General features: G+C 54.2%; 1 protein-coding gene across 1 annotated transcript; it reads right to left on the bottom strand.

The window, feature by feature from the left end:
• Positions 1-48,552: 48,552 nt before the first annotated feature.
• L1CAM (L1 cell adhesion molecule) lies at positions 48,553-63,443 on the bottom strand. The gene is made up of 26 exons (XM_033849749.2): positions 63,258-63,443; positions 59,848-59,953; positions 59,403-59,605; positions 58,323-58,445; positions 58,063-58,233; positions 57,705-57,816; positions 57,391-57,575; positions 57,119-57,250; positions 56,847-56,990; positions 56,043-56,154; positions 55,766-55,932; positions 55,520-55,676; positions 55,180-55,304; positions 54,926-55,036; positions 54,499-54,696; positions 54,242-54,312; positions 53,845-54,067; positions 53,121-53,236; positions 52,706-52,907; positions 52,494-52,616; positions 52,210-52,383; positions 51,992-52,111; positions 51,708-51,863; positions 51,064-51,198; positions 50,637-50,709; positions 48,553-49,970 (listed from the first exon to the last, which is right to left on the bottom strand). Exons 1-26 carry the CDS (start codon positions 63,331-63,333, stop codon positions 49,739-49,741), a joined length of 3,747 nt encoding a protein of 1,248 aa, XP_033705640.1. The 5' UTR covers positions 63,334-63,443; the 3' UTR covers positions 48,553-49,738.
• Between the last annotated feature and the right edge of the window lie 6,627 nt (positions 63,444-70,070).

Genomic DNA, 70,070 nt, shown 5'->3' with positions numbered 1-70,070 from the left:
GCCATGCTAGGGACTTCGAAGAACATTGCAGGCAGTGCTAAGCTCTAGGATGGAATGACTTAGCGCTTGCTGGAGAATAAGGCACGTAGGGGACAGGGCGGAGGCAGGGGACAGACCGGCAGACAACTGCAATGGCTCAGCTCAGGGGGTGGTAGTGGAGACGGGGCTACCATGAGCTGCTGCTGAGCTGGGGAAAATGACCAAGGAACCGTGAGGGAGGAGGGACACCGAACGAGCACAAGAGAAGATGCTAAACGTCACTCATCACAAGGGAAATGCAAATCAAAACCGCAATGAGATAGCCCCTCGCACCCACTAGGATGGCTGAAATAAAAACACAGAAAATAACAGTTGATGAGAACGTGGAGAAATTCAGCTCTCACACACTGCTTGTAGGAATGTCAACAGCAGTGGACGTGGAAAACTGTCTAGAGTTCCCAGATGACCCAGCAGTAACACGAGAATTGAAAACAGGCACCCAAACAAAAACTTGTACACAGATGTTCATAGCAGCACTATTTTTATTTTTTTGGCCACCCCACGCAGCTTGCAGGATCTTATTTCCCTGACCAGGGATTGAACCAGGGCCCCAGCAGTGAAAGTGCTGAGTCCTAACCACTGGACCGCCAGGGAATTCCCAGCAGCACTATTCATTTTTTGTTGTTGTTTGGCTGCGTTGGGTCTTCGTTGCCGCGCGCGGGCTTTCTCTACTTGCGGCGAGCGAGGGCTACTCTTTGTTGCAGTGTGTGGACTTCTCATTGCGGTGGCTTCTCTTTGTCGTGGAGAACGGGCTCTAGGCGCGCGGGCTTCAGTACTTGTGGCACATGGGCTCAGTAGCTGTGGCTTGCGGGCTCTAGAGCGCAGGCTCAGTAGTTGTGGCGCACAGGCTTGGTTGCTCCGCGGCATGTGGAATCTTCCTGGACCAGGGCTCGACCCCATGTCCCTTGCATTGGCAGGTGGATTCTTAACCACCGCGCCACCAGGGCAGTCCAGCAGCACTATTCTTAATTGCCAAAATTTGGAAGCAACCTACATTGTCCACCAACAGATGGATAAACATAATGTGGTAACATGCACCCGGTGGATTATTCCACCGTATAAAGGAATGAAGTCCTGCTACATGCTACGACGTGGATGAAAACAGCCCAGCTGAGTGAGAGAAGGCGGGCACAAAAGGCCATGTACTGTATGATTCCAGAACAGGCAAATCCATAGGGACAGAAAGTGGATGAGAGGTTGCCAGGGACTGGGGAGAGGGAGAATGGGGATTGCCTGCTTAATGGTGTGAAGTTCCCTTCTGGGAGGATGAACACGATCAGGCACTAGCTGGTGGTGACAACTGCACCGCACCGTGGACGTACTCAGTGTCACTAATGGTAAACTTGATGTCATATATCTTTTCCCACAATAAAACATTAAAACTGCTGCCCGGATCCAGAGACCACCAGTGCCCTTACAGAGGTGAAGACCACTGGAAAAGACACAGGGGTGGGGGGGGAGGGGCGGGACCTGGGGAACTTGTTTAATCAATGCACATCTTTGTCTCTGATTTGAAGGTCCTGAGACCTGCAGGCGCCCCCAGCGCCCCCACTCCACTTACACGTATCCCAAACCAAGCCACCAAACCAGGTGTCATATGACCACTGCTACTGAATTCAAGCAGGGATTGGTTGTTCTTGACTTAAAATCATGAGACGGAGGCTATCACCTGGGGATTGAGTGTAGCAGAGGATAAGAGGCCCAAGGAGGACCCTAAGGCACCCTGACATTGAGCAGTTGAGGAGACACAGAGCTTAAGTCAGCCAGAGAGAAGGAAAACTAAGGAGGGAATCTGGGCAAGACAGTGCACCACGGACCGGGAGGATGGACTGGATCAGGACGCAGAAGGGTCCTCAGGATTTGCTAAAAGGGGGCAATCGGGGAGGGCGACCTGTACAGATACTCAGCCTTGGGGAGCTTCTGCAGAGAATGGGGTGGAAGCGCCCTGGGGCTGGGGCTTGGGGATGCGGGAGAGCACTAACGTTTGGGTTTTACCAGGTCAGACGCCTGAGAGCGTCTGAAAGCTTGATGGGAAAGGTAGGTTCAGAAGAGGAAAAAATTTTAAATGCCAAAGAAAGCGAGGGAAAGACCTGCAGAAGGTACGGCCATAAGAGAGGGGAACACGGGGGCAGGAGGGAGGGACACGGCGGGGGGGGGGGGGCAGCAGAAGGGATATCGGTGTCAGGTGAGACATGGGGGCTGACTAGAGGGACATGGGGGCAAGAGGGGACTCGGGGACAAGGGGTCAGGCAAGAGCAACGCAGGAAGCTCAGCGGGCAGTCGCGCTCCCGCAGGGGCCCGGTGGGCGAAGCGGGAGGCACGGCCCCACCCCGACCCCCGCCGCGAAGCGGCGGCGCCCAGGGAGGCGGGGGGCGGGGCCCAGGCTCGCTCGTCCCGCCTCCCCGGGCGCGGAGCCGCAGACAAAGAGCGCGCGGCGGCGGCGGCAGCGGCGGCGGCGCGAGCTAGGCTGGCAGCCCGTTGGCTGCGTCTCCGGCGCCAGCAGCCGGCGCAGCCCGACCGACCGGCGCGAGTCCTCCGCCCCCACCCCTCCGTCCCCACTCCCGGCCGGGGCGGGTCTCCGGACCCCGCTCTAGGAGGCCTGGCGCGACTGGGCCGGAGGCTCCGGGTGGGAGGTCCTCGCCGTACTTCCCAAATGCCCTGATCGGGAATCTCTGAGCAGGCGAGAAGAGGGAGGGTAGGCTGAGAAAAGAGCCCTGGCCCGGGTGACTGGGGGTCCCGCGGGCCCCACGGCTCCCCGGGAGGTCTAGGGACCTCCCCTTTCACCCAGGGTAACGCGAGGGGGAGGGGGTTAACGACACAATTCTAGGGGCGCCCACGGTTGGGGTGAGTCTCCCAACCCCACCCTGCGGATTGGGAAACCTAGGCTAGGCGAGAACACAGACCGGAAGTCAGCCTCTGCGCTGGCGCCCCGTTGCACCCGCTATCTCAGCTCTGCTGTCGCGAGTGTCCAAGGAATACCTTGGACGCAGCCGTGTCTGGCTCAGCAGGACCGAGAAAGGAGAAGCCAGGCAGGCTCTGTGCGCTCCCATCTTTTCAGTGGCCCAGCAGAAGTCCTCATTCATGTGTTCCCATCTCTGGAGCTTAAAAATTGTCAACCCACAGGAACGTTGGCGCATCTGACCGTGGACATCTGCATTCCCCTCACCCAGCTCTCCCCGGAGTGCACATTCCACCGCACCTGCTCCCTCCTCTCTACACACACACATTCCCAAGCAAAATGCTGGCACCGACGCTCTCCACACACCCCCACCCCCCGGGAAACCGCGACACCCTTAATGTGCTCAGGGATTTAACACTGACACAGTCAGCACCTCTGCATCTCTCCAATTGTACTGCTAATGCCCTTATAGCTGTTTTTCTTCTTCTTCTTTTTTTTTTCAGATCCAGGATCCAATCAAGGATCACACACTTGGTCATTAGGTCTCTAGTCTCCTGTAATCTAGAACAATCTATGCATTAAAAAAAAAAAAACAACCTTTCATGACACTGACCTCTTGGAAGAGTCTAGGGCACGCGCCTTGCAGAAAGTCCCAGTCTGGATTTGCCCGCTCCGCTTCCTTCCTGGTTAGATTCAGCTTAGGTGTTTTGAGGACAGCGCTGCCCAGGGCAGGCTATGTCCTTCTCCCTCCCCGCACAGGGCGAGGAGGGGCAGGGGGCCGGGCTGCCCACCGTTAGGGAGGCTCGGTTTGATCACCTGGTGTCTCCCTTGTAAAGTTGCATTTTCCCTCCCCAATGCACAAGTAATCTGGGTGACACCTTGAGACCCAGTGACTATCTTTTCTTCCCCAACAACCTTTATCTAATGGTTTTACCTTCCAAGGATGATCCCCAACTGGATGAATTGCATTGGTGGCTGCAAAATGCCTTAATTTGTTAGAACTCTAGCAGGGACACAGCACTACACGCCAACATGTGACTGGCCCAGTGAATGGCATGCCCCCAGTTGAGGCTGCCTGGACAGGCCATACCATCCGCCCCCCAGAACTCTGTGCCCACTCTTTCTACCCAGGGGCAGGAGCGAGAGAAGGAAGAAGCACAAGAAGCCCTCATCTCAAAGGACTTTTTAGTAGTTTGGGGCTGGTGTGTGTGTCTGGGTACCCATGTGAGCTGCCTGTAGGTTGGTAAGGTTGTGGGTGATGGGAAGAGGCTCAGTTAGTTGCACGTAGCCTGGAAGAACAGATTATGTCCCTTGGGGCCCCACCTGGTCAATTATCCCTGGAAATTGATCTGATAGGTGTGAGGCCTGCCCCTCTTATTTGTAATAACCTCACTTCCTAGGTGATATTGACATAATTTGGGGCTTCACTGACTTATCCAAGTCCTGAGCGAGGTCCTAGCTACTCAAAGTGTAGTCTGAGGGCCAGCAGCATGGACATCCCCTGGGAGGTCGTGAGTAATGCAGAATCCCAGGCCCGCCCCTGGAGCTGCTCGAGCAGATCCTGCATTCTAACAAGGGCCTTAGGGTAGAGTCATGCTGGCCCAGAGCACCCCCTTGAGGAACCAGGGAGGACTTGCACACACCTTGACAGGATTCAGACCACAGGCAAGTGCTTCAAAGGGTCTCTGCTCTCACTCCACAAAGGGGAGTGGGTGGGTGGTGCCCATGGGGCAAGCGGAAATCTGATCCACCTGCCCTGGCCCCCCTGCCTTTCCAGGGAAGAGCAGGCCTCTCGGGCCCCTCTGAAGTCCTGCCTGGAGAGAGAGGCTGGGAATGAGGGGTGCCCCACGTGCGGCCAGTATGGAAAAGCAAAGAACTTCCGGAGGTCATCATTAAGATCAGTTTTAGGGGGCTTCCCTGGTGGCGCAGCGGTTGAGAGTCCGCCTGCCGATGCAGGGGACGCGGGTTCGTGCCGCGGTCCGGGAAGCTCCCACATGCCGCGGAGCGGCTGGGCCCGTGAGCCATGGCCGCTGAGCCTGCGCGTCCGGAGCCTGTGCTCCGCAACGGGAGAGGCCACAACAGTGAGAGGCCCGCGTACCGCAAAAAAAAAAAAAAAAAAAAAAAAGATCTGTGTTTGGGTGTGTGCTCACAGCTTCCCAGGCACCTTGGGTGATGATGGAAAACGTCCTCCCACCCACCTACCTCTGGGCTAACCTGGCTGGCCCAAAAGCAAGCTCTGTGTCTCGCAGTAATCAAAATGATATCCCTTATGGAGTGCTTTTCATTTCCACTGCTCAAAGCAAGCATGAGGAAGAGACAGATTGCACGACAAAGAGGGGAGACGCCTGTCACACCCAAAGCCAGCTCTGAGCCCCAGCTTCTCAATCTTTCTTCTTTTGACTTGGCTCACGCGCAAAAGGACCAAATGTGCCTCCACCTTGGCATGTGTCCATCGCCTAAGTAATCTTACACGTTACACTTCACAACTCACGGCGCCTCTGTTTTTCTCCCCCTTCTTTCTTACTAGAAAAACCCTCAGAATAATATTGGACATTCTTCTGTCACTGGACATTAATTGTGACATGTTCATGAGGAATGCCTTCTCCATCCGATTTCCACGCCTTAACGCCTGACCAAATGGCCTGATGGCAGCAACTCCACCCCCACCCAAATGAGATCCCAGGGGACCCAGTGCCGCTGATTTCCCAATGGCAATGACGCCGGGAGGCAGGCGCTCTTTATTCCCATAGAGCAGGTGAAGAAACTGAGGCACTGAGCCAGTGAGCCGTTGAGTATCCCCACACCACACTGTCTTCCCCGGCAGGGATCCCGAAGTAGAAGGAAAGAAGGGGCTCCTGGTGGGCTAAGTGCTCTCGCGTGCTTTTCTTCCTTTGGTAGGTGTACACGTGTTTCTTGCTTTCAAAGCTTTACCGGGGTACCATTGCCACATGATCAGCTGCACATATTAGAGCGTACAGTTTGAAAAGTTTTGATATAAGGTGTACATACACATCTGTGAAGCCACCACCACAATCAAGATAGTGACCATTTCCATTATCCCCGAAAGCATCCTCGTGCTCCTGCCTCTGCTCCCTCCCTCCCACCCATCCCTGCAAATACTTTCTGTCACTATAGATGAGTTTGCATTTTCTAGAATTTTTCTATCAGTGGCTCAGACAGATCCACGTCATGGGGGTCATGGTGTCAGAGAGAAGGACACAGGCCCGGCAAGCAGGGACAACAGGAAAGGCTCTCGGAACGTGCGTTTGTGTCTCAGTGTTAGGCGACCAGGCTACCTCCCTTTCTGCCCTTTATGACCTGGCTTCTTCCTCTTCCTATCAACATGCATGACCCTCCCCCACTCAGGGTCATTTCCAGATTTTTCAAGCTCTCCCTGTGCCCCCCCATGCCCCCAGCGCCCACACTTGGTTAAGTATCCTTGGAGGACTAGACTGGGATAACAGAAATGGAGCTGCGGTTCTGACATGCCGCACTTAAAGTGCCCGTGATAGACCACGTCAGTGGAATCAAGGGCCCAAAAACCACAGGATCATCTCAAGAGCCACAGAAAAAGCATTTGACAAAACCTAACAACACTTCATGATAAAAACGCTCGAACTAGGAACAGAAGGGAACTTGCTCAAGCTGGTAAGGAGCATGTATGACAAACCAGAATTGTGGGTGAAAGACTGGAAGCTTCTTAGACCAGCAACAAGACAAGGATACCCACTCTCACTTCTATTCAACACTGTACCGGAGGTGCTAGCCAGAGCAAATAGGCAAGGAAAGGAAATGAGAGGTATCCACAATGGAATATTACTCGGCCATAAAAAGGAACGAAATTGGGTCATTTGTAGAGACGTGGTTGGATCTAGAGACTGTCATACAGAGTGAAGGAAGTCAGAAAGAGAGAAACAAAAATCGTGTATTAACGCACATATGTGGAACCTAGAAAAATGGTACAGATGAGCCAGTTCGCAGGGCAGAAATAGAGACACAGACGTAGAGCACAAACGTATGGACACCAAGAGGGGAAAGTGGTGTGGGGAGGGGGGGGGTGGTGTGATGAATTGGGAGATTGGGATTGACATATATACACTAATATGTATAAAATGGATAACTAATAAGAACCTGCTGTATAAAAAAATAAATAGAATAAAATTCAAAAAAAGAAAAGAAATGAGAGCTATTCAGATTGGAAAGGGAGTAAAACTATCCTCTATTTATATATAGGAAATCCTGAAGAATCCACTCAAAACAACCATTCGAGCTAATAAATGAGTTTAGTAAGGTTGCAAGATATAAGACCAATATAAAAAATCGATTGTATTTCTATACAGTGGCAAAGAGAAAAATGAAAAGGAAATTAAGAAAACAATTCTACTTACAATAGCATCATAAAGAATAGAGTACTCTGGAATAAATTTAACAAAAGTGCAAAACATTGGCGAAGGAAATTGAAGACTCAGGGAATTCCCCGGCGGTCCTGTGGTTAAGACTCTGTGCTCTCACTGCCGAGGGCCGGAGTTCAATCCCTGGTCAATCCCTGGTTGGGGAACTAAGATCCCACAAGCGACGCGGCAAAGAAATTGAAGATTCAAATAAAAAGGCATCGCATGTTCATGGGTAATACTCTCCCAGATTCAATGCAATATTCAATACAAATTCAATGCAATTCGTACAAAATCACAGCTGGTTTTTCTGAAATTGACGAGCTGATCCTAAAATTCATATGGAAACTCAAGTGACTCAGAATAGACAAAACGACCTTGAATAGCACAAAGTTGGAAGACCCACAGTTCAAAAGTTACTTACAAAGCTCTAGTAAAAGCAATGTGTTACAGGCATAAAGATAGACATTTCTCCAGAAAAGATACGCAAATAGCCAATAGCACAGGATAAGATGCTCATCAGGAAATGCATATGATGTCCCCTCAAACCCAGTAGGATGGCTATAATAAAGAACGTGTGTGGGGAGGGTGTGGCGAAACGGAACCCTCATACACTGCTGGTGGGAACGTAAAACGTAAAACTGTGCAGCCCTTGTGGAAAACAGCTCCTCAAAATACTAAACACAAGTACCATATGATCCAGCAATTCCAGTTCTGGGTATATACACAAAAGAATTGAAAGCAGGGACTCAAACAGATATTTGTACACTCATGTTCACAGCAGCACTGTTCACACTAGCCAAAAGGTGGAGATAAGTCAAATGTCCATCAATGGATGAATAGATAAATATTATGTGGAAAATTACTCAGTAATAAAAAGAAATTTAGTACTGATACATGCTACAACATAGATGAACCTTAAAAACACGATAGGGGCTTTCCTGGTGGCGCGGTGGTTGAGAGTCCGCCTGCCGATGCGGGGGACGCGGGTTCGTGCCCCGGTCCGGGAAGATCCCACGTGCCGCGGAGCGGCTGGGCCCGTGAGCCATGGCCGCTGAGCCATGGCCGCTGAGCCTGCGCGTCCGGAGCCTGTGCTCCGCAACGGGAGAGGCCATAACAGTGAGAGGTCCGCGTAACGCAAAAAAAAAAAAAAAAAAAAAAAAAACACGATAAAGGGAAGAAGTCGGACAACAAAAGGTCGCGTATCGTATGGTTTCATTGAGATGAAATGTCTGGAACAGGCAAGTCCATAAAGACAAGTAGATTGGTGGTTGCCAGGGCCTAGGAGGTATTGGGGGAAATGTGACTGCTAATGGGTACGGGGTTTCGTTTCAAGGTGATGAAAATGTTCTGGAATTCGATAGTGGTGATGATTGCACAACTCTCTGAATATACTAAAACCCACTCAATTGTATGTTTTACAAGGGTATGTGAATTATATCTCAATAAAGTTTTTTTTAAATGCCTGTGAACTATCGGGAGAAAAGGGTCTGGAACTCAAGGCTAGAATAAGACACTCGGCACTTAACCGGGGTGTCAGAGACCTCTGGGGATCTAGGAAGGGGCCCCAGGGCGCCCCAGCAAAATGAAGCCACATGGCAAGTGCTGTAGGTGTACTTGTGCATTTCTCTGGGCTGAACTGTATCCCGGGGGGGTTCCTTATTTTGGCAAGGTGCGGAGGCCACAGGTGGGTGTGGACAAACCATGGAGAAGCCTCTCTGAAGCTGTGAAGCACCAGAGTTTAAGGGGGGGCAGGCAAGGGGTCCTGGAAACTGCCTGGTGTTCTGGGACAAAAGCTTCCCTCCCCTCTGAAAAGAGGCTGGGACCAGGAGAAGCTCCCTGCTGCGCCTGGGACGCCAGCCCCCAGACCCAGAGTCATCTGGGATAGTTAATGGTTTTCCCTGCTCTCCAGATTTTTTTAAATTCAATTCTCTTTTGTCTTCCCTTAATTTTGAAGGATAGTTCCTTTTTAAAAACTGCATCCATACTGTATAGCACAGGGAACTCTACTCAATACTCTGTAATGACCTATATGGGAATAGAATCTAAAAAAGAGTGGAGATATGTATAACTGATTCACTTTGCTGTACACCTGAAACTAACACAACGTTGGAAATCAACTATACTCCAACAAAAATTAACTTAAAAAGATAAATTTAAAAGGTAAAATAAAATAAAACTGCATCCAGTCTCGGATTCTGTCCAAACTTCTGCAGGAGCTTTAAAAGGGAGCAGCACCCCCAGGGACTGGTCAGTGAGGGCTGCAGATGAGGAAAAGCAGAGGCGGCTGGCCTGAGGCCGCCCTCCTCCTGGGGAGCTACTTGCCCAGGGCTTGGGGTTCTCTCTCCAGGAGAAAAGCCTGGACTGCGACCTTCCAGCCCAGGTTCACCTCAAGCCTTCCTGCGACATGAAGCCTCCCTGAAGGCCGTCCCAGCCAGACCTGTGGCAGCCTCCCTGCCACTGGCCATGGGGAACCCGAAGGGTCACAGCAGCGTCGCCTCCCAACCACGGCTCATCTCGGGCCTGCAGCGCAGCGCAGGTTGCCCTCCACTCTCCACACATCCGCAAGGGACTGGCCTTTAACGAAGCACTACCTCAATCCCTCTGGGAGGAAGTTAAGATTCGCTTTTTGCCATTTGATAGAATGATCCCAAGAAAGGAAGCAGTGAGGACGGGATCCCACGGCCTCATCAACCAACCAGTGCAGCCCACCTCCCGCCGGGAGCCCTGGTGCCACTACTGGGATTCCACGGGACTGCTCGGGGTCCAGCCTGGGCCATTCCCGAACCTGATCCCACGAGGGCGAATAGCAATGGCCAGGCAAGATTTCCAAACAGCTGGAACGAGAGATGGGAGGAAGCACGAGGCGGGGTGGGGGTGGCGGAGAGAATGGCAGAAAGAAGGCGGAGGGCCGAGAGCGGGGAAAGCAGAGGGCCCGCGTGTCCCGGGAGAGCGGCCCGAGAGCGCGGAAGAGGAGCGCCGCCAGGCTAGGCAACATTCCCGTCCTGCCCCCCTCCCCTCCCGCCCAGGACGGCCAGAGGCTCTCAGCACGAATGCAGCACTCCCGCGGGCTCCCCAATCCCCACCGCGCCCCGGCCGATGCCTGTAGGGGTCCCCCCTTTTCTTCTAAGGAGACCCCATTCCCCCAGCCACCACCTCTCCGACCTGCACTTGCTCCCCAGTCCGGACCAATAAACCCAGAGCAGAAACGTTATCCCTGTCTGCGCCCGGTCTGCCCCTGGGTCCAGACTCCCTCTAACCTTGAACTCCCTCCACAGAGCCCTGGGGGCGTCTCAGACCACGCCATCCGGGACATTTCTCTAGACAGCTCTCAGAGCGCACACAGAAAGTACACACACGCAGGGCCGGAGAAGCCTCCGCGAACACACAGACGGGGCACAGGCACGCACTCACGAAGTCACGCCACGCACAGGCAAGGAAGCCGAGCTCCGGGTCCGAGAGCGCGACCTGGAGTCTCCCCTCCCTCCCCGCCGATCACTGCCCGGTACACGCCCCCACCGCCCAAGACCCGAAGGCCCTGCGGGGCCTAGGGCAGGCCGGTCACCGACTCCCGAAGACTGCCCTTTTGGCAGACCCGGCGACAGCCACTCACCCGAGGCTCCCAAGGGCTGGGAGCCCACCGTTTGTCTGGGCAGGGCCGGAGCGGAGAGTGCGTGCGGGGGTAGATGCCCGATCCTGGCCAGGCGGCGGCGGGGTCCCGGGGCGGCCCGCGCGCTCCAGTACCCCTGGCCCACGGGGACCTGGATTTGCCCCGCCCCACCGCGCCGCGGGCGCCCTGCTCCCTCCCCCGCCCCGGGTCCACCGGGGCTAGCGAGTGCGGGGAACGGAGGCCGTTGCTATGCAACCCCCATCCCGCGCCGGCGCCGGCAGCAACGCGTTTCCCGGCTCCCGGGCCCGGGATGTATGAGCACAGGACCTAGGCTGAGCCCAACTTCCCGACCCGGGCCGACCTGGACCCAGGGCTCGCGTCCCAATCAATGTACTCCGGGCGAGCCAGGGATGCGCCCCGCACCCCTACCCCCGCGCAGGGACCCCCCATCTTTGCCTGGTTCCCACGGAGCACCTACACCCAGCAGCCCCAGAAACTGAGGGCGAGGATGGCTCCCTACCTCTTCCTCGTCGAGCCCTCGTGCCCCTCCACCCGGCCCTCCCCGCGGGCCAGCTCTTCCCCAGGTGTCGCCCACGCCCCTCGCCCCAGCTGCCCAGCCGCCCTACCTGAAGCATCACTTTGTACTGCTCCTCCGGTTTCTGGACCACGCACATATTACATCCCATGGTGCTAGCCGGCGAGGGAAGGAGGGCGGGAACGGGAAAACGCCTTTCACTGGCCCGTGCTCAGGACCTCGGGTCCCGGCCCAGGGCCGGGGGCCATACCCTAGCGCGGGGGGCGGGCCGCCTAGCGGGGGAGGGGGGCACGCCCCCGAGGGGGGGGCAGCTCCACGCCCCTCGGGTTAACTCTTAGCTGGCTGAGGCCAGGCGCGGGCATGCTCCCTTGCACCCGGCCAGGAAAAAAAGGGCAGCGGGGGATGGGCGGGCGCGCCGGGCGTTGCTTGGCTACGGCCCCCCAGGAGGCGCGGGGGCGCGCCAGGCCACTGGGGACCGTCAGGGGCCGTAGGCCGCGCGCCTCCCCGCCCGCGGGGCCCGCCGCTGCCGCTGCCGCTGCCGCTGCCGCCTCCGGCTCCCGCCCATGGCCACCAGCCCCGGGAGCCCGGCCCTCGCGCTTGGCGCCGCGGCCCGGCCAGCCGACTGGGGGGCGGCGGCGCGGCTGCGGCCCCCGCCCGCGGCCCAGGCCCGCGCCCGCGCTCCCGCCTCGCCCGGCCGCGCTCCCGGCGCCTGCTCTCGGGCCCGCAGCCGGCCCCGCGGTCTCCAGCTCCCGCCCGGGACGACGGGCACAGCGCGCGCGCCCGCGGCGGCGGCGGCGGCGGCGGGGGAGGGGCGCGGGGACCGGGCGCAAGCGCGCGGGAGAGTGGAGCTGGGCTGGGTGGGAGAGCGAGCGGCTGGAGGCCGCGGGAGCTGGCGCGGGAAGCTGGGGGCGGGGCCTTGACGGGGATGGAGTGGGTCCCTGGTTCCCCGCGGTCCCCGGCGTCCGTCTCCGAGCACCCGGCCCAGTTTGTGCCGCCCGCCCTGTGCCAGCCCGGGAGACGGGGATCCTGTTTGGAGGAGCGCCTCCCGGGATCCCCCAGAGAGCTCAGGGCCTCGGGAGGGGGGCGCGATTTCAGACCCTCTCCCAGTTCCTCCGCGCCGCATCCCGAATGCCTCTAGCCCTCCCTCAGGTTGCCCTTTAACGAGTGCTTCTCTCCTTCAACTTAGCCGTTCTCTCGTTGTTGAAACGGACACCTCTGTTAAAATTTACAAAGAAACAAATGTTTTTAATACGAAGGAGAAAAAGAAAAAAGCATGAGGTGGGGTGGGTCCTGGGGAGAGCCGACTAAGGGCCTTGGGGTGCCCTGGGGCCCTGGCGTGCAGCCTACCTGCGTCTCTCTCAGCCACAGCCTGCGCTCAGGCACACCGCTTTAACGTTCCCTCCATCTCCCTCTTGTCTCCCACAACCTGTCCTGGCTCTCTTCTTGGGAAGCCTGGAGAGGGACAGCCTGGGAAGCAGCATCGGATTGAGGGCTGGGTCCCCATGGGGTACCAGGAAGAGCTGCAGAGCCCACGCCCTCTGGCTGCAGATCACTTGATTAAATTGTTGCATGCTTCATTTCCAGGCTTTGGCAAGTGATAGAATCATTAACCACACAGGGCCGAAGGCCCCTCCAAAGCCTTTCATTCCTCCCTGACTCCTGGTGTAGAGAACAGGAATCAGGAACGGTGGGCCTGCCTGGAGTCTGGGAAAGGAATGTGGGTGTTCCAAAATGCAGACCTTGAGACAAGACAAGGGCTGAAGTGCAGGTTGCATATGTCAGAAAGCGGTCTCAGGGGAATGAGAGCCCTTCTAAGGGTGCATTATCAAGTTGGTCGGCACTTGAAGCTGCTAGGACTTGCCTCTGCTAGGGGCTGGCTGGGTAGAATTGTCTGCCCCGGACCCAAAGAGGAGACTGCCACACCACAAAAGACCACGAGCCCGGTGGCTTAAAACAACAGAGACGTATTCTCTTCATAGTTCTAGAGGCTCCAAATCCGAAATTAAGGTGCTGGCAGGGCCACGCTCCCTCTGAAGGCTCTAGGGGAGGGTCCTTTGCCTGTGCTGAGCTGCTTGGCGGCTCGTAGCCATGTTTCGTGTTCCGTGACTTGTAGCTGTATCGCTCCAATCTTTCCCTTCATCTTCATATGACCTTCTTCCCCATGTGTCTACTCTGTGTCTGGGTCCAACTTTCCTTCTTCCTTACAAGGACGCCAGGGAGTTCCCTGGCGGTCCAGTGGTTAGGACTCCGTGCTTTCGCTGCCGTGGGAAGCCATGCTGCGTGGCAAAAAAAAAAAAAAAAAAAAGAGAAGACACCAGTCATTGGACTTAGGGCCCACCCAAATCCAGCATGACCTCCTCTTAAATTGGTTACATCTGCAAAAACTGTAAATCCAAATAAGGTCACATTCACAGGTACCAGGGACTGGAACTTGAACTTCTGGAGGACGTAATTCTACCCACTACACATCAGCAAGTCCAGATTCCGAGCCTGCAGAAGTGGACTCTGCCTCTTGGTGGGAGGAACGACAAAGTCACACTGGATAGGAGCGTGAGTGTCTGTGTAGACCACATGGGAGGGCTTTGTGGACGTTTTGCCATTGACCGTACCCTCCTCCATCACCCATTCTAGATTTCCCTCGCCCTCAGAAGGCCTCTCCACGGGTCGAGGTGATTTTCATGGAGGACTGAACCACATCTTTATCCGCCACAGGTCAGCGCGTTTCATTGCTTTCCCCTTGTCAGGCCACCAGCGTGCAATCACCTGTTTACAAACACCGAGAGACACACTAGCGAATCCGTGTGTCACGGACATACTTCCTGCTGTCCTTGGAGAGCAGCAACTCTAGCTCGTGACGTACTCAGGATCAGCTGCCCTGCCGATACAGCAATCTTTTCTTGAGTGGATGGTCCCTGGGTACGAGGAGCTCACATTGACCAGATGGTAGGTTTCATTTCAAGTTCTGCAGAGCCCTTACCATGAGCCCTGATGGAAGCAGTTCCCGCCACCCCAGAAACCAGGACCGCTGGTTCAGGAGGGCCTAAGGTTTCAGAAATGGGGAGCACAGATTCCCCAGATGGGTCACTGGGAAGCAATGGGAGAGCAGCCAACGCTACTCTCATTCCTTGGTTCACAGCACCATGGATTCTATCCACTGGGGACACAGCACCACAGCACCACGTACTAACTATTAACTCAGTGCATTCGTCACATTATGGAGTAACACTCCGCAGCCCCACAGGGTGTATTTCCCGAGCTGGCATCTTTGCAGAGCAAGACCACTGACTCCCAGGGTCGTGTGCCTATTGTCACACCTCCTTTCTTGGAAGAAGAGCCCCTTACTCTGAAGCACTGTTACGTGACATACTATGTCAGCCCTCCGATTGCTGGCAGACACGCTATGCACAGGAAGGCCGGTCCACATCTGGAGTACAACCAATTATCGCCCCTTCCAAGGTGGGAGGAGCCCAGTGTAATCACGCTGCCTCCAAACGGCTGGATGGTCCCCTGGAGGAATGGCATCACATTGAGGGCTGAGGTCACTGCTCCGGCGGGCTGGGCACTCAGTGGTGGCAGAATCAGGATTAGCCTCCTCGGTGAGAGGAAACCCTAGCTCTTGGGCCTTTGCAGAACCTCCAGCCTTTCCACTACAGCCACTGCCTTCACGGGTCCAGGGTACCACGGAGAAAGGCCAGCTGACCTCCGCAAGGCAGAGACACGGGACCCACACCCTCTTCCCACGCACCCCTTTCGGCGTGCTAGCTAGCTCCCACGCTCTTCTCCAAATCTTCTAGTCTTTGGCTGTGATACTGTGATTTATGAAAAGAAATATATATACTTGGTATTTGTCCCTGTTTCTGGCACAGAGCTCCTAAAACTCTTGGAATTTCCTAAGTGATGAGAGCTATAGAAGTGTCTTTATTAAGTGAATGAGGTGACTTTGGGACCCCACCTGAGGATGGGGGCTGCTTGCCAGGGGAACCAGCCAGGTGATTAGAAGCTTGGGATCTTCACTTTCTCCCCCCATCTGCCTCTGGGGAGGGGAGAGGGGCTGCAGGTTGAATCAATGGCCAATGGCCAGTGATTTCATCAATCGTGCCTGTGTGATGAAGGCTCCATGAAAACCCACCAGGACTGGGCTCAGAGAACTTCTGGGCTGGTGAACACATGGAAGTGGCCGGGAGAGTGGCCCCTGGTGAGGGCGTGGAAGCTCCGGGCCCTTTCCTCATGCCTCGCCCTGTGCCTCTCTTCCATCTGGCTGTTCCTCAGTTATATCCCTTTATGATAAGTCAGTGATCTAGTAAGTAAAGTGTTTCTCTGAGTCCTGTGAGCTGCTCAACCAAATTAATTGAACCCTCAGATGGGGTCGTGGGAAGCTCCCATCTATAGCTGGTCAGTCAGAAGCACAGTTGACAACCTGGGCTTGCAGTTGGCATCTGAAGTGGGGGGTGGGGGAGCGCAGTCTCATAGTCTCGTGGGACTGAGCCCTTAACCTGTGGGGTCTGATGCTATCTCCAGGGAGACAGTGTCGGAATTGAGTTGGATTATAGGACACCAGCTGGTGTGCAAGAATTGCTTGGTGCTGGGGAAAACCCCACCCCCACCCCTCGGAATTGGGTGCAGAACCCTTTCTACCGACCCAATCTTACTCCCTCTGGGTCCCTGACCGATCAGTTAAGTTGTTTTCCATGGACACCTTTAACTCAGGCCATAGCTCTCTCTACCAAGTGGACGGCCAAGTGTATTGCTCACTGGGGGGATTTCCCTCACCACCGTCCCTGAGGGCCACCTGAATGGGACCATAGTGAGACAGCAATCCACTTTTATCAGTACCAACATAATGCGGTGACCCATCTATGAGCCGGGTCTGAGTGCTTCCCCCGCGTGGGTTAGTCACAGGGAACCTCCGCCCATGAGCCCACAGGTGTGAGCTGAGGAAGAGTACAGAGTGTGATGGAGGCAGGTGACACGTGGGGTCTTGACTACCTGCCCATGTACCTGACCATGTAGCCTTGGGCCCCAGCTGGGCCTGGTCTGGAAGGTGTCATCTCCATTGGATCGCTGCTGTGTCTGCCAGGCCACAGGGCTCAGTGGGTCTGCCAATACTCGGCTCGTGATGGCCAGCTCTGGTTACACAGGCACTTGATAACCTGGCATGAGGCTCTAAGTCTGGACCACGGCCCGGTAGCATGACAGCAGCTTCTTTTTTTTTTTTTTGGCTGCATCGGGTCTTCGTTGCTGCACGTGGGCTTTCTCTAGTTGCGGTGAGCGGGGGCTACTCTTCGTTGTGGTGCGAGGGCTTCCCATTGCGGTGGCTTCTCTTGTTGCAGAGCACGGGCTCTAGGCGCGCTGGCTTCAGTAGTTGCAGCACATGGGCTCCGTAGTTGTGGCTCACGGGCTTCGTTGCTCCGCGGCATGTGGGATCTTCCCAGACCAGGGCTCGAACCCGTGTCCCCTGCATTGGCAGGCAGATCCTGAACCACTGCGCCACTAGGGAAGCCCCAGCAGCTGCGTTTTTGAGCGGTGGGTAGCTCTGCCACAGAAGATATGGCCTTGCTCCAGACCTCTATGGGTCTGTACTGGAACCCTTCTACAGAGGCTTCCCACAGACTCCCCCCAGCATCATTGTCTACCATGGACAGATCCCCTTGAGCCTTTAGACTGGCTGCATCTTATAGCCCTAGTGGCCTAGCATCTGGCACTGCAGTCCAGATCTTCTGCACGGCCCTTTCTTGCTCTGGACCACTCTCAAAACAAGTGACACCTGTGCATCTCAAGACCTGCTTATAGACATTCTACCAATTCAGTGATCTACCCAGCATCATGCCAAATAAATCCCTTTTCTTGCTTAAGTTAGAGTCAGTTTCTTCCTGCAATCAAAGAGCCCTAACATGAAAAACCTGTGAGAGTGTGGGAGAGGAAGATGGGAGACAGTCGATCGATCGAGGAGCAGCTGCTTTGGTCTGACCTCAGCAATTCAGCAATGAGGACGAGTGTGGAGGGGTGCCCCAGCGTGGCAGGAGGGCAACAGGTATGGCAGGCAGCCAGGCTGGAGCAGAACAGCCGGCTCAAGAGACAGATATGGTGAGGGCAGTCACCACCATCATCTCCATGGCCACTGCAGCATTCGTTAACCTGAGGACCAAATACCGAGGTGAGCCAGCCCAGGTTCTTATCTGGACTGGTCCTATCCTGTGACTCTGGGTTTCTTTCCCTCGATGCCCTGAAGCTTGGTCCTGCTGAGGACACCATGTCACCCCACAGAAAGTTTGCACTCCAACTCACCCCTGATTGCTGCAAAGAGGTCAGGAAGCCAATCTCCTATTTTTCCAGTGGATGTACGGTCCCTGCCTGGTCTTCACCCCAGCCCTGCCATATGCCCAACTGGGAAGCCCTGTTTCCCAGTAGTCACTCATGACCTTGCCCACTGGCATCCCCAGAAGGGAGCTCCCAGGGAAGCAGAGGCCAGACCACAACCGGGAAACTGTCCAGCTTCTCATCTCTGGAGAGTCTGGACTCTTTGTTGTCTGTCATCCTAGAATGAAGAGGTTGCACTCTCCTAATTCTTTGTGTTTGCCACTCTATTTTCCACTACTCGTATCTTTGGTGTTGTGAGCCAAAGAAGTCATCAGCAAACGCAAGGTCACCTAGATGTTCCTCTAGGTTATCATCTTCCAGGATTTCATAGTTTGACATTTCCTGTTTAGGTCTACGATTCATTTTGAGTTAATTTTTGTGAAACGTATAAGGTCTGTGTCTAGATTCATTTTTTTGCATGTGGACGTCCAGTTGTCCCAGCGCCATTTGTTGAAAAGATTATCCATTCTCCATTGAATTGCCTTTGCTCGTTGCCAAAGATCAGTTGACAGTAGTTGTAAGGGACTATCTCTGCTATTCCATTTTGCAAAACTGAAAACCCTGTTGATGACACGGAGGAAGCAGATGGTGGGCCCAGGGGGCTTCTCATGTTCTATATGAGAACATGTCCTGGCTCATGGGAACATAGGTATTTGCTTTTCTAGTTTTATTCTGTTGTTTTGTTTTTTTAATTCAGATGCACAGAATTGGATTACTCACTATCCACCAAATTTGTCCACTCAAGGCCCACTTTCATTTTGTTTATTTTAAAAATAAGCTCGTTAACACCGACTAAGCCAGCACCCAACCCTGACACAGGACCATTACCGGTAACTTACGTATACCATCCTGACCCCGCCTCCCGCATGCCCCACAGTGACCAATAGGCCACAGTTGGATTTATCATTCTCTTGCTTTTTAAAATTGGGAACAAATATGTATAACACAAAATTTGCCATTTTAACCACTTTTAAGTACAATTCAGGGGCATTAATTACACTCAAAGTGTCCAGCCATCACCATATCTCCAAAACCCTTTAATCACCTCAAACAGAAATTTTGTACCCATTAAGCAATAGTTCCCCCTTCCTGTCCCTGAGCCCCTGGTAACTTCTATCTACTTTCTGTCTGTATGAATTTGTCCATTCGAGATATTTCATATAAGTGGGATTGTATAACATTTGTTAGTTTATTAGTATTATTTTTTTAATTTATTATTTTTGGCTGCATTGGGTCTTCGTTGCTGCGCGTGGGCTTCTCATTGTGGTGGCTTCTCTTGTTGCAGGGCACGGGCTCTAGGTGCGCAGGCTTCAGCGGTTGTGGCGTGCAGGCTCTAGGGTGCGCAGACTACAATAGTTGTGGCTCACGGGCTCTAGAGCGCAGGCTCAGTAGTTGTGGCACACGGGCTTAGTTGCTCCGTGGCATGAGGGATCTTCCCAGCCCAGGGACTGAATCCATGTCCCCTGCATTGGCAGGCAGATTCTTTTTTTTGTGGTACGCGGGCCTGTCACTGTTGTGGCCTCTCCCGTTGCGGAGCACAGGCTCCGGACGCGCAGGCTCAGCGGCCATGGCTCACGGGCCCAGCCGCTCCGCGGCATGTGGGATCTTCCCGGACCGGGGCACGAACCCGCGTCCCCTGCATCGGCAGGCGGACTCTCAACCACTGCGCCACCCGGGAAGTCCCACGACTGGCTTACTTGACTCAGCATAATGTCCTCAAGTTTCATCCGTGTTGTAGTGTGTGTAGCAGAACTTCATTCCTCTCTGTGGATGAATGGTATTCCATTGTATGGATGGACCACATTTATTCCTCTAGTTATCTCTCTATGGACGCTTGGGTTGCTTCCCCTTGTTTTATCATATATGCTTTCAGTTTAGCTTATTTTTTAACTTTATGCAAAACACTATCTCATCTGTAGTCTTCTGTGACTTGCTTTTCTCCCCTCAACATTATGTAACTCAGACTTTTCCCCATGATGTTGTTTGTAGCTATAGGAATAGGTAACAGTAGGTAATAATGCGTAATTTATCTACCGATTCTCTTGTTGCTACCAGTGGGTCGTGTGCAGTCTGCTCGTGCAGCGTATGGAAGTTTCTCTTGAATATGTGCACATATTCAAACCAACAGATGAGGCCTAGCTGTTTCCCAAGGCGGTCCTGCCAGTGTACACTCCCACTAGCAATGCGGAAATGATCCTTTGGGATCTGCATCTTCAACTCTTGGCATTTTCAGACTTCATCTTTGCCAGGCTTGTGGGTGGAAATGGTCCCTCACTATGATTTTGCATTTCCCTGATGACTGATGATGGAAGAAATGTTCACATAGTGAGGTCTGGGGAAGTCATTCTGGCTTATGCATGAGTTCATTTGAATTTGAGGCTAACCAAAACAGCTTGTTTGTGGCCTATCGAACATACGTTGCCCATCTGCTTTATTAAAGAAAAGGGTGCATTGACCAGAAGTAAAGAACGTCAGTGATAAAGATATGAAATGCCTCCCCTCCTAGAACTCCTTTGATTTGATAAGACTCCCTTCCCATGTGCCAAGGCCATACTGACTCGCTGTGGACGTGCCGGTCTGTTTTTTTAAACCTTGAAGGAATGTATCCTTGACTTGTTTGATGGTCTTTGTTCTGACAAGTTCTAAAACTGTGCTGAAAACCATGCGTCTCTGGAACAGTTCCTCAGAGTCATATGAGAGGCTGTCTTCCAGGCTAGAGTCCTCAGTTTGGCTCAAATAAAACTCTTTTCTATTCCTATTATAGATTGTTTATTGATTATTTTCGTCGACACTAGTGAGGCAAATATTTTCTTCCGTGGTTTCTTGGCCATTTGCATTTTCTCTTCTATGCTACACCTGGTTTTGACTTTTGCCTTTTTCTGTATTGTTTTCTTTTTCCATTTGCTTTTACTGATTTGTAGGAATTGTTTGTATATTCCGGATACTAATCCTTTGTCAGTTACAAATATTACATATATTCTCTCTCAGTCTGTGGCCTGCCTTTTCACTTTCTTGGAAGAGTGTTTGGTAAACAGAAGTTCTCAATTCTAATGTAGTTAAATCTACCAAAAAATATTTTTTTAATAAATTTATTTATTTATTTTTGGCTGCGTTGGGTCTTTGTTGCTGCGCGCGGGCTTTCCCTAGTTGCGGCGAGCAGGGGCTACTCTTCGTTGCGGTGCTCAGGCTTATCATTGCAGTGGCTTCTCTTGTTGTGGAGCACGGGCTCTAGGGTGTGCGGGCTTCAGTAGTTGTGGCTCGCGGGCTCTAGAGCTCAGGATCAGCAGTTGTGGCACGCGGGCTCAGTAGTTGTGGCTCACGGGCCCTAAAGCGCAGGCTCAGTAGTTGTGGTGCACGGGCTTAGTCGCTCCGCGGCATGTGGGATCTTCCCAGACCAGGGCTCAAACCTATGTCCCCTGCATTGGCAGGCGGATTCTTTTTTTTTTGAATTTTTGAATTTTATTTTATTTATTTTTTTATATAGGAGGTTCTTATTAGTTATCCATTTTATACATATCAGTGTGTACATGCCAATCCCAATCTCCCAGTTCATCCCACCACCCACCCCCGCCACTTTCCCCCTTTGTGTCCATACATTTGTGCTCTACATCTGTGTCTCTATTTCTGCCCTGCACACTGGTTCATCTGTACCATTTTTCTAGGTTCCATATATATGCGTTAATATACGATATTTGTTTTTCTCTTTCTGACTTACTTCACTCTGTATGACAGTCTCTAGAGGCAGGTGGATTCTTAACCACTGCGCCACCAGAGAAGACCCCAGAAAAAATTTTTTTAAGGATTAATGCCTTTTATGTCTGGTTTAAGAAGTCCTTCCGTACCCCAAGGTCAAAAAGATACTTGCCTATATTTTCTTATAAGAATTTTAAAGTTTCCTTTTTGACATTTAAATTGTTATTTGCTGGGGACTTCCCTGGTGGTCCAGTGGTTAAGACTCCGTGCTTCCAGTGCAGGGGGGCGTGGGCTCGATTCCTGGTCGGGGAACTAAGGTCCCACATGCCAGGGGATGTGGCCAAATAAATAAATAAATAAATAAAAGTGTGATTTGCTAGACAAGCCCCTGCTCATTCATCTTCTTCAGGGGTGTATTACCTAGTCTTGACCTTTGCTGTTCCGTAAAGCCAGCAGTAAACCAAATATATAAACCTAGTAAAGAGAGTATAGAACGAAACCTTTTGAAGACAAGTGCAAAAATTCTAAAAAGATAAGCGAGTAGATTCCAGCAATATACCAAAAGAACGAGATATTATGTATGACCAAGTAGGATCTAGTCCAGAAATACAAAGGTAGTTCTGAAGCAGGAGATAGATGGGCCCCAGTCTGAAGTTTCTCCCCTGTGGACGGAAACTCCATAATAGCAGAAACTCCATAAAAACAGGATGGTGGAGGAGGCTGGCCCTGCCCAGATAAGAGATGAGAGGCCACATATTCCCATTCCCGAAGTCAAGGAGACCTCCCCGACTACACATGTTCAGAAAGGCTCCTTGGAGGTCAAAAAGGGAGGGGGTGCCACCCCATAGTAAGTTACGCCAACTACCCATAGGCCTCTTCGCTAGAATCCATCTTGGCTAAGAGATGCGTATGCACACGTGGGAGGACCCTGAGTTATACCAAACACGGACTCAGAACCAGGCAAAGCAAGACGACTGGCCAGAGGAAACCCGGAAGAAATGCCCCATAAAAGTGATTCAAACCAGCACACGGGCGCGACTCTCTCTGAGCCTGCCCGTGTGTCTATCCACACGTACTGTACTCTTTTCCCTCCTAATAAACATGTTACTTGCTTCACTACTTTCCTTCTCTATGTGGAAATTCATTCCTACACAGCTGATGGGCCAGGGCCTTGTCACTGGCCACTGGTCCCTGGTGGTCTGGTGGTTAGGGTTCAGCTCTCTCACTGCCGCTGCCTGACCTCCATCTCTGGCCGGGAACCGAAGCCCTGCTTCAAGCTGCTGCAGGCCGAGGCCACCGGAGATCAGTTCAACAGGAGAAAGTCTTTTCATAGAAATGATTACTCAGCAAATTAGAGGAAACAACTTAATCACATCAGTAGGTGCTAATAAGGCATTTGATCAAATTCAACGCTCATTCCTTTAAAAAAGAGTACGAGGTAGATCTTATACTAGTGAAATAAGACAGAAGGAAAAAGACAAATGCCATATGATATCACTTATATGTGGAATCTAAGATATGACACAAACTTATCTACGAAATAGAAACAGACTCACAGCCATAGAGAATAGACCTGTGGTTGCCAAGGGGAAGCGGGGATGGGGGAGGGAAGGACTGGAGGTTTGGGATTAGCAGATGCAAACTAGTACATATAGGATGGGTAAACGACAAGGTCCTACTGTAGAGCACAGGGAACTATAGTCAGTATCCTGTGATAAACCATAATGGAAAAGAATATGAAAAAGAATGTATATATTCGTATAACTGAATTACTTTGCTGTACAGCAGAAACTAACGCAACATTGTAAATCAACTATACTTCAATAAAATAAGTTTTTAAAAACAGTGCAAGGCAGTGAGACAGCGTTTTGACTCTTCTGGTGATGTCACAAAAGCAGTAAGTTGCATGGAACCCCCCCCCAAAAAAAACAAACTTCCATTTTCAGCAAAACTAAGAGACAGATCTCCTCAGCCCCAAGGCAGTTAGAATTCGCGTCGTGCAGAGTCCACAGTGAGGCGGCCCCACCCTGGTGTGTCCCAGATAGACCAGCGCACTCTGTCCAAGTAGGGAGCTGACTCTGTGATGGTAACCCTATGTCCCTAACTACAGCAAGAGCTATAGGACCTGGGGGACATTGGGAGGAGGCGGACCGAAGCCACACGGGGGATACGTGCAATTAAAGGGTAAAGAGCAGAGAAAAGCAGCTAAGGGGCAGAAAATCTCAGAAAACACCAGAAACAAGATACACTTCTGTAGGTGAGGGGCTCATCCTGACATAGTAATCCTACCTGCCTAAAGCAGGAGCTTGGAGATAGGGGTCAAGAGAAAGGAGAGAGCAGAAGCCACGCTGCGGGGGGAGGGGCAGGGTGCAGGGAAGACTTGAAGAATAGCAAATTGGCCCAGTGCCGGCAGAGCTCAGAAAACACTAACTTATCAATATCTTCTCCTACGGTTAGTGCTTTTTGTGTCCCACCTAAGAAATCTTTCCCAACTCCGAGATCATAAAGATGTTCTCCTGTCGTCTTCCACAAGTTTTGCTATCTTGCCTTTTATTTTTAATTTCCAGTACAACTGAAATTGATTTTTGTGTATGCTGTCAGGCAGTGGTCACGATTTTTTTTTTCTTAAAAGAGAAGAAAAAGACTCTTCCAGGTTGAAGATGCTCTGTAGGGTCTAATCACGAGGTCCAGGTTGGTTTTCCAGACTGTTATTTTTAACAATGCCAGGAAGCTGACCAAAGTACTCTCTTCCTTTAAAAAGACACAGCATTGAGATGCAAGTCCCTTTGCGGGCGGGGCATTTGCTTCTACAGACTGGGTCTTGGGCACTTTTAAGTTTTAAGCGAAGTCCTCCAGGAGCAAATGCATCTCAGGAGTTCCTGGGGAGGGGATGTTGGGGGTGCTCTCACTCTGACTACTCTCCACTCCTCTAAGAACTTAAGTGTATTGAAATGCAAGTCCTTTGGAGGGCGGAGGCATTTGCTTATCCATATCGGGGCTTGACAATTTTTCAATTGTAAGGGGGCCGTTGGAAATTCTCTGGGCCAGATCACAATTCCTTCCTGGAGGAAATGCACCTCGTGAGTTCCTGGGGGAGGGGCTGCTGTGGAGTCTCTCGCTTTGGCAATCTTCAATTGACCCTTCCTCTCCTTGCTGCCTTGGGTCCCACCTTCTCTCGAAGTCCCCTCAGCCCCCATCTTTCCTGCTGCTGCTGGGGAGGGCTTTGCAAAAGCACCTCTGTTCTTGGGAAGGGTGGTGACCCAAAGGGATGTGGAAGGTAAATGCTTCTTTACCATCTTTGGGTCTCTGGCTGGGCCTGAGAATAAAACGGACACAAGACACATTAACAGGAGACAAGCATACGCATTCTATTAAATGTTAACATGTACATGGGAGCCTTCACTAGAGAATGAAGACCCGAAGGAGTGACCAGAACGGGAAGATTTTCTACCTTTTAGACACAGGCATGTTGCATTTGTCAAGAATTGACAAGAGAAAGGGGTTTGGGCTTGGGTGGCAGGTAGTAAAGAAACAACTCGGAATACTAGGGTGAGACTAACAAGGTTTGCACAGACTTCCAGGCCCTCGCTCCGTCCCTGGGGCACGGAAGCACTTTCGTGGAGGCGGGCTAGCTCCAGCTCTCAGCAAGAGAAAGGCTCAGTACATTCATGACCTTTCACTTTCCTGCCTGGTGGTTACAACTGAGGAAAAGTTCAGTGAGAAGACTTTTTTTCTCCATGTAGATATTCAATGAACACATCTCCATTGAAGCAAAAGTTGCCCTTTCTCCCTGGCTGCGAAGTGTGTCGGAGAAACATCACTAAAAACAAAATCTCCCAACCTGGAACACCTCTCCACAAAAGCAGAAAAGATAGAAAACGGATGTAAAAAGCCTGAAAACAGAATGATCTGTGCAAACGCAGGCACCCCACCCGAGGGATGCGGAGACAGAAGGAACATCTCCACAGGGGTAGCAGACAACAGCCCCGCCCCCCACCTCCCGCACTAGCTTTTGCCATTTGGAGTCCGGTCGGCTGAAGTCAGACGGAAGCTGGGAGGTCTGCAGGGCCAGCGTCTTCCTTGATTACAATTCAAAAAGACGCTCCCAGACCCTGGAGTGGGGGAAACATTCCTGAGTTGTGAGAATGACCGGAGGCTGATTTAGCCATTAAAAAGATTTACATATATTTAAAAGGACAGAGGGAGAGATTCTGAAAGAAAATGTCTAGGAAGGGGAGTCTCTCACCTTATCTTCTCCCAGTAGAATTAAGACTCTTACTCTTACTTTGTATTCGTCCTTACAATTGCCTCCCCGTGTTCCTATGAAATAGTAACATTACAATATTTCATTATCTCCATTGTCCTTTTAACTTTCTCTGGGCAAGGGACAAGTTGCAGGTGCCTAATTAGCCAGGAGGAAAAATGTGAGGCAAAACGATTATCAGAATTACAATAGGATGATGGCCACCACGGAGAACAGTATGGAGATTCCTTAAGAAACTAAAAATAGGGGCTTCCCAGGTGGCGCAGTGGTTGAGAGTCCGCCTGCCGATGCAGGGGACGCGGGTTCGTGCCCCGGTCCGGGAAGATCCCACGTGCTGCGGAGCGGCTGGGCCCGTGGGCCGTGGCCGCTGAGCCTGCGCGTCCGGAGCCTGTGCTCCGCAACGGGAGAGGCCACAACAGTGAGAGGCCCGCGTACCGCAAAAAATAAATAAATAAATATATCATACCAATGGGGAAGGGTTAAATCAGATTCTTGGGAAGCAATGCGCATTTTCCTTCTTCATAGATTAATTTTACTAGCGGTTATGACCTCTTTATTAACTGACCTTTCAAATGGTTAACAATTTGAGTATTATTCTGAAGTTCCTTACAAAGTCTTGTCCAATCCAAGTCTAGAGTAGCTTAACTCTGGAGTTTTATAATTTAAAATTTTAATTCAGAGTTTTTCTTGTAAGGCCCAATACCTTTCTCCTGAGTTTTCATCAAATGTATAGGTAACATCATATTTATATCAGTTTAGGCCCTTCTGTAATTGTTCTATCTTCTCACATACTGTGTCTCTCATGTGGACCACAAAGACACCCATGGCCACCATCCAAGTCTTAGGTGGCACCAATCCAAGGGCACAGATGGAACTTCCAGTGTTTGATGTCCATGACCGTATTTGTTTTTAGTCTTGGGACAAACCAGTCCCTTGCGCCATTTTTTTCATGCATCAGTCCAAATCAATAGTATTATAACGTTAAGTCAACGACATCTCCCTGAATAAAAGCCAACCTTTGTTTATCCCTCCGTACTGGGATTGGGAGAGCTTGTGTCCGAAAGTTAATCAAGTCATATTAGACCCGTCTTTTGGAGCCTCTGTCTGCAAATGCCAGATTTCTGTTTGTCTATTAATTAGATTCTTTTCTTCTGAACACCATCCTTTCATCTCTTTTGGAAGTCGTGGCCCAATACCTAACTGTTCCTTTAAATATCAATAGTCCTGTAACTTTGAACAATCTCAGTGCTCTTTTTTTTTTTTTTTTTTTCCGCGGTACGCGGGCCTCTCACTGCCCCGGTCTCTCCCGTTGCGGAGCACAGGCTCCGGACGCGCAGGCTCAGCGGCCACAGCTCACGGGCCCAGCCGCTCCGCGGCACGTGGGATCTTCCCGGACCGGGGCACGAACCCGTGTCCCCTGCATCGGCAGTAGGACTCGCAACCACTGCGCCACCAGGGAAGCCCTCAGTGCTCTTTTATAGCTGATTGTTGCTGGACTCTTCTAGTGAAGGTCTCTGAGGTCTGGGTGGGATGATTTTTTTCCCAGTATTAAACTATTTCAAATTTTTTAAATGTAATTATCTTTTTAATTTTTTATACAACGTTTAAAGGTTACACTCTATTTACAGCTATTACGTAATATTGGCTACATTCCCCGTGTTGTACAATACATCCTTGTAGCTTACCTTACACCCAATAGTTTTTACCTCCCGCTCCCCCAGCCTTATATTGTCCCTCCATCCCCACTGGTAACCACTAGTTTGTTCTCTTTATCTGGGAGTCTGCTTCCTTTTTGTTATACCCACTAATTTGTTGTCGTTTTTAAATTATCTACTTTTTTAATATTGATTTTATTAATTTTTTTGGCTGCATCAGGTCTTAGCTGTAGCATGTGGGATCTTTTGTCGAGGCATGCAGGATCCTTTGTTGGGGCGCGTGGGCTTCTCTCTAGTTGTGGTGTGTGGGCTTCTTTCTAGTTGTGGCCTATGGGGTTATTTGCCCTGTGGGCTTATTTGCCCTGTGGCATGTGGGATCTTAGTTCGCGGACCAGGGATCGAACCCGTGTCCCCTGCATCGGAAGGTGGATTCTTTACCACTGAACCACCATGGAAGTTCCTGTTGTAGTTTTTAGATTCCACATATAAGTGAGATCATACAGTATTTGTGTTTCTCTGTCTGACTTATTTCACTTAGCATAATGCCCTTCAAGTCCATCCATGTTGCTGCAAATGACAATTTTTCACTCTATTTTTTAAAACCAATTTTTTAAATTGAAGTATAGAAATTTTCATTCTTTTTTTTATTATTATTTATTGGCTGCGTTGGGTCTTTGTTGCTGCCTGAGGGCTTTCTCTATTTGCAGCGAGCGGGGGCTACTCTTCGCTGCAATGCACGGTCTTCTCATTGCAGTGGCTTCTCTTGTTGCGGAGCACGGGCTCTAGGCGCACAGGATTCAGTAGTTGTGGCTTGTGGGCTCTAGAGCGCAGGCTCAGTAGTTGTGGCGCACGGGCTTAGTTGCTTCGCGCATGTGGGATCTTCCCGGACCAGGGATCGAACCTGTGTCCCCTGCACTGGCAGGCAGATTCTTATCCATTTTGCCCCCAGGGAAGCCCCATTCTTTTTTTTTTTTTAATTGAAGTCTAGTTGTTTTCCAATGCTGGGCCCATCTCTGCTGTACAGTAAAGTGACTCAGTTATACACATACAGACATTCTTTTTTTAATATTCTTTTCCATTATGGTTTATCACAGGATTTTTTTTTTTTTTTTTTTTTTTTTTTGCGGTACGCGGGCCTCTCACTGTTGTGGCCTCTCCCGTTGCGGAGCACAGGCTCCGGACGCGCAGGCTCAGCGGCCATGGCTCACGGGCCCAGCCGCTCCGCGGCATGTGGGATCTTCCCGGACCGGGGCACGAACCCGCGTCCCCTGCATCGGCAGGCGGACTCTCAACCACTGCGCCACCAGGGAAGCCCTGTCACAGGATACTGAATATAGTTCTCTGTGCTCTACAGTAGGACCTTGTTGTTTATCCATTCTAAATGTAATAGTTTGCATCTACCAACCCCAGAGTCCCCGTCCATCCCTCTCCCTCCCCCCACCCTTGGCAACCACAAGGCTGTTCTCTGTCTCTGAGTTGCTTTCTGTTTTGTAGATAGGTTCATCTGTGGCATATTTTAGATTCTACATATAAGAGATATCATATGGGGCTTCCCTGGTGGCGCAGTGGTTGAGAGTCCGCCTGCCGATGCAGGGGACGCGGGTTCGTGCCCCGGTCCGGGAAGATCCCACATGCCGCGGAGCGGCTGGGCCCGTGAGCCATGGCCGCTGAGCCTGCGCGTCCGGAGCCTGTGCTCCGCTATGGGAGAGGCCACAGCAGTGAGAGGCCCGCGTACCGCAAAAAAAAAAAAAAAAAAAAAAAAAAGACATATCATATGGTATTTGTCTTTCTCTTTCTGACTTATTTCACTTAGTATGATAACCTCTAGCTGCAGAAAATGTCATTCTTTTTTATAGCTGAATAGTAGCCATATATATACGTAGTATATGTGTATATACTACATATATATACACACATATACCACATCTTCCTTATCCATTCATCTATTGAGGGACACGTAGGCTGCTTCCATGTCTTGGCTATTGTGAATAGTGTTGCTGTGAATATAGGGGGTGCATGCATGCATCTTTCTGAATTAGAGTTCTGTCTGGGTACATGCCCAGGAGCTGGATTGCTGCATCATATGGCAACTCTATTTTTAGTCTTTTGAAGAACCTCTATACTGTTCTCCACAGTGGCTGCACCAATTTACATTCCCAGGAACAGTGTAGGAGGGTTCCCTTTTCTCCACATCCTCTCCAACATTTGTTATTTGTGGTCTTTTTGACAATGGCCTTTCTGACAGGTGTGAGGTGATATCTCATTGTGATGTTGATTTGCATTTCCCTGATGATTAGCGCTGTTGAGCAAACTATTTCAAATTTTAAACCTCTTACCTTTTACAAGCATTAGTTCTACTAAGTTCCCAGTAAAGTGGGTCAGGGAGAACTTCCTGCGCTTAACTTGGCAATTGCCCGTAGAGGAGTCTGCTGATAAATGGCACATCTCTTTGATGTGCTTTGAATAATTTCATTAAAAAAAAATTTTTTTTTAATTTATTTAGTTTTGGCTGTGTTGGGTCTTCGTTGCTGCGTGCGGGCTTTCTCTAGTTGCGGCGAGCGGGGGCTACTCTTCGTTGCAGTGCGCGGGGCTCTCATTACGGTGGCTTCTCCTGTTGCAGAGCACGGGCTCTAGGCACACAGGCTTCAGTAGTTGTGGCTCGTGGGTTCAGTAGTTGTGGCTCGTGGGCTCTAGAGCTCAGGTTCAATAGTTGTGGCGCATGGGCTTAGTTGCTCCGCGGCATGTGGGATCTTCCCCGACCAGGGCTCGAACACGTGTCCCCTGCATTGGCAGGCAGATTCTTAACCACTGCGCCACCAGGGAATCCCCAAATAATTTCATTTTTTTTTAGTGGACATAGTAAGAGTCTAGTACCTTTAAAATTCCTCTCTTAGATGATTTTTGTTGATGACACAAAAACACTAACCAGGCAAGTAGGGATTGTGGTATAAGAACGATTTTGGATTCCCATAGCCCAAACTTCTTTTAGCCCCCTTTTCAGTTCATTTGCCCATTTCCTTCTGTGGAGCTTTTTTTTTTAATGAACAAAATCTTCTTATTGTAAAAAGCGGAGCACCTGTGTTTGGAGGCCGCCATGTTTTACCAGCAGCTTCGGCAGCTCTAGCCAGAGAATCTGGCATTCAGCAACTTCCTCCTTCTGCCCCGCGTGAGCTCTGCAATGATTTATTGATATCTGAGCAGGCAGTTGTAAAGCCTCTGACGAGCCAACTATCAATTTTTCCATGAGATATTTTAGTTCCTATGGAATCCAGAAATCCTCTATTTTTTCAAATTCACCCTGTGGTTTGGCCTGATACCAAACATGGAGTTATTATTTATATATTGTATATAAACTGTATATATAAAATATGCATTCATTTTAGGTCCAGAACCAAGAATTGCAGCCCTAGTCACTGACATTAACTTGTCTGCTGTGCGGGCTTAATTGCAGACAAAACACCAACCTCCACGGTTTTATGACAAGTCATCACAGTACAGGAAGCTTTAGGTGGCCGCTTTTTTTTCTAAATTTATTTTATTGAAGCATAGCAGCTGATTTACAATGTTGTGTTAATTTCTACTGTACAAATCAAAGTGATTCAGTCATACATATACATATATATATTGTTTTTCGTATTCTTTTCCATTATGGTTTATCACAGGATATTGAATATAGTTGTTCCCTGTGCTATACAGTAGGACCTTGTTGCTTATCCATTCTGTATATAATAGTTTGCATCTGCTAATCCCAAACTCCTCCCCTCCCCCACCCCAATCCCCTTGGCAACCACAAGTCTGTTCTCTATGTCTGTGAGTCTCTTTCTGTTTCGTAGTTAAGTTCTTTTTTTTTTTTTTGGCTGCACCTCGCAGCATGTGGGATTTTAGTTCCCCGACCAAGGATCAAACTCGTGCTCCCTGCAGTGGAAGCGCAGAATCTTAACCACTGGACCTCCAAGGAAGTCCACGGATGAGTTCATTTGTGTCATATTTTAGATTTAAGTGGGCCACTTTTATCCCAAGTACCTGACCCATGAGTAAACGTCATCAAAGGTGCGATATGAATAGGAATATCGGATGAATCAGGTTGGGATTTTCACAGTTTGGAACCCCCAAAGCTGGGGGAGAGACTGGAAGCCAATTTCAGTTGCTCAAAAGCCTCTTCAGGTTCCAGAGACAGAGACCGGGAGAATGTGCGTGCAGTCGCTCCACCTGAGGTTTGGTCTGCTCTGCAAAGCTGGAGATAATCCACTGTGAGTTAGACTGCACCAGCCCCCACATTGGCTAATTATTTTCGGTCGGAGTAAGCTGTTTTATCTGCAAAATGGGCCGACTCCTAGACTCTAACACTCTATGGCCGGCAACTGACAACAGATGCTCTAAATATTCCACCTGAGTTTAGCAAGATTGCAATTTGTCTGGTGAGGCTTATGTGCTTATTCAGGGAGAAATTGTAAGAAAACCCCAAAGCAGGCAGATTCTTAACTGCGCCACCAGGGAAGTCCCTCAGTCTTACTTTTTTAACCACTCTCATAAGCTCTGCCTTTTAATTGGTCTGTTTAATCCATTTACGTGTGATGGTTAGGTTTAAGTCTATCATCTTGCTATTTATTTTCTATTTGTCCCATCTGTTCTTTGTTCCTTTTCTCCTCTATCCCTGGTTTCTTTGGATTAATCAAATATTTCTGGCGTTCTATTTTTTCTCTGCGGTTGGTTTGTTAGCTCTGATAACTGAGGCCACTGGTTCTGCTCAGGAGCCCCCTCTTCCTGCACCATATTCTGGAAAGTACCTCCAGGCAGAGATGCAGGCTGCTCGGAGCCATCTCCACATCTGTCTTCCTTCTGATCACAGTCGTGCGTTGCCCGTTGGCCAGCAAGTCATCTATATCCTGAATAACCTTAGAGCTCTCTGGTGGACACATCTCTCTAAGTTTTCCCATAAATGCCTAGAGGCAATAATAAGAGAGTGTGAAACCCTCGAGGAGTCCCTTGCTATAAATATCAGACTTTTTTCATAAGCAAAAGCAAACAAGAATTTAGACTCATCTGCTAGAGGAACAAGAAAGAAAGAAAGAAAATGCAGGCCAATGATCAGATACAGAAAAACTTGTGCAGACAATGGTACCAAAGTCAAAGGAGCTGTAGGAGTTCATGAAACAACAAATGTATTTACTTCTTTGAGCTCTTGTACAAATCTATGTAATGGTTGGTTATTTTTACCAAATTTACCTTCCATTATGGGATGAATGTGTCTCCCCCAAAAATTCATATGTTGGGGACTTCCCTGGTGGTGCAGTGGTTAAGAATCACCTGCCAATGCAAGGGACATGGGGTCGAGCCCTGGTCCGGGAAGATCCCACATGCCGCGGAGCAACTAAGCCCGTGCGCCACAACTACTGAGCCCGTGTGCCACAACTACTGAAGCCTGTTCTTAGAGCCTGTGCTCTGCAACAAAAGAAGCCACTGCAATGAGAAGCCCACACACCACAACAAAGAGTAGCTCCTGCTCTCTGCAACTAGAGAAAGCCCGTGTGCAGCAACGAAGACCCAATGCAGCCAAAAATTAAAAATTAATTGCTTAATTAATTTTAAAAAATTTATATGTTGAAGCCCCAATCCCTGATGGGATGGTATTTGGAGGTGGAGACATTGAGAGGTAATTAAGTTTAGATGAGGTCATGGGGGGGCCCTTATAAGGGATTAGTACCCTTAAGAGAAGAAGTTAGAGGTCTCATTCTTTCCACCCAAAAGCGCGTAGCAAAGGCTGTGGGAGAACACAGTGAAAGGAGCTCACTACAGGAAGTGAGCTCTCACCAGGAGCCACATCTGCTGGCATCTTGATCTAGGACGTCCAGCCTTGAGCACTGTGAGAAATAAATGTCTATAGTTTAAGCACCCTGCCCCCAATCCCAGGTCTCCGTTATTTTGTTATAGCAGCCCAAGCTGACTAAGGTATCTTTATTTTTTACTGGAAGTGTGGGAATTTAGGGGGTGAGTGCCTTCTAAAAATTATCCTTTGTGTTTTGAATTCTTTTATAACGTGTGTGTTATATTCCTTCTAGTTGAGCTCTTCACAAAGGATTTTGTTTTACACATGACTATGGCTTATCCCTTTAGTAAACTATTTGTATTGTTTCTATATCTCGAATTTAACTAACACCTTTATTCTCTAGGGTTCAAAAGATGCAACAATTTGTTTCAGCTTGGGGTGCTTTTCCAGCACGGTGTGACATGACCACTTCTGTCATCCCCATTTCCTTTCAGAAGCCACAGAGTAACCAGATCAGGTGCTTTTCCCCCCAGGAGCTACACAGACACTCCCTCTGGAGGACAGAATATGGCAGCCTCTAAGTTGCACAGCAAGCCCCTCTCCCCAACAGGTTTGTGCTGATTCCAGAGGCAGTGAGAACACACATTCCTTGGTCAGAAAAAGTATCTGTGTGGGAACTGCAGAGGGAAAGGAACAGCAGCCCGTACTGGTGGGAAGCGAGACATTTCTCAGGAAGTTGCAGAACAAGCAGCACCAGTATCTGCCAGAAAAGGCACTGACGGATTAGCCCCAGGAAAGGAGGAAATGTTATTGACACAGAGGTTCCCCACTTCCCATGTCTCAAAGTCCCAGTCTGTGAGCTTTGAGCCGTTTGCCAAGTGTTTCCTAGCTGAGGGTCTTGCCCTCTAGGCTCTCCTGATTCTCTGGTCCCTGCAATTCCTGCCTCTTCCGATCTCTTTCTCCAAAATTCCTCTGCCTGGGAGTCTTTGGCTTCTCCGGATAAAGGTATACAGGGTCTTTCTTCCTTTCTCCTCCTTACAGGTCGGCCAGAGCAGAGTTCCAACTGAGCAACTGACACTGCTTCACGCTGCCAAGGGCTTCAGCAACGTCTGGGGCCTTATTTATTTATTTGGCTGCGTTGGGTCTTCATTGCTGCACATGGGCTTTCTCTAGTTGTGGCAAGTGGGGGCTACTCTTCGTTGCAGTGCGTGGGCTTCTCATTGTGGTGGCTTCTCTTGTTTCGGAGCACGGGCTCTAGGCGTGCGGGCTTCAGTAGTTGTGGCTCACGGGCTCTAGAGCACAGGACCAGTAGTTGTGGCGCATGGGCTTAGTTGCTCCATGACATGTGGGATCTTCCCAGACCAGGGCTCGAACCCATGTACCGTGCATTGGCAGGCAAATTCCTAACCACTGCACCACCAGGGAAGTCCACTTCTGGGGCTTTAAATGGTAATATCAGGTGTCCAGGAAGGCATGTGGATGACCTCAGAGTCCTGGGTAGTTTCTCAATGGCATCAGCCTTGCTGACCATCTAAGTAGGAAGAGCTCGTTTTCCTCTCACTGTGACAAGAAAAAGGTAGAATTATATTGCATTTTGCTCTCCTTTCCAGTACTGACGTCCAACAACTTAACACCTTATTAATAACAGAGAGACAACAGGAAAATCTCTAAACCCTCGGAAACTAAACAACACACTTCTAAGCAATCCATGGGTCAAAGAGGAAGTCCTGAGGGAAATTTTAAAAGTCTATTGAGCTGGATGAAAATAAAAATACAGCAGAGCAAAATGTGTGGGACAGCTAAAGCAGTGCTGAGAGGGAAATTTATAGCACTCAAATGTGTACATTAGAAAAGACGATAAGTCTCAAATCAATAACCTGAGTTCCCACCTCAAGAAAGTAGAAAAAGAAGCACAAAAGGAACCTAAAGCAAGCAGAAGGAAGGAAACAATAAAGGTAGGACCAGAAATCAAGGACAATGGAAGCAGAAAATCACATGAGAAAATTAATGAAACAAAAGATCAATAAAATTGACAAACCTTTAGAAGACTGACAAAGAAAAAAAAAGAGAGGGGGCTTCCCTGGTGGCGCAGTGGTTGAGAGTCCGCCTGCCAATGCAGGGGACGCGGGTTCGTGCCCCGGTCCGGGAAGATCCCACATGCCGCGGAGCGGCTGGGCCCGTGAGCTATGGCCGCTGAGCCTGCGCATCTGGAGCCTGTGCTCCGCAACGGGAGAGGCCACAACAGTGAGAGGCCCGCGTACCGCAAAAAAACAAACAAACAAAAAAAAAGAAAAAAGGGAGGGACTTCCCTGGTGGCACAGTGGATAGGACTCCGTGCTCTCAATTTAGGGGGCCTGGGTTCGATCCCTAGTCAGGGAACTAGATTCCACATGCATGCCACAACTAAGAGTTCGCATGCCACAACTAAGAAGCCCGTGTGCCGCAACTAAGGAACCTGCCTGCTGTATCTGAGACACAGCACAACCAAATAAATAAATAAATAAATATTTTTTAAAAAGGAAAGAAAGAAAAAAGGGAGAAGAAACAAATAACGAGTATCAGGAATGAAACAGGGGATATCACCATAGACCCTTCAGGCATCAAAAGGATCATAAGGAATTCTACCAATAGTTTACAAAAATGTGACAACTTAAATAGAAATGGAAATGGACAGGAACTTCCTTGGCAGTCCAGTGGTTAAGACTCCACGCTTCCACTGCAGGGTGCACAGGTTCGATCCCTGGTTGGGGAACTAAGATCTCAGGTGCTGCGCTGCACTGTCAAAAAGAAAAAGAAAAAAAGAAATTGAAATAGACAAATTCCTCAAAAACACGAACTACCAAATCTCGCCCAATATAAAATAAATAATTTGAATAATCCTATAACTATTAAGGAAATTGAATTGATGATTTAAAATCTCCCCCAAAAAGAAACTTCTAGTCATAGATGGTTTCACTGAAGAATTCTGCCAAACATTTAAAGAAGAATTAATATCCATTCTACACAACCTCTTCCAAAAAATGGAAGAGGAGGGAGTATTTCTTAATTTATTTTATGAAGCTAGTACTACTCTGACACCAAAACCAGACAAAGAACATTTAAAAAGAAAAGACTACAAACCAGTATCCCTCATGAACCTAGACCCAAAAATGCTTAACAAAATATCAGTGAATGGAATTCAACAAAATATGGAAAGACAAATGCTGAGCCCGTGTGCCACAACTACTGAGCCCACGTGCCACAACTACTGAAGCCCGCACGACTGGAGCCCGTGCTCCGCTACAAGAGAAGCCCGTGCACCACAGCAAAGAGTAGCCCCTGCTCGACGCAACTAGAGAAAACCTGTGCGCAGCAACGGAGACCCAAAACAGCCAAAAATTAATAAATAAATAAATTAATTAATTTTAAAAAATGAGATGTCACTTTACACCCACTGGAATGGCCAGAACAAAAAACAATTGTTGGAGAGGATGTGGAGAGACTGGAACCCTCATCTATTGTTGGTGGTTGTGATTGTTCATTTTATGTGTCCACTTGGGTGGGCCCTGGAATTCCAGATATCTGGTTAAACATTATTTCTGGCGTGTCTGTGAGGGTGTTTCCAGAAGAGATGAACATCTGAATCGGTTAGACTGAGGAAAGCAGATGGCCCTTCCCAATGGGGGTGGACCTCCACAAACCCCTTGAGGGCCTGAATAGAACCCAAAAACCCAGGGAGGATCTCCTCTCTCTGCCTGACTGCGAGCTGGTGTCATTGGTGGTCTCTCCTGACCTTGGACTGGGATTTACACCATCAGGTCCCCTGGTTCTCAGGCCTTTGAAGTCAGACTAGAATTTATATCACCGGCTTGCTGACTTTAGACTGTGGGACCTCTGAGCCTCCATAATTTCATGAGCCAATTCCTTATAATAAACCTCATGGTGTGTGTGTGAGTGTGTGTGTGTGTGTGTGTGTGTATATATATATATATAATCTCCTGTATTCCAGACACTGCAGACATAGTCTTCCTTACCTCCAGTGTGGACCAGCAGTCCAACTTCCCCTTGGTAGTCAGGATCAATGACCCCAGCCAGCACAGGAAGTCCATTCCCTGCCTATTGATTCAGACTCATGAGGAGCCCAAGGTGGCTGAGTGACAGTTTTAACTTCCGGTTCAATGGAATCATTGCTGTGTTTCCTTGTGGAAGCCTCCGACTCCTGGAGCTAAGACCTCTAGGCCCGCAGAGCATAATGCTGCAGAAACAGGAAGCAAAGCTTTTGCCTGTGGGTCACTGGGGGTAATAGAGAGTGGTGTCACCACCATTTCCAGCCCCTGATGCCTGTACCGTGAATCCTGGCTGTGGGAAAAACAGTATCGTACGCTGAACGCTGACTCTGAGTGTATACAGCCTTCTGGAGAACCTTGCCCCTGCCCTGGAGGGTATCTCCACCTAGCTGGCACTGTGAGTCTGCAAGGGGCCTTTGCACCCATCTACCAAGCCCTTTCCACAGTGGAAGTGGTCCAATGTAATCAACCTGTCACCAGGGAGCTGGCTGATTAGTCTGGGGATTGGTACCATATTGGGACTCGGTACTAGTCTCTGTTGCTGGCAGATTGGGCACTCAACAGTGGCCATAGCCGGGCTGGACTTGGTGAGTGGAAGTCCACGTTGCTGCACCTTCCATCATAGAATGAATACCATATGCACTAATATTTGAAGTGTTTTCGTTTGGCAAATTATCTTGCTTCTTGCTTATCTTATTGAATTTAGGTCAGATTGACAACAATTTACTTGCAGGGGATAATGTCTATCATCTCAACTGTTTTAATGTTTTATGTTAATAAATGTCATGGTAGCAAAGCAATGATATATTGTCAGGAATGGAAGAAGAGTTTTTAAAGTAACTTTCACAAGCTCAGGATATTCATTTTACACTTTTCTCTAAAATGAAGCAAGTGATGCTGTATTTTCAAAATTCATCTTCAATCTTTCTTTTTTTCATGATTTTTTTTAATTTGGTTGCACTGGATCCTAGTTGTGGCAGGCGGGTTCCTTAGTTGCGGCACATGGGCTCCTTAGTTGTGGCATGCAAACTCTTAGTTGTGGCATGCATGCGGGATCTAGTTCCTTGACCAGGGATCGAACCTGGGCCCCTTGCACTGGGAGTGAGGAGTCTTATCCACTTCGCCACCAGGGAAGTCCCTTCAATCTTTCATCAATAGTCAGTTCCAACAAATTATCCTGTAAAGTCGTAGTCAAATTTAAAGAATATTTTAGAGAAATGCAAATCAAAACTACAATGAAGTATCACCTCGCACTGGTCAGGATGGCCATCACCAAAAAGTTGACAAATAGGGAATTCCCTGGTGGTCCCATAGTGAGGACTCGGGTCTTTGCTCCAGAGACAATCTATATTTGCCTCTGGCCGACAGTTGGGACACTAGAAATCCCGGCTTTCCTTAATCCGGTTTCCAGGGCTCTAAATAGCTCAGATCTTGAGTGCAGTCCCTTACAGGACAGAGCTGCAATCTTTTAGAGGGCTATTCTAGTTCCACCTTACGCTTACTCCTAGACCTTTGGGTCTTTAACCCAAAGCATGAGGTACCATCTCCAAGTTTTGATCCCCTGCCACATAAGTCTGTCAACAGCTGTGCTCAGCTTCTCAGACTCTCAGCTGCCTCTCCAGGACTCAGCAGGTGGCCTTAGGGGATAAGTCCCCTTAAATGCTGAGCTCACATCTCTTTCACTTGCCTCTTTCTTCCATATTTTGGCCTCAATTCTTCACCACCTGTTATCACTTGGACATTTTCAAGCAAATGTTTTTCATACTTTGTTGAGCTTGTCTAGTTGTCCTCAGTGAGAGCTGTGGTTCAAATTGCTTATTCTATCATTGCTGGCCACAGACGTCATTCAGCACCATGATTTGAGGCTCTCTTTATGTCACTGGGTCTACGTGTAAATATTTTCTTGTTTGTTTGGTTGGTTGTTTTTTCTAATTTATTTATTTTTGGCTGCGTTGGGTCTTTGTTGCTGCGCGCGGGCTTTCGCTAGTTACGGCGAGCAGGGACTACTCTTCGTTGCGGTGCGCGGGCTTCTCATTGTGGTGGCTTCTCTTGCTGCGGAGCACAGGCTCTAGGCACGTGGGCTTCAGTAGTTGTGGCTTGCGGGCTCAGTAGTTGTGGCTTGCGGGCTCTAGAGTGCAGGCTCAGTAGTTGTGGTGCACAGGCTTAGTTGCTCCACGGCATGTGGGATCTTCCCAGACCAGGGCTCAAACCCATGTCCCCTGCCCTGGCAGGTGGATTCTTAACCACTGCGCCACCAGGGAAGTCCCTTTTCTTTTTTTTTTTCTTTCTTTTTTTTTTTTTTTGTCGTGCCCTGCAGCCTGCGGGATCTTAGTTCCCCAACCAGGGACTGAACCCGAGCCCCGGCAGCGAAAGCCCCGAGTCCTAACCACTGGACCACCAGGGAATTCTCTACATGTAAACCTTGCTTGCAAAGACGGCACAGTGCTCCCTAATGTCCTATCTGCTTCCTCAGTGATGGATGTTCAGATTGCCTGCACGTTCTTGTCACAGAAAATAAAGCTACAATGAGCTTTGTCACACATGTAACACCTTACACATTGTGTCTTAGGTGACACAGAATTACAGGGTCTTAGGCCAGGTGTATACATACTTTTTTTTTTACATTTTGGCCATGCCGCAAGGCATGTGGGATCTTAGTTCCCCGACCAGGGATAGAACCCACACCGCCTGTTGTAGAAGTGTTAACCAATGGACCGCCAGGGAAGTCCCAGGTGTATACATACATTTTTTTAATATTAAATTTATTATTTTTTCAATTTAAGTTTGTTAGTATCCTTTTTCTCTTCCAGTTTTATTGAGATATAACTGACAGGTGTACAGCACAATGATTTGGCTTCCATACGTCATGCAATTATTGTCATAGTAAGTTTGGTGAACATTCATCGTCTCACATAGATACAAAATTAAACAAATAGAAATTCTTTTTTTACGTGCCGCGGAGCAACTAAGCCTGGGCTTCAGTAGTTGCGGCACACGAGCTTCAGTAGTTATGGCTCTCGGGCTCTAGAGCACAGGCTCAGCAGTTGTGGCGCATGGGCTTAGTTGCTCCAGGACATGTAGGATCTTCCTGGACCGGGGCTCGAACCAGTGTCCGCTGCATTGGCAGGCGAAGTCTTAACCACTGTGCCACCAGGGAAGCCCTCATTGCTTTTTTAATTTAATTTACGTTTCTCTCATAATCCATGGGCTTGAGCATCTTCTTTTTATGCTTCTCAGTATTTTGGGTTTTTCTTCTGTAAACTCCCTATTCATATGCTTTGCCCGTTTTTGATATTTTAATTTTAATATTTTTCCAGCTTAATTGAGATGTAATTGACATATAACCATTAAAATACACTGTAAGTCAGGAAAACGGAAACTACACTAAGTATTTCAACAGAGAGGATTTAATACAGAGAGTTTATTAAGCAGGAAGCAGAAGACTGGGCATTGGAGGAACTGAGATAGCACAAAGGCAATAACTACAGGCAGCAGCTGCCCACCTTCAGGGCTGGGAGAACACAAGGAAGAGCTTGGGTATGGATCTCAAAGCTCAGAGGAGGGGCCCTGCAGAGTTGGAAATCAGACACAGAGGAGAGGGTGTTGAGTCGCTGCTGCAGAGGCTCAGGGGAAGGGCCACATCGGTCTGGGACTCTCACCTCTGAGGAAGAGTGCCCCTTGGCCGGTTCTAAGAATGCTGAAATCAGCTCGAGATGGAAATCAACTGACGCTGCCAGGCTGAGGGCCGAGGCTGGGCCAGAGTGATAGGAGCAGAAAGCGAACAGGAAGGAGTAAGACCCTTGTCCACTTCTCCAGCCTTTCAGTCTTCCTCTAGTGCCCCTACTGGTGGAACCCAACAGACACAGAGCCAGAAGACGAGGAAGCGTTGCGGAGCCCAGCGTGGCACAGCTCCCGGCTCTAAGCCTCTTCAGCGTCTCGGCATCAAACCCTTCTACATGTATTTGAACTGCCAGCAGCAATGGTGACAACTGTATGTTTCTGCCTGACCAAAGGCCAGCATCTTCCATAAAAATATGCTCCCACCCTCTCCCCAAAGAGGAGAGAGGCCAATTCCCAAGAGCCCTTTTTTTTAAAATCTTAGCTCCCTCACCAGGGATTGAACCTGGGCTCCGGCAGTGAGAGCGCCAAATCCTAACCACTGGACACCACGGAATTCCCCCAAGAGCCTTTTTTTTTTTTTTTTTTTTTTTTGCGGTACGCGGGCCTCTCACTGCTGTGGCCTCTCCCGTCGCGGAGCAACAGGCTCCGGACGCGCAGGCTCAGCTGCCATGGCTCACGGCCCCAGCCGCTCCGCGGCACGTGGGATCTTCCCGGACCGGGGCACGAACCCGCGTCCCCTGCATCGGCAGGCGGACTCTCAACCTCTGCGCCACCAGGGAAGCCCCCCCCAAGAGCCTTTTTAATCATCTCTGATGACAGCCACAGTGCTGCTGGTGTTAATTTCTCCTCTAAATGTCATAGTTCCACTTTAATACCCTGTGATCCCGAGACTAAATTGTAAAGTTACGATCAAAACAATTGCTATATAAAGTAATAAGGGGAGAGGAGAGGAAGCAGAGAATTCTATATATATATATATATATATACATACCACGTCTGGGACAGTGTGAATCTCTGCTTTTGTCGGCCTAAGCTCTCTGCAGTAGTGAGGGCCAGGTCGACCTTGACCAGGGGAAGTCTGTGTTGTTGAGTCCATGCATAACACACCCCTGCCACCATGGCCGCTTTGTTCAGGGGCCTGTTGAGCGAGCGCTGGGGTTGCTGGGAAGGAGGCTGGCTGGCATCCACAGAGCACATCTTTCAGTCTCATCTGCAGTGGACGCCCCTCTGAAAGGTCCGTCCACATTCCTCTTCCCCAAACCTATGTTGCCAAACTTCCAGCCCTGTTCTTTCCAAGTCATGACCATTTAGCCAAATCAGTAGCAGTTTCCTACGAATCTATGCAGATCCATACTTCTGGCCGTCCCTCAGGCCAGTCAGAATGGGCAATCAACTACATCAAGTTAAATAGCTTCTGCACAGCCAAAGAAAGAACACTGAAAAAACAACCTATGGAAAGGGAGAGATATTTGCAAACCATCCAGCAGATAAGGGGTTAATATCCAAATATACATAACATGCAACTGAACAGGAAAAAACTAAATAATCTGATTTCAAGATGGGCAAAGGACCTGAACAGACATTTTTCCAAAGAAGACATCCAGGTGGCCAACAGGTTCATGAAAAGATGCACAACATCACTAATCATCAGGGCAACGCAAATCAAAATCGCGGGGTGATATCACCTCACACCCGTCAGAACGGCCATCATCAAAAAGAGACAGAGGGCTTCCCTGGCGGCGCAGTGGTTGAGAGTCTGCCTGCCGATGCGGGGGACACGGGTTCGTGCCCCGGTCCGGGAAGATCCCACATGCCGCGGAGCGGCTGGGCCCGCGAGCCGTGGCCGCTGAGCCTGCGCGTCCGGAGCCTGTGCTCCGCAACAGGAGAGGCTGCGACAGTGAGAGCCCCGCGTACCACAAAAAAAAAAATAAAAAGAATCTGCCTGCCGATGCGGGGGACACGGGTTCGTGCCCCGGTCCGGGAGGATCCCACATGCCGCGGAGCGGCTGGGCCCGTGAGCCGTGGCCGCTGGGCCTGTGCGTCCGGAGCCTGTGCTCCTCAACGGGAGAGGCCACAGCAGTGAGAGGCCCGCGTACCACAAAGAAACAAAAAGCAAACAAACAAACAAAAAAAGAGACAGATAACAAGTGTTGGTGAAGATGCGGAGAAAAGGGAAGCCTTGTGCACTGTTGGCGGGAATGTGAATTGGTGCAGGTACTTTGGGTATATTATATACGCAAAGGAAATCAAACCACCTTCTTGAAGAGTTTTCTGCGCCCCAATGTTCACAGCTGCACTATTTACAATAGCCAAGACATGGAAACAAGTTAAGTGTCCTTCGATGGATGAATGGATAAAGAAGATGCAGTATATATATACAATTGGATATTATTCAGCCATAAAAAAAGAAAGAAATCCTGCCACTTGGGACAACGTGGATAGAACTTGAGGACACTACGCTCAGTGAAATAAATCAGACAGAGAAAGACAAATACTGCGTGTATAGTCTCATTTCTGTGTGGAGTCTAAAAAAGCTGAAGTGACAGAATAGACAGTAGGACGGTGGTTGTCAGGGGCTGGGGGAAATGAACACGTGGTGGTCAAGGGCACAGACTTCCGGTTAGAAGAGGAATAAGTTCTGGGGTCTAAGGTACAACATGGCGAGTATAGTTAATAATACTGTATTGTATACTTGAAAGTTGCTATGAACAGCAAAGTGACTCAGTCATACATATATACGCATTATTTTTCATATTCTTTTCCATGATGGTTTATCACAGAATATTGAATAGAGTTCCCTGTGCTCTACTGTAGGACCGTGTTGTTTACCCATCCTATAGATACTAGTTTGAATCTACTAATCCCAAACTCCCACTGCTTCCTTCCCCCACCCCCTCCCCCTTGGCGACCACAACTCTGTTCTATAAGAGTAGATCTTAAACGTTCTCACTAACAACAACAACGACAAAATGATAATTCTGTGAGGTGAAGGATGTGTTCACTAACACTATTGTGGTAAACATTTTGCAACAAATACGTGTACCAAATCGTGGTGTTGTACACCTTCAACTTACATGATAGTATATGTCAGGCTCGCCCGTGAATGGTTCTGGCAGGCTCCCAGCAGACTGTGCAGCGCCATCCACAAGCCAGGCTCCAGTTGCTCCCTCCTCACTCACCTGTCCTGCAAAACATCCCGGGAAGCACAGACGTGGCAGAAGGAGAGGATGTGCTGCAGGAAACCGAGGCGCTTCCTCAGGCTGCTTTCCTTCTGAAACCACCTGAGCTCCTGCCTCTAAAATCCCATTTCCACTCATGGCGACGCGCCGCTGCACGTGCCCAAACTATGGCTTGACAGGTCAGACCGACACCCAGTTCCGGATGGAAAACTCAGGTCACCCAGAGTCCTAAGAGTTCAGTCTCTTCCAGGGCCCGATAGCAAAGCCAAGTCTGCTTCTCCAAAGGAGAATGGTTATCGGAAAGAAGAGGACATGGATTTTCTACAAAAGCCTAAAGGTCTGCGTGGTGACCCCCCATCGGTGCTGGCCAGAGACTCCGCCCAGTCTCACTACCTTCCACAGACATTTTGAGAAGTATTGGACCTGCTGGGTCACAAGGCCCAGTCGCAAGTGCTCCTTGCACGGCAGCCTGGACTCACTGCAGAGTTCTCTCCTGCTCAGGTCCCCACACAAAGTGGCAGCCTTGAGTTACACACTCGATGGGTCAATGTGGCACACTCACCTGTGATATATATTCCACAATCGGAGAGAGTACACCAAACGCTATTTGTAGAGGTGTTTGGTGTAGGTTCAGCGTCCTGTCTTTCACCTTGAAGAGGGTATCTTTACATTCCGTAGAGCATTGAACTTCCCGAAACTTCACTGAGGTTTTACTTCCCTAACTTTTCATGGAGTAACTCTCCCCCCTTCTAGTCCGGGTATGTCTTACTAAGGCATCTCTAGTACTTTCTGCCTCTTGCTCCTCATATCCAATCAGGATGATGTCATTGATGTAGTGAACCAGTGGCTGTTGTGAGAAATGGTGAGACAAAGTCTCTAAGCGTTACATTATGTCAGAGAGGAGGCGAGGTGACATGGCCCTTAGGTGCGCTGTTGGCCCTGCCAAGTAAAAACAAAGTGCTTCTGGTGGACTTCGCAAAATGGTATGGAGTTTAAACAGTCAATAGGGCAAGACCTGCGTACCGGGGGCCAGGGGTTGTGTGTTTACTGCTTCGGTAAAGAGACTACCTCTGGAACAGCAGCTGTAACCCGAGTCACTGGCTGATGAAGCTGACATCAATCCATAGTCATTCTCCAAGATCTACGCACCTCCTGCCCAGACTCAAATAGACAAATGGGGGTATGAGCAAATATCATCACAACTGCAACTTTCAAGTTCAAGACACAAATACCTGCAGCTCCCCCTAGGACACACCTTCGTGTTCCTTCCTCTACATCAAGCCAGGGTTGTTCTGGCGTCTTGATATCATCGAACTTAGGCCACAGCTGAGTCCAAGTTTAAGTCAACCAACCAAATAGGCTGTTAGAATCCCTTCCAGCTGCATGGGCTAACATTAAATATAGACTCTCCGGGGGACTTCCCTGGTGGCACAGTGGTTGAGAATCTGCCTGCCAATGCTGGGGACAGGGGTTCGAGCCCTGGTCCAGGAAGATGCCACATGCCGCGGAGCAACTACGCCCGTGCGCCACAACTACTAAGCCTGCGCTCTAGAGCCCGAGAGCCACAATTACTGAAGTCTGTGCGCCTAGAGCCCGTGCTCCGCAACAAGAGAAGCCGCTGCAATGAGAAGCCCACACACAGCAATGAAGAGTAGCCCCCGCTCGCTGCAACTAGAGAAAGCCTGCACGCAGCAACGAAGACCCAACTCAGCCAGAAATAGGTGTCCCCTTGCAAAGCATCAGAGAGCTTCCACGACAGCCCTAAAAATTCTCTTCCTCTTTGCAGCCGTGTAGCTGAAAGTGCTGCAAATGAAGCACAACGTTTCATCGTGCGGGTTGCGGAATCCCAAGGTCAGATGAGTTCCCAGCCTCTCCACGTTTCTCATGTGAAAGGCAGGGCAGTGGGTGGGGAGGAGTGAACGGCGCCTTCCAGCCGAAAGACGCAAACAGACCCATCCCCAAAGCGCCTCTCAGGATGTGATTCCTGACGCCACCCCTGTTACCAGTTTCTCCATCAGCCTAGATCCAATCAGGAAGCAGAAACGATGGCAGGTCCTTCCCTAGCGCCCTGCACAAGCCTGCCAACACCTTGATCCTGGACTTCCAGCCTCCAGAACTGGGAGACAAGTCATTTCTGCTGTTTAAGCCCCTCAGCTTGTAGTCCTTTGCTACAGCAGCCCCACAAACTCATACAGCCCCTAAGCCTGGAAGGAAGGGAAGGGGCTGCGACTCCTCAAACAGCAGCTTGGACAGGGGCCCTGATCGGTGACACTCAGTGTCCGAGTGGGGGCAGAGCCTAGCTAGTGCTGGGGTCTCTGAGCTCAGAAAAGAGCCCCAGGGGGCGGGGACCCAGACCTGTGAGGAGGACGGGCACTGGTTGCCTGCGAAGTGGGATGCAACAAAGCCGCTTTTGTAAGTGTTGGGAAATCTGAAAATTGGATTCAGCTGGTGCCGTGAGGCTGCGCTGCTGACAGCTCGGATGAAGAGGACTCGCGAGGTGATGCTCCCGGGAGGGCGCATGTCCCTTCTCCCTCTTCCGGCTTTGCCGTCTCCCTCTAACACCCCGTGAGAGCAGAGCCTACGACGGGGCCAGCTTGGCAAAGCAGGAGTGCGGTTTGCAGAGCCTGTGCTCACGCATCAAGAAGCAGAGGACAACAAAGTGGGTTGGGACTCAAGACAATGGCTTAATACCTGGCCCAGCCGCATTCCTCCTAGGGCATATCACCCCCAAAAACCGACTGCATAGATCCGCTGCACCCAGAAGAGCCAGGCAAATGGATGAGCAAACTGCGCTGCGTCCACACGATGGATACCCCCCAGCAATGAACGGGAGGGCTGACGTCACGAGAGGGGCTGTCTCTGGAGCAAGGTGTTGGCTGGGTAGGGGCATAGAGGGGCTTTCCGCAGTGACGCAAATGTTCTGAGTGGGGGGTTCAACAGTGAAAAGTGCAGGTGTGCACTTCATGCCACGCGTGCTAACTCCCAACAATGACATTTTGGGGGGTTTAGGGCAGTGAAATGACTCTGTGACGCGGTACAGATCCATAGAACATCCAACGCCAAGAGTGAGCGCTAAGGCAAGCTGTGGCCTTCAGTTAAGGAAAACGAAGCACTACCGGATCATCACTTGTAACAAATGTTAAGGCGTGAAGAATGAGGGAAACTGCTGAGGGGCGGGGCTGAGGGACTCTGGGGGAACTCTCTACTCTCTGCTCAGTTTTTCTGTAAACCTAAAATTGCTCTTAAAAACAATGAGGCAGCCAGGGCAGACGTGGCAGCTCCAGCTCAGCAGGACCCCGGGCTCCTTTTACGTCGCTGCTGTGCCGTGCCCTCCATCCGGCGGTGCAGGATGGCTCTCCTCGCAGGCTGGGGAGACGGAGCCGGGCAGAGAAAGGCACACTGTGCTTCCTCTGGCCCTACCTAGATGCAAAGGAGTCTGGGAGATGTATCTTCAGCTGAGCAAAATTCTATTGTTATGATGTAACAAGGAGACAGGTATTGGGGACAAGAAGCAGATGCTGCTACAGGTGGAGATTAAGTGGGGCTGATGAGCGTAGACAGCTCTTGAGGGGCGGTGCGGTCAATAGGGGCAGAGAAGCCGGACAAGAGCTGGAGGGGGGCGTGGTGTTAGTAGTGGGTGTTTTTAGTGATGGAGGCTGTTACAGCATGTTTGCCCGTGGACTGATCAACAGGGACAGAAAAATCAGAGATACGGAAAAGGCAAGGTGGGCTTCCCTGGTGGCGCAGCGGTTGAGAGTCCGCCTGCCGATGCAGGGGACACGGGTTCGTGCCCCGGTCCGGGAGGATCCCACATGCCGCGGAGCGGTTGGGCCCGTGAGCCATGGCCGCTGAGCCTGCGCGGCCGGAGCCTGTGCTCCGCAACGGGAGAGGCCACAGCGGTGAGAGGCCCGCGTACCGCAAAAAAAAAAAAAAAAGAAAAGGCAAGGAAGGCATAGCAGAACAATCGTTGATGGGTCCTGGTGGGGCGGGACCCAGTGCCTGGGTGATGGGCTGACCTCAGACTTCGGCTCACCCACAGGGGCCGGAGGACAGAGCGTTCAGGTCTGGGGCTGGGGCTGGGGCTGGGCAGGGGGTGGGGGGAGGGGACAGAGTTGATGGTGTGAACGTGGGCAAAGACGGCCTCTTCTGGTGGTTTCTAGCGGCTCAGCTAAAGATGAAACCAAGGCCTCGGCTGAGTGCAGAGGCCAGGGGCTGGGGAGCGGTGCAGGAATCCAGCCTGGGAAAGCCAGGGAGTGAACCGACGCAGAGGTCCCCAGGCTGTCCCTGTGGGTCCACTTGCGGTGTTTGGTCACTGCTTTAGAGGGCTGGGCAGCCCTGGGGCCCCGAAACCGTGGTGACAGCCTAGAGCGCAGCTCCCCTGGAGGCCAGTGGGAACGAGAAGCAGGCAGCAGGGCCCCCGGGGGCGGAGAGCCGGGCCTGGCGGGGCAGGTGGACCGCAGCGTGCAGCACGGTAGGGGACAGGGTGTTCGGTAAAATGACAGCAGCTCCTCTTTGTTTCCAGGTTTTTATTTGCCTTTTATAATTCTGATATTTATGTACATATATATATAGACTTTTGCTTTTTGTAAAGGGCTCATCCACAGACCGAGCAAAGGCATATGGGGAGATGGGGGCTGCTGGGCGGGAGCGCAGCAGAGCCGGGAGAACCAATCTTTCCTTTTTTTTTTTTTTTTTTTTGTCTGTTTTTATTTTTCCTGGGATGGGATCATCAAAGCTAATTGCTATAAAACCTAGAAACCACCTAGAGACTCAGACATCTGCCTACACACTAGTGGCATATGGGGAAAGGGCATGGGTGCAAACTTTCAAAGTCACGGTGTATTTACATCCCAAGGTGGGGCTGGGGGAGGCTGAGGAAGGGAACTGTTCAGACTGGGGGCGGGGGGTCGCTAAGGGGTCCTGGGGTGCGGTGGAGGCTGGGAGAGGCCAGGGTCAGGGGGGAGGAGGTGTGCCTGCCCCGCACCTGGGCAGTGACGGAGGCCACTTGGATGTCGTCTGGCGGGTACCAAAGGCAGCGTGTGTATGGAACTCCTGAAAGCCGGCCGCAGGGTGGGGTGGGCCGGGCCGAGTGCGACACCGGCAGGTGGGACTCTGGGCTCTCCAGATGGCCTCCTCTGCACCCATGGCCAGCCTGCCCAGCTCCCATCCCAGTTGGAGCAGAGATGGCAAAGAAAAGGGAGCAGATGGTGGGGACACTGTGTTCTGTCCCCTGTCCCAGCCAGGCTGGCCAAGCAATGGCTGGGGGTGCAGGTGCCAGCCGTGGTCCTGAGGAGACCCCACCGGGCAGCACCCCCGCTTCCTCTGCCCTGACCACAGCCTCTCTCTGCCCAAAGGCCGGCGAGGCAGCACCTGAAGGCTCCTGATGTGTGGGTGACTGGCCCCCGAGCTGGAGTAAAGCAGTGTGTGCCCAAGAAGGGGTGCAGCTGGGTTTTGGCAATCGAGTGGGGACCAGGCAGTCAGAAGGGGATTAGAGGCAGTGAGCTCCTCTTCTCTGCCCCCGACTTAAGCCTCCCTCGGGCTCAGGATCAGAGGGCCGGGCCACCGCCTGGTGAAGAGAGGGAGGGGCCTCAGTCCCAAGGTCAGGGACCCAGCACAGGCCTCGGACGGGGGGGCTTGGCCTCTGAGTCGGCTGCGGCCTGGCCCTGGGCTGGCTGGACCCTGCTACTCCAGGGTCCCCGCAGGGTTGATGGGGGAGGCGGCCCCTGAGCTGTCGTTGCCTCCCGCCGCCTCCTTCTCCTTCTTGCCACTGTACTGGCCGATGAAGGAGCCGTCCTCGTTGAACTGCACGTCCACGCTGCCCCCGTAGTCGGCCAGGCTGTCGTCACTGCCCAGGGGCTTGATGTCTCCGTTGAGGGATGGCTGGCTGCTGCCGAAGGCCTTCTCCTCGTTGTCACTGCAGGGGGAGGGCAGAAGGGAGTGGGAGGCTGCCCAGCAGTGCCCAGCAGGAGCTGGCAGGTGCTGGCCTGCAGAGGAGGCCTGGCTGGGGGCGGGGCAGAGCCCCAGGGGCCTGGGTTCCGCTAGTCTTCCGTCTTCCGTCTTCCGTGTGCTCTGAATGTACTGGGGCAGAGGCCCTCCGCCTGGACACACTGCCGGGAGGGCAGGTGGCACAGCACGAGTGGGGCGAGGCTTGGGCGTGCCCTGGATCCTGGGGGAGGTGGGGGGCTCGCGGGGCCTGGCTCCCATCTGCAGACGAGATGGGCGGGGGTACCTGTACCGCTGTGGCCCCGGCAGAGCCCAGAGAGTGGCAGCTGGGGTGGGGACAGGCAGGCCCGGGAGCTGAGTGTCAGCGTTGGCTTCTCCCTGAAATAGGGAGCTGCCAGGCCGGAGAGCCGGGGGCGCGCAGAGGCCTGGCAAGCAGGGGCCGGTGGCACTCCCGGGCACATGGCGGCCATGGGAGGCCCTCGGCCCTGCAGTCTAACAGCATCTCCCCACCCGCCCCGCCTTACCTCTCCAGGGACCTGCCGGTACCCCGCAGCACGAAGGAGAGAGAGAGAGACGGGGTCAGGCCTGAAAGCGAGCAGCTGGGCGGCCCATCGGCGCCTGCCCCCGCCCAGCTCACCTGTACTCGCCGAAGGCTTCGTCCTTCATGGGCCGGGCCTCCGAGTCCGCCTGGGTGTCTTCCTTGTCCTTCACTGCAGACACAGAGAGGGCCCAGCTTCTCCTCCCGCCCAGCCTCCACCGGGCAATGGGCCTCGCCCCAGGCGGGGACGCAGGCGAGGCTGTCCCTCTGGGCCCTGAACGCTGACAGCACCCTGTTTCAGCGGCTCTCAGGAACCGACAAGCCTTCAAGGGTGAACTGCTCGCCCCCCGTGGGCCTGGCTACCACGCGCCCCGGTGTGCGCAGAAACTCCCCTTAGGCCTCCTGCCTGCCCCCAACACGCCCACCCCATCCTGCCAGGGGCTCCCGGGACCAAGGAGAACTCGCAGGAGGGATGAACGGGGGCCCTCGGCGACCATCCTCCCTGAGCCCTGGGGTCAGGAGTTACCTGAGTACTTGCCACCCTTGCTGCGCTTGATAAAGCAGAGGATGAGGAAGATGAGAAGCAGGACGATGATGGCGCTGACGAAGCCGATGAACCAGCCCTCCGTGGCAAAGCCGGCGGGAGGGAGTCTCACTCGGCCTGGCAGGGACAGTGGGAAGGAGAACGAGCCCAGGCCCGGGGTAAGATGCTGGGTCCCGGGCGCTGCAGACCCACCACCTGAGCCTGCCCCCCCCACCCCGTTCCCAGCCTTGTGCGCGGGCTTCCCTCAGAGCCTCTAGTTCCATTGGTCCACTCCCGACCCCTCCACCCCCGGGGACCGGGCAAGGGCAGGTGAGGGCCAGGCCCATGGACGCCAGAGGGCCCGGGAGGAGCGATAAGCTGGGGCGAAGCGTGCTTGGAGCTGAGGCTTGCGGGGGACCCTCTGCGGGACAGGGAGGAGGACCTTCTGCAAAAGTGGTTGCCCTGGCAACAGTTCAAACAGAGGATACAAAAAGGGATCGTTCCAGGGACCCAGACTTCTCCATCCTGGGCCGCGGGGCACCCAGGTACTGGGAGGAAGAGCCGAGCCGTGGCCTGGGGCCTGAGGTGGCTGTAGCCTGGCCGGCGGCGGAGGGACGCTGACCAGTCAGTGCCCGAGGCTCCCTTACCAGTGCCGTTGGTCTTCACGGCCATCTGGTGCAGGAGAACCCTCTCCTTGAGCAAGTGGATCTCGTAGTCGGTGTCAGGCTGCAGGTCCCACTGCGTGTAGGAGCTCTGGTTGTAGCTGACGTACTGCGGCGGGAGATGAGCGCCCAGCTTCTCATCTGTAGGGGTGAGAGGGCAGCAGGGGTGAACGGGAGGGCCCGGCAGCACCCTGGCTCCACGCCCCCCCGCAGCCCCTCTGGGCCCTGAGCCCCCTTCCCCCTACTACAGGGTCCCCTTTTGCGCTCACCCCCCAGGGCTTTGAACCAGATCTGGAACCCGAAGTTGCACTGGCCCTCCTTGGGGACCCAGGAGACCACGCTGTAATTCTCGCCAGCCATGGCCGAGATGTTGCCAAAATCCGGGGTCCCTGGAGATTGAGAGAGGGTGTGGGACCTCGAGGCAGCCCCTGGGCCGCCCTCGTGGGCCCGGCTGCCTAGCCCCCCGCCTCAGCCCCCTCCAGCTCACCAGATAAGGCCATGGTGCCTCCTTCCCGCACGATTGCCTCTCCAGGGCCCTCCTTCGTCGTGGCCTGGAGCTGGAAGCGGTACCGCAGGTGGGGGCTGAGGTTCGTCAGGTTGTGCATCCGCAGCTCAGGGTCCGGGAGGTCGAAGGACAACTGCTCTTTGCCCCCATCATCCACTGCGAGGACAGGCGAGGGGTCGGCTTTGGCCGCCAGCACCGCCCACCCCCGGCTCCCCTCCACCCCCCAGCCGGGCTGGGCCGAAGCTCCGGGCCCACGACACACGTACGAGGTTGGTAGGAGAGCACGTAGCCCGTGAGCACGCCATTGTGGCTGAGCGGGGGCTGCCAGTGCAGCAGCAGGCTGGTGTCCGACTGGCACTCCAGGTGCAACGCCTCGGGGTGTCCAGGAACTGCGGGGCACGGAGACCAACGGCAGGTCGTCGCCCTGGCAACCCGGGTGGGGGGAGGGCGGGGCAGGGGTGCAGGGCGCAAAGCTCACCTCCCTCGGGGGTGCTGAAGGTCATCTCGCTGGCGGGCCCCAGTCCCCGGCCGTTAAAGGCCTGCACCTCCAGATGGTAGGAGCTGTAGGGCCGCAGGCCGCCCAGGATGGCGCTGGTGCTGTTGGCAGGCACCAGCACGTGGCCTCTGTGGACGTGCCTCTTGCTGTGCCTCCTCTGACTGCCCTCCCACCAGTACGTCACCTGCAGGCGGACAGGAGACCCCGAAAGGGCAGAAGGCCTCTGCCAGTGACCCTGGGGCACGTGTTCCCCCCTGCCCTCCCAGGGGAGCCTTCCTTCCAACCTGAGCACTTCCGGGAGAGCAGCTGGCAGAAGCCCGCCCCCAACCTTGTCACTCCTGGTAGCCTCACCCCTCACCCCGGGGATCTCCCCAGCCCCTACGCCTCGGACTCTTACATTGTATCCCCGGAGGTGGCCCTTGACCTGGGCTGGGTCCACAGGCCACCATCTGACCAGCACCGTGCTCGAATTGAGGATCTTGATGCCTTCCAGCTCAGGGCTTGCCTGGGGGTCTGGAAACGGCCAATGACACGGATGAGGGCCTGTGGCATCCTGCGGCCAGCCCAGAACCCCGCCCTCCCGCAGGGGGATGGCGGCTCTGGATGCGATATGAGGCGTGGGCAGTTTGATGAGCAGGGCGTTCGCATGGTCTCAGGGTGTCTCCCTGCAGACTGTTTATTAGTCGCGAGAGAAGACGGTAACTACGCCGAGTAGTAACTAGAAAAGACCTTGACTGGATGACCAAGCTTAACGTCTGGTAACGCTCTACATTCAAGGAACGGACAGAAGCAGGATACCTAGACCCCATGCAGGATCCTGAATGGGACCCTGGACTGGGGTGAAGACACCACTGGTCCATACCACGGGGGTACCGGCTGCCACCCAGATAGATGCAAAGTTATAGATGCCAACTTGCTGACGGTAAATTTCCTTCTGGATCTTCATGACGGCACTTTGGTCATGTAAGGAAACATCCTTACTCTTAGGAAATGCACTACTGTATATTAAGAGGTAGGAGCTGGGCACCTGGGCGGATCCCTGAGGGGCTGGGGGGGAGTGGGCCATGCCGGCGCACGCAGGCTCCACCCCCGGGTGTGGGCGGGGCCAGCCCAATACTCACAATCCTCCCCAGAGTAGCCGATGGTGATCTGGGGCTCCGGGCCCTTGCCCTGGCTGTTGACGGCCTGGACCTTGATCTCATAGGGCACAAAGGTGGAAGTGTTGGACACCACCAGGAAGGGGTCGCTCACGATCTGTTCCTGCCAGGCCCCCTGTGTCTTCTGAGGGCGCCACTGCACGCGATACTGAACCTGGGGGGCATTCCAGTCCATCCACCGGAGCGGCTGGAGCGGGAGAGCAGAAAGGGAGCTGGTTGGCCAAGAGCCCCGTTCCCCGACCTCTGATCCACTCCCCAGCCCAGCCTCAGGTCCCTGGTCCTTAGGACAGCCAGGGGGAGCTGCAATATCTGGGTGCCGGTCTTACGTCTGGGGGTGAGCTCAGCCTCGGGGCCGCCTCACCTTCCAAGTGATGACCATGTTGTTGGTCTCGTTTCCTTCCCCCTTCACGTCCACGGGGTTCTTCTCCGGGGCTGCAAAGTAACGTGTTAACACATCAACGCTGTGGGGCTCCTGCTGAGGCCGTGAAGGCCCAGGACCAAGGAAGCAATGAGCCGTTCTGGCCCTGGAAGCAGAGGAGCTTGGGCACGGTCATCTCTCTAGACTCTCCTTGCAGAGCCCAGGGGGCCCGGCGCCTGAGGCCCCGCCCAGGTGCTCACCTGCTTCTGGCGTGAGCACGGTCTCCGAGGCTGGGCTGGGCTCCCCAGGGCCGTATTTGTTGATGGCAGTAACTCTAAAGGTATAGTGGACATAAGGCGACAGCTTGAGGGTGGTGGAGGTCTGGTTCCCGGGCACCTTGCCCAGACTGTGCCACTTGTCAGGCGCCATCTCCTTGTCCTCGAACTCAATGTCATACTCTGCCAAGAAGTGGGGGGCGGTGACGGGGCGGCAAGGTCTGGCCCTCCCTGAGGAGGGGAGAGGGCGCCCCAGGCGACTGGTGTCCTCGGGCTCCTGCGAGCGACCCGGAGCCCCCGAACACAGGTGCGTGCTTCAGTGAGCCGGGCGGCCCCGGAGCCGCAGCTCTGGGAGGAGGGTGGGCCCGCCAGGAGGGAGGGCCAGTGGGGCGCCACGCTGGGGGCCTCTTACTCTCAATGGGGGCGTTGTGGTCGTCAGCGGGGCTCCAGGACAGGCGCACCTCGCTCTGCTTCAGCAGGTGGCGGTCAGACAGCTCCAGCTGAGGCACGGGGCCGGGGCTCCCTGAGGGCCACAGAGGGTGGATCTCGGGCCCACTCACAAGCCGACCACCCCAGCCCCCTGCCCGAAAGCGCCCCGCACCGTAAGCCTGGGCCCCCGTGCCCCCACACCTCTGGGCCACGAGCCTCATAGCGCGCGGGACTCACCCACCACCAGGAGCCCCGCCCTGCTCTCCACCGCGTCCAGCTTGGTGCTGGCCACGCAGCTGTAGTTGCCCTGGTCGCTGTAGTCCAGGCTGTGGATGACCAGGCGCCCGTCCTCTATGAAGTACCTGGCGGGGGTGGGGCACGCGTGTTCTTCTGCTCCCGGCGGACCCTCCACTCCCTGCCACCTGCACTCTGCTCGCCCCGCTCCCCTCTCCTGCCAGAACCTTCCCCCTCAAAGCGGGGCCCCCCCCCCCCCACGGATGAGGCCAGGAGGTCTGGACGTCCTGCCTTTCCCACTCTTCCCCCTTCCACCGAGCCCAGGTTGGGGCTGGGCCCGCACTTGTCACTGTCCCCAAGCTCCTGGAGGTCGCGACCATCCCCGCGCCAGGTGATGCTGTGCTGCAAGGAGGGGTCAAAGGAGGCCTGGCACGTGAACGTCACTCGCGAGCCTTTCTTCTCGATCGCGCTGCGGGGCCCCTGTGTGATCTGAGTGGCATCTGAGGGCAATGACGGGAGGGGAAGGTCACTCCGGGGTCCCCCAGAGACCCTGACCCCCCTCCTGGAGGGGCTGCTGATCACATCGGACCTTTGACCTGCAGGTTAGCCACAATGGTCACGTTGTTTTGGTCATTGGCAGCCTGGCAGAAGTAGTGGCCGGTGTCATTGGCCTGGAGGTCTCGGATGCCCAGGGTCCCGTTGGTGTAGGGGAAGAAGCGCTCGTCCTGCAGCACTGTCTTTCCTTCCCTGTCCAGCCTGGTGCGAGCAGGGCAGGCCTGGCTCAGATGCCAGTGGGCTGGGCCCCCGGCCCTCCCTGGTTCCCTGGGCCAGGAGATGGTGCCCCCCGCTGGGGTTGGGGCACTCACCACTGCACGCTGGGCACAGGGGCTCCAAAGGCCTTACACAGAAGGTAGGCGGTGCTGCCCTGGACCGCCATGTACGTCTCGTTGTCTGGGGTCAGGATCTTGGCCGGCAGCTCTGAGGGAGGAGACGTGGCAGGACTGAGGGTCGGGCGGGCACCCACGCGCGATCAGGAGGCACATGAAGGGGCTGGCGGGGCAGCTTCTCCCAGGAGGGCTCGCAGCCTCTGGAAGCTGCCAGTGACTTCCAGGCGTTCTCAGGCCCCCGAGAGCCCTGCCCATCTTGCTTGCCGGCACCCGGCTCTGGCCCGCGCCAAGCTGAGCCTCTCTCGGCCTTAGGACACGCCAGCCCCTCCGCCTCAGATGCACCTCCCGTCCCAGCCACCCATGTCGTACCAATTATTTGAGGTCCCCCTGACAGTCTACCTCTTCCCAAAAGCCCCCCAGGCCTAGCCCCCTAGTCCTCCCCAAGACTCTGGGGGAGGAGCCGCTAGGCTGGCCTCGGGCACACCCTGGCCAGGGTGAGCCTCTGCTCAGTGACCTGTGCTGCACCAGACCACTGTCTGAGGCTGCTTCTTCACCTGGAAATACCGACAAAGAGCCTGCCTCTCCTCCGTGATCCCCACGCGCTGTTGGGAGGAGGGGCGGGAGAAGAGGGGAAGGCTCCCGAGAGGAGAAAGGGAGCCACGGCGGACAGAGCAGCCGTGGGCTGAGTCAGTGTGGTGGCCCTGCCTCGTGGGCTGCAGGGACGGACTGGGGGCTACGAGGCAAAGAGGCGGCGGCGGCTGGGTCCAGCTGGCTGGCACTCACCGACCACGTAAATGTAGGCGTTGGCCAGCAGGAGCCCGTGCCGGTTTCGGGCCTCACACTGGGTCACCATCGTGTCGCTGGGCTGCACGTTGCTCAGGATCAGGGCTCCATGGTGGATCCGGTACTTCTGGTCCTTGGCCAGTTCTGTGTGCGCAGAGGTGGCCCGCGGGCCCAGGGCCAGAGCAGTGAGCCACGCCAAGGCCGCTGCTCGTCCCCGCCGTCCCCAGGGCTCCCCAAGCTCACTCCCTGTCCCTGCCCGAGGCCCTGCTCACCCTCCACAGGGATCCCATTGATTCTCCAGGTGACCTCTGGCTGGGGCCTGCCCTGCACTTGGCAGTCCAGGCGGGCAGTCTCTCCCGGCCCGTACAGGTGGCTCTGGGGTTTGTGTAGCCAGTACGGGGCAGCTGCGAGGAAGGGGAGAGCCGCCCTGAGCCCGCAGCCCGCAGCCAGCTCTTGGCCCTGGCCCAGACCCTGCCCACCCCTGCGACAGTGAGGGCTGCATTCTGGGCAGCCTGAACGGGATGAGCCGGCAGAGGCACCGTACCCTCCACGGTGACGTAGTAGGCATGCTGGTCACTGCCCAGGGAGTTCTCAGCCAGGCAGCGATACTCGCCGTCGTCCTCCTCCCCCACGTTCAGCAGCTGCAGGGTCTTGTTGTGGTTCTGGTAGGTGACTCGGTCAGCCGGCATGGGGCCGCTCGGGCGTAGCCATTTGATGGTGGGCGTGGGGCTGCCCGGGGCCACGGCGCACGGAGGCCAAGGAGAGAGCACAGGGGAGAGAGGACCAGGCCACTCAGCCCTGCCCCGGCAAAGGCTCCGCCCCGCCCCGCCCCGCCCCTCGCAGGGGGCGCAGACTCACAAGCCCTCGGCGATGCACTCCAGGGCCAGCGGCTGCCCCTGCAGGGCCACCAGGTGGGTGCTGGCGTCGGTGGGGAAGAGCAGGCGCGGCTTCCTGTCCATCATGCTGTTGGCTGTGAGGACACAGAGCTGACTGCGGCGCGGCTGACTGTTCCCTCCACCCACGACGTTCCCAGGCCGGGTGATCTGGACACCCCAGCAAGCCCCCAGGGCTGCAGTTTCCTCCTCGCCCTCACCACCCGGGGAGGCACCCGGGGAGGCGTTTGGGCCAAGCTGTCTTCGAGGAATGCCGGGGTGGCCTGACTGATGGGATGGGCCATGCCTGAAGGTGAGAGAGCAGTAGGGCCTTTGGGACTCACTGGCCTTGACCCGGAGGTCAATGGGTTCCTTTTGAATGATGGTCCGGGTGCCAGGGAAGTGGGCATGGCAGATGTAATCTGAGTGGTTGTCCGAGGTAAGCACATTGGCGAAGTAGAGGTTGCCGTTCTGCCCCATGGTCACCCGCTCGTCCTGCTTGATGTGCAAGATCTCTGCGGGGTGGGGGAGGCAAGGAGGCAGAGGTCAGGACCCCCACCCAGGAATCACACCCACTGACACCCTCCCGCTCGCGGGCACCCACTGCTGTTCATCCAATAGATGCGGAGCGGCTCCGCGCTGGGGGGCGGGTGGCAAGGCAGAATCACCGACTCCCCTTCCTCCGCCTCGACGGGCCTCACTGTCTCCTTTGGCCACTTGGGGGTACCTAGAAGGGACAGAGAGACTGGCACTGTGGGTCTCAAGTCTCCTCCCGGCCAAGGCAGAGCAGGGGAGAGGAGGAGGGATAGCCAAGGGGGTGGGTCAGAGGGCCAGGCCGTGGGGAAGTTCACGTAAAGCAGGCAGACACTCTGGGTCCTTTTTGGGCTCAAGGCAGAGACCGGACACTCCATGCAGAGGAGAGGACGGGCAGGAGGCCGGATGGCTGCGAAGGGTTAACTCTCCACAATTCTCAGCTCCCACCAGGAGGACAGGATGAGGGCGGGTGGGGGAAGGCTGAGGTGCAGCGGTGGGGGGAGGGGAGCTGCGGAGGGATGCTGGAGTTACAGACCCTTCCATCATCCTGACACAGAAACCATGGCAACGGTTCCCAAGGTAACTGGAGGGGCAGAGAGGGGAGAGGAGTGCAAGCTCAGGAGGCAGAAAGCTCAGGGAGGATGGAATGCAGAGGGAAAACCCCAGGGAAAGGGCGACACAGATAAAGACAGAGCCAGAGAGCAGGAAGGAGGGAGCTGGAGGGGCCAGGTGAGAGGCGGAAAGCAGCGGGAGAGGAGACGGAGCGATGGGGGAGGCGGAAGGAGGTGACCGAGAGTGGTAGAGAGGAGATGGTAATTCGGGGATATGGACGGGGCGGAAGCCAAAGCCCAGGTAGTGGCTCAGACAGGCTCAATCCTCCACCCACTCAGTCGGTCAACAAGTCCAAGCCCACGCGCATCCCCCAGGCGGCAGGCCCCCGAGGCCAAGAGGGCGTAGAGCACAGAAGAGAGGGAAGGGGAGATGGAGCCGACCAGGAAGAACGGAGAAAGTACAAGGCAGGGAAGGAGGATGCGGCTACGGGCACGCTTATCAGCCAGCTGAGGCTGGACTCTCACACGCGCTCCCCAGGCCTGTTTGGGGACCTTCTCACGTGCCCCAGGCCCTCCCCGGTCCCTGCAGCGCCTCGCACCCTCGGCCATGAGCTGGATCTCGTGGGACATGGCGGTGCCCAGCTTGTTGCTGGCAAAGCAGCGATAGGTGCCCTGAAAACTCTGGGCGAAGTTGCTGTTGTTGCCCGTGATGGTGAAGGAGCCAGAGTCGGGGGCCTGGTTCACGGTCACACCCGGCTCCTCCTTGGGTTTGAAGAGGACGCCGTCCCGAGTCCAGCGGAACCTGCGGGCAGAAAAAGGCTCAGAGGCCTGAGGCCGGGAACCCAGGACCGCGGCTGGCACAGGCCACGGCAAGGCTGCAAGCCGCCAGGGGCCCCGGGGACGGGCTGAGGCAGGGCGAGGACCAAGGGTGACGAGGGAGATCTGGGGTGTGTGCTCCCAGCTGTTGGGAGGCCCTGGGAGACACGAGGGCTGGAGATAAAGTCAGTGGTCAACCCCAGGGCTTAGAGGGTGAAGGTCACTCACTGCACTTGGGGTTTGCCGCTGGCCTCACACTTGAGGCTGATATCATCTGTGGGGAACACGACCACGCGCCGTGGAGACTGTTCCGTGATGACAGGGGGCTCCATCGCTGGGGACAGGATGGGGACAGTGGTGGTGAGGGTGGCCTCTGGCGGGCAGCGGGCCTTAACCCCTGTTCCGTGGTGAGGGAAGCGGGGTCTGGAGCCTTATAGGCCCCGCGGCAATGGGGTTGCGGGGAGAGGAGGAAGAAGCTGGGCCCAAAGCTGCTGGGGCGAATGCGGAAGGAGACAGAATAGAGAGAAGACGGCACTAAAGGTTTACAAAGAAAGAAACCAGAGGGGACAGATGGAGCCAAAGAGGAGGGCAAAGAGTGTGAAAGAAAGAAAAGAGAGACAAGGACAGACACAGACACAGACACAGACACAGACAGAAAGCCAAAAGGGAGAGAGGGGACCAGAGGGAAGGGGAGGCAGGAAACCCCGCGGACACAGAACAAACGTGTCCCCCAGGCACCCCAGGAGACAGGAGGGAGGCTGATGCGGCCTCCAGGCCTCCAGCACGGGACCCAAGAACCAGAAAAGACTGCAACCCGCGCAGGGGACACGGCACACAGGGAGAGCTGAGCATGTGCAGGAGAGGGGGAGGGACGCGCCGACACCCCCTCTTTTCCTCTCTCCTTGGCCTTCTGGGAAACACTCCCACCCTCCCCGCAACTTACCGTGGTGTCCTTCATCTGAGAAATCCAGGCAGCAAGGGAGAGAGGGAGAGAAAAGCTGACATGCCGCCCCAGCAGGGGGCCCTGGCAGGGGAAGAAGTAAGTGCGCGGGGAAGACACCCCTGGGGGAGGGGAGGCCGGGAGAGGAGGTGTAACGTGGGGACACGTGCCGGCGGAAAGAGGGGACACAGCTCGCATCACCAGTCAATGCCCAGGGGGAGCCAGGCCTCGGCTCCAGCACGCAGGGAGAAAGAAATCCGCGACTTGAGCGAAGAGTGTGCTTTGAACAGACCCTTGCATCTTCCTGGCAGGCCTGCAGAACTGACCCCCACCCCACGCAGGATGCCTCAGAAGGCTGGGAGGCAGACAGTCGTCAGCCAGGGCGCCCTCCCCTGCTCCAGCCCGCTTCCCTCCTAATCCAATTAGCACAGCTCAGTGTTTTCAATTACCCAGGCCCAGTCTTCAGAGCCCAGCTGCCCCCTCCCCTCCAAACCCTCCCAAAGGCCCTGCTGAATCTGAGTATCCATTGCCTGCAGGGCCGGCGCCAGCCCTCATTTTCTCCCCTTCCTTCCTCTCAGCCCGCCACCAAGCTCCCTGGAGCTGAGGCCCGAGCTACGGCCCCCAGTGCCGCTGGACTCAGCGCAGCACTGGCCAGGGTGGCTGTGAGGAGGGGAGAGAGGGGAGGGAAGGGTGGAGAGCAGTGGGCTGCCTCTGAAGGCTTTGTCTCTGCCGAAGACCTCAGTGTAAGGGCCCCCAGGAGAGAAGAGGGGCTCCCTGGGGACACTGCGGAGAGGGCCCTGCGCTGGGAAGGGGCCGGTGCAGGCAGCCCCAGAGCCAGAGCCAGAGAGAGGGACGACAGGCTGGGGAAAGCAGGGAAGGAGACAAAGGGGCCTGGAGTGGCCGGGGAGGGAGACAGCTGGAGGACAGTTTCCAACAGGGAGGCACCAGGCCGCCTGCCATATTGTATTGGGGTCAATAACAAGCGCCCGCCAGTGCCCAGGGCAGCCTCAGACTCGGCGTGCTCTTCGAGCTACTTCTCTTTCCTCTACCCTCCTTTCTCCAAATTCTCCCTGCGCCTCCACACACAGGTGTAGCGGGGCAGGCGGACGCCCAGGGCAAGGCCTGGCAGCGACTGAGAGGAGAAGGACGGGGGAGGAAAGCACGTGTGTGGGAATGTGGAAGGTGGGAGTCTGGGCACGTGCGTGGATGCTGCAGGCTGAGCTGCAGTGACTCTGTGCGCATCCGCTCATGCGTCTGTACTCGGGTGTGTCTCGCCGGAGTACATCTGGAGGCTGTGTCCCGGCTTGCATCCAGTGTACAATTTTGTGTTGCACACCCACTTCTGTGTTTGTGTGCATGACTGTGTTGCTTTGTGTCTAGACTTCTCACTGTGTGCCTCTCGGAGTCTCTGTGCCTGGGTGGGTACGGGTGGCTCGTCTGCGTCTCCCCACGTGCTTGTCCGTGTGCATCCGCAGCGGGGGGAGTGGCATGGGCGTGAGTGCATGCACCTACATGTGTGTATCTAAGGAGACATCCCGGCCTTTCTTCCCATCAGCCCCTCTCCACCTCCTCCAAACCCTCACTGTCCCCCAGTGCTACGTGCTTTCCAAACCCACCTCCCTCAGCCCCTGTCCCATTCCTGGCACGGACAGTCCCCACGTTCAGCCCAGGGCTCATCTCTCAGTGATGCTGGCCTCCTATAGGTCCAGGCTCAGAGACAAAGATGGAAAGGTGAGGGGGGAAGGGAGTGGAGCTACCGAGGAGACTGCCCCTCACGCAAGCCCAACAGCCACTCACAACGGTGTGTTTTCAGGAGAAAACATCGTCACAGTAACACACATTCCACACACACACACAGGTACATGCACACACGACCCACTACAATCCAATGTTAACAGTCAAATACCTACAGACCTTCACAAATGTGACCAGTAAGTAACGGTTATACCGACTCACAAACTTACCCACATAGGAGATCAAGCTCACACTCGGGAATACCCACACTTAGTCCATGACACCTCACGCATCTACAAATACATCCAGACAAAAATAACGTCTGGCCAACTCACAAGCATACACAAATACTCATGTTCGTTCAGTCACAACCTTCCAGCCACACTCCGCAACACCCACGCACCTACCCGTGACCCCCCCCCCCCCCGAAAGGTAATACTCCAACAGCCCCACCCCCAGCCCCACCAAGTAACTACACATCGAATCGCGAGGGCCCAGAAGGCTAAGGGGTCTGTTCCTGTCCCAGTTCACAGAAAGGGCTACCAAGGGCCCAAGATAGGATTACCCAAGCCAGAAGCCGGAGCGAGGCTAGAGCGAGCTAGCCGAGGACTGGGGATGGCCCCATTCACCTGCCCGCCCCATCCTCGGAGGAGGGGTGGGGCGGGCCGAAGGAGAGCGCGGAGGCCGGGAGGAGGAGGGTCCAGGGCCTGGCCCGCTGTCCGTGGTGCTGAAATCTCACCAGCCCTCCCTCACCTCTGGTCCCTGTCCGTGGTACTGAGATACCCCGAGTCTTCCACCCTGTCCTTTCCAGAGGTACTCAGCGTCCTGGGTACCTCTTGTCCACTCCCTGCCCAGGAAAGGAGGGGTGAGGGGCCGGAACCGGGAGAAGGTGAAGAGGTAGAAGATAAAGAGAAGCCCAGCGCGGCGGTGAAGGGAGGCGCCGAGGCTCCCTCCGGTTACTCACATTCCTCGGGGATCTGGATGAGCAGGCAGGGGCTGCACAGGAGGAGAGGCCACAAGTACCGCAGCGCCACGGCCATCTTCCCGGCGGCGCCGGCGGCTCGGCGCGGCAAAAGCCGGCCGGGCTCGGCTCAAGCTCCGGCCAGAGGGAAGGGGGCTGGTGGGCGGCTTGGGGAGGGAGCCGGGGGTGGGGACACTGCGAGAGGGGAGGAGGGAAGGGAAAGGTAAGGGAGGAGAGAGAACGGACGGATGTTAGTGACTAACACCTGGGCGAGCCTGGGCTCCTGGCCCCGCCCCCAGCCCCGCCCCCGGCTGTCCGGCTCCTCCATCCCTCCCTCCCCCCCACCTTGGAGAAGGCAACCTGCAAGAGACAGCAGAGGCTGGGGCTCCAGTTTGCCTTTCATCCCCTTCCTACTCTCTGTCTGTGCCTCCTCCGCCAGCTGCCTCTCCAGCACCAACTTGTTGCCCCGATCAGCTCCCCTGGGCATGCCACAGGCTGCTCTGTGCATGTCATCCTCGTGTGCGACTCAACACCCAGCAAGCAGATGCCTACGGGCATGAGTGGGGATGTGGGTCTGCACGTAGCCAGATATGCACATCAGCATCTTTGTGGCTGTGTGTGTCCACCTTCATCTTCTCACGAAGGGGGATGCACTCATGAGTGGGTGCGTGCACGCGGAAGTATATGTGTGTCTCGTGTGTCTGTATCTCTGGGGGATGAATCCTCATGTCTGCTATCTCTGTTTGCACACACAAGCATGCCTGCGCACATATGTAGAGAACTCATCACCGTCTCATTGCTGTGGGTTTCAGAGCCAACTGATCCCCGGGTGCTGTTCAGGCCTAAAAAGCTGGTGAGGGGCAAGGGGGACTTGGGAAGTGGGAACAGAGAAAGAAGGAAAGGGGCCCAAGAAGGCTGCATTTCACAGAACAGGTTGAGGAAAAGGAAGCCTGCCCTCAAAAAGCGGCAGGAGGGAGGCAAGGAGGAAAGCACCTCCCTGCTGTCCCTCAGGCTCCTGGGGGGACAATAGAAGCGACTGTGGCCTCTCCCCTTCCAGATGCTCCAGGCCAGGGTCGGAGCAGGGGTCAGGAGAAGCTCTGGGACAGTGTTTCTGACATCTCGAGTGTCTGGCAAGCCCACCTTCCGGGTCTTTGTCTGAGTCTTCAGGGCTCAACTGATAGATGTGTCCACCGCAAGCCCAAGTGATGCCAGCTATATGCACATCCCACCTGCGTGCAAGAAGCCCCAGCGACTGAGGGCCCGGGGGAGGGGGCTTCTCTGCCAACGACTAGAAGAGAAGACACTCCCAAGAAGACAGACCGTTTTGACTGCAAACAGGAAGAGGTGTGAGAAAGAGACAGTGGTAAAAGTGCAAGAAGGGCAAGAGCTTGGAGGCTGGGGCCTGGGCCTGGATGCCTTCACCAAGTCCATCCCGGGCATCCTCGCCGTGCCCAGCCAGGGCCTTATCAAAGCGCGGGCCAAGCCTCAGCCAGAATGCTGAAGGGGTGGGTGGGGAGGCCTGGAACGCCATGCTAAGACATCCAGTGTGTCAGGAGGCAACCAGAAGCCACATAATGGTTTTGTGTAAGGTGACCCGAGAAGGGTGAATTCAGCAGACGGCCTGGGGACTGGGCAGGGAAAATGGACGGCGGCGAATAGCAATTAGATTAGACCCAAAGCTGGAGGGGGAGGGGGAGAAGCACCAGCGTGGGTCGACGTGGACGGGCTGAAGGCCAAGAGAAGGACTCGGAGGGTAAGAAGTGGCAAAGGCGTGGCCGATTCCCAACTTGCAGGAGCCAAGCTGGGGCCCAGAAAGGAGGGGCAACAGCGGACCCGTTCTGCCCCCACCTTCCTCCACAAAGCCCGTGCGAGCAGGGTGGGCCCCTGCAGCCTCGGCCTCGCCTTCAAGGCCTGTAGGAAGCAGTAGGAGACCCAGATCAGAGGGCAGGTGATCAAAGGCAGCCTTGGGAGCTCTGCGCGCTCTGGTCTTAGGAGGGGGAGGGGAGAGAAACGAGAGAGAATCTCAAAGGCGGATGAGAGGAGACCAGAGCACTCCCTTGGCTGGAATGATGACGGCTGTCTGTCCCCAAACTAGGTTCCCAGAATTGGGTTTGGCGTGTGTACCCCAGTGTATATGCAGGGGATATATGATGCTGCCAAAGCCCCTGGTCCCCACTCTCTGCCCCATCCCAACACCCCACAGTCTCACACCCAACCTCCTTTAGTCCCTGGTATTTGCCACCCAGCTCACCGCCTTCCCAGGCACTCAGAGGCGGAGAGGCCCCTGACAGCTGGGAGGGGCTCTGCCTCCTCCCGTCCCACTGCTGCCTGCCGGCTCTCGGATCTCTCCCCATTCCTCAGGCAGCTACAGAGCAAGCAGCTCAGGTTGCCAGCTCGGCAGGCCCCCACCCCCCATCGGCACCTCCAGGGGCAAAGGAGGCGGGGGAGTGTTCCACAAGCTGGTGTACAGATGGAGCCACGGCCATGTCTGCAAAGCGGGGGCAGGCTGGGGAGGACTGAAGGGTGACAGACAGGGTGAGAAAGAGGCAGGAGGGAGCAGGAGAGACAGAGAAGTAGGGCTGGGGGAGGGAGGGCAGGGAACGGGAGACAAAGACGGATGCTGGACCACCACAGCAACCACGATGGAGAAATCCAGAAACAGAGACCCAGGCAGCGGGGAAAGGAAGAGAAGAGGGGAAAGGAGCACAAAGGATGAGACAGCTGCAGAAAGCACTGATGAGAAATGGCCGAAAGAGGAAGACTGGGGGCAGGGGGGCGGGGGGGTGTGCGCACGCGCGTGTGCACACCTACGCGCAAACCCAGTGGCGCTTCCTCGGCATCCTTGTCCCTGGGGGGGGGGTGCCAGGCAAGAGACAGGAAAGGAGGAGAGGAGGACCTGAGTCGGGGGAGGTGGACTTCTTGGGCTTGGAGCTGAGGTCGGACTGGAGACAAGCAGGAGGCAGAGAAGCTGCGAGCCAGGACCACAGACACACATACAGAGCAGCACGGCCCTGGCCACTTGTGGCACTAGGGCAAGGAGACGGTTATAGACAAGATGAGCAAAGCCACTGCTGGCCAGCCCTCAGGGAGCAGCTGGGGATCCCCACAGGGGAGGAGGGAGAAGCACCCAGAGGACCCCAGTGACTCCCTCCAAGATTGCTGTTGGCATGGAGAGAGCAGCCGCCTGGCTGACGGGGTGCCGATGCGTCCATGGGCCGGCACAACCGTGAGTGCCCACGTGCTGGGGGAGGAAACGACCAAGGCAGGCCGAGTACCCATCCTCTCTGGAGGCCTCATGCACACTCACGGGGGCAGGGAAGGAGAAAGGGCGTGGCGGGCTCTGAGGTGGCAGAGCCAGCAGGGAGGGGCTCAGTGGGACCCTAGGAGAGCGCCAGCCCTGGGTCCCGCGGCCAGTCCTCTCCTCTGGCCTCCGCCCTCTGACCGGGGGCTGGGGGACACTTGGGAGGTCGCGGAGCCAGGCTGAGACCTGGGATGGCTGCTTTCTTCTCTGTGCACACACACACCCTGGGAACCTCCAAGGGTGCCCTGTGCGTGCTCGCTGCACACAGGCCCACCGGCTGCCAGGTCCTGCCTGGAGTCCTCTCTGCCCCTCCCACCTGAGAGAAATGCACCTGCCCAAGGAGAAGTCACAGGCAGGTAGCCCAGCCCGTCTGTTCCGAGTGGGGGCAGCGCTGGGGGCTCAGCCCTGGTATGTGAGATGGTCAGAGTGTGAGTGCCAGGTCCACGTACTTGTGGGCTTGTGGGGGCACTTGGGGGCACCTACGCCTGGGCTGTCCCCTCAGCAGGGTGTATATGAGGGCGTGGGTGTCACCTACACCCCAGGCACTGTGCTCCTTTAAGGCTCCTCCTCACGCGCCCCCCCAGGCTGTGGCTGGCGGGTTTCCATGGAGATGGAGCCAGCTCCCTCCACTGGCAGAGATGGGGGAAAGCTTGCCGCAGCCTAATGGGTTATTGAGATAATACATAAAAGAGGCTGCTGGGTGGGAGCCCCCAAATGTACGCGGGGGCCCCGGAAGCCCTCGAGGACGGCTGCTTAGTCCTCGGTGCTCTCTGCCCCGCCCCTCCCTAAGGGAGAGCGCGCCCTCAGCCCCGTTAAGGCTGCGGTCTCCAAGGCAACGGCAGCTCACCTGTAATGGACCATTCTCCTTACAGGATAAGGAAGGGGCGGGCCAGAGGTTAACCCTTTGTGGGAGAGGGGAGAACAGACAGTCTCCATTGAGAAAGCAAGGGGGTATCTCGCCATCGGCAGCCAGACAGACATTCCGCCCCCCTTCCCTATTTTATTAACTGAATTCGCGGATAGCACTTACCGCACACCAGGGACTCTTCTAAACACCCCTACACGCATTACTCGTTGAATCCTTAAAATTACCCTGGGGACGGAGCAGTATCATTATCCCCATTTTACAACTGAGGAAACTGAGGCCCAGAACCGGAGCACCATGTCCAAGGTCACGCAGGTGGCACTGATGCTCAGCAGGTACGGGGTTCTAGGTGGGGTGTGGGCGCCCAAAGCCGCCTAAGACAGCTCGGGCAGTTAGCTGGCCTCTCGGCGCCTCAGGCATCCCAACATGTATGCCTGCTTGCGTTAGCAGAGGGCCAGGGCCTGGGCCCCTGGGGAAGGGCCTATTTGCTAGGCAGATGGCAGGCAAATGCAGGGGAATCTTGGGAGGAGGCCACGCGGAAGTAGAATGTGACCCACATCACGCCTCAGCGCAGGGCAGGAACCACCCTATCCCTCAACGCCCCCAAGGACTCTGCACAAGAGAAGGCAAACAGCTCCAGGACAGCCAGGACAGCCTGGGTTTCTTGCCCCCCTCCATGGCTGTGCAGAATCTTGGGTCGCTCTGACTCCTTTCTCAAAACCAAAGGCTCCAGGGCCCCCTCACAGAGCACTTGGCTACCAGGGAGGCCCCCCTCTCCAGACAGACCTTAGGCACAGCACGGACTCCCTTCCCGTGCAGAAGGGAAAACTGAGCTCCCCTCCCAGGCCCCTAGAATGCAAGCACTGTAGCCAAGCTGCCCGTGCGCGGTTGGGGAAATTGACGCCCACGGCCTAACCACCGTGCCCTTTCACCCCCTCTAAGCCCTCCTTCCAGCTCTGCAAAGTGCGCTTAGAACAAGATCTGAGAAGTGAACCTGGCACCAGCGGGGGCTTCAGGGGCCCGGCAAGAGGGAGCGACATATGTCGGCTCCTATGGGCCAGCAGGGCTTGCCCCAGGACCCAGAGGAGGGAAGGAAGGCAGTGCGGGGGAGGGAAGGTGCCAGGCAAACAGAGAGGTGGGAGGGGCCCAGCCCGAGGCCCACCCGAAGCTGCTCAGTCCTGCCGGCCCTGGGACACCTGGCCCAAGTGAGGGGGACAGGGGGCGCCTGGAAAAGCTCAGACACTGCCAGCCCCCTCCAGCCGCCTTGGGGCTCCCCATTCCAAAGGGTTAAAGAGCAGAGGGGGCACAGGAAGCCTGGGAATGGACAATGGAGCCTCTGTTGTTCCCTGGGCTTCAGCATTCCTAAGGCATGAACGCAGGCGGTCAGAGGAAGGGCCAGAGGGCACCCCCCTCAGCGGGAAGCCCCACGGTCTTACAGGGAGACACTGCGGCCTCCGCAGCCACCACCAGCAGCCCCGCCCCTTCCCAGCACAGGATCAGTGCGGGCACAGGAGGATCTGTGTGCGCACACTCTCACCAGCACACACACACACACACACACACACACACACACACACACGATTGCACACATGCAACCAGATGGCTAATGCCCACACGTGCGAACAGGAACACGGGACGCCATGCACACACTCCCACACCCAAAGCCGCCCCGCGCAAACCCCCAATCTGCCTGGCTCTGAACACTTCAGAGGGAAGCGTGGCTCCCGGGGACTCATCACCTCCCTTCAAGCTCCACCATCAGACTGGCAGGAAGACGGCCTGGCTCAGAAGGGCCCCTCAGCGTCGGGGCCCCTGAGCCAAGCGCGCAAAGCCCAGGACACTGCGCCTTCCTGCTCCACCCAATCCGGGGTCATCCCAGGGGCTGGCGTGAGCTGCCGGCTGGCAGGACAGCGGCCAGGCCCTCCCCCCACAGCTTCATGGCCTGGGGAGAACACGGAGGGGGGGCGTAGGCAATAGCCTGCGGCCTCGGACGGGGTGGGGGGGCACTGGACAAAGAAAAGCTGGAAAGACTCGAAGTCCGTCCAGACCCTCCCCGGCTCCTCCCTCTCTCAGACCACAGCCTCTAGGAAGCCACAAAGATCCTGTTGATATCTGGGGAGAAGGTGGGCTGGCCTTGCTAACCGCCAACCGCCTCCCCCAGGGTCCTCTGCTGGTGGCCACCAGGTGCCCCCTGTACACCTTCCAGGTCAGACGAGGCCCCCACGGGAGGTCTGGGCCCAACCCAAAGGCCTAGAGTCCGGGGGACGTGTGCTGGGTGGCGGTCACCCCCGTGCTGAGGTGCAGAGCCCAGGCCGACCTTGGGCTTTAGGAATCGGGGCAGGGAGAGCTGCAGAGAGAGAAGATGGACAAAAGGGGAAGTGCGGAGATGGCGACAAGGGCATCCAGGGAGGGGTGGGGCAGGCAGAAGCAGGGGAAGGAGAGGAGGGCAGTGCTGTGCGAAACTCCAACAGAGCAGGGAGGAGAAAGGTGACAGTGTGGGAGTGGAGGTGTAAAGAGGCAGCTGAGAGCAAGGCGAGGGCAGGGAAAGCAGGACCGGGGCATCCAGGACGGGCCAGGTCAGCGAGCAGGAGGGAGAAAGACTGGGGGGGGTGGTAAAGCCCCCCCTCCAGGGACCTCAACCCAGCCTTCC

This window comes from Tursiops truncatus, chromosome X, assembly GCF_011762595.2.
Source record: "Tursiops truncatus isolate mTurTru1 chromosome X, mTurTru1.mat.Y, whole genome shotgun sequence".
In the NCBI taxonomy this organism is placed as follows: domain Eukaryota; kingdom Metazoa; phylum Chordata; class Mammalia; order Artiodactyla; family Delphinidae; genus Tursiops; species Tursiops truncatus.
This window is presented reverse-complemented; position numbering and strand designations above follow the sequence as displayed.

What these genes read in the sequence shown, in the direction of transcription:
- L1CAM (XM_033849749.2), bottom strand. Translation starts at nt 63,333, where the DNA reads ATGGCCGTGGCGCTGCGGTACTTGTGGCCTCTCCTCCTGTGCAGCCCC. An exon ending in AGGCACCATGGCCTTATCTG is followed by an intron (nt 52,112 to 52,209) that starts GTGAGCTGGAGG and finishes CTCAATCTCCAG; the next exon opens with GGACCCCGGATTTTGGCAAC. An exon ending in CTGGTTCAAAGCCCTGGGGG is followed by an intron (nt 51,864 to 51,991) that starts GTGAGCGCAAAA and finishes TCACCCCTACAG; the next exon opens with ATGAGAAGCTGGGCGCTCAT.